The following is a 72,089-nucleotide window of genomic DNA, read 5'->3' on the forward strand; positions in this document are numbered from 1 at the left end:
TGGTGGCGTCTAAGGAACGCCGTTGCTATGAGTTTGAGCGGAAGTTGAGGCGGGGCCTCAAGTTGAGAGTTGGTGGGTCTTACATCCGAGAGTATAGACACCTAGTGGACGCTGCAGCTCATATGGAGCTCATGATGCAGGAGGAGGATGAGGGGCAGAGAGGCTCCAAGAGGAGCCAAGATGGCCAGGGTGATGGCAAGAGGCAGAGGGGTTCTAACCCTCAGCAGTCGCAGGGTGGTGTCGCTAGATCGACCTTCCCAGTGCCAAGTGCAGGCTCCGGGAGATGTGGTCAGGGGGATTTCACCTGTTACAAGTGTGGCCAGCTGGGTCACAAGGTTTCAGTTTGCCCGCAGAAGGGTGGGGGTCAGAGAGCTGCTTCTTCTTCACCTAGACCGCAGAGTCAGAGTTTGGGTAGGGGGCAGCCCTTGTTTTGTTATCAGTGTGGACAGCCTGGGCACCTGAAGAGGTTTTGCCCACAGTTGAGTGCCACTTCGAGAGCGTCTGGTTCTAGGCAGACGCAGGGTTTTCAGCCAGCTCAGTCTGTGCAGGCCTCGAGGGCCAATCCGGGAGCTTCGCCATCCCAGTCTGTGCAGCAGTCTTTTGCTCCGAGAGGTGAGCAGGTAGACCAGGGGCCTACGGGGCGCATGTATGCTGTTACCGCGCAGGATTTAGTACCAGCTCCATCAGTAGTGAGAGGTACTTTTCTGTTTTGCAACTCGGTTGCTAGCGTGTTGATAGACACGGGTGCATCTCATTCTTTTGTATCTGCTGCATTTGCATCTGTTTTGGAATTGGAGTTAGCACAGTTAGCATCTCCTATTTGTGTGGTATCGCCTTTGGGTGGTGAGTTGATCCTGAAACAGGGCGTTAGAGGTTGTGACATTGAGGTCGCCGACTATAGGCTTCCTTTTCCGTTTGTTGTCATGCCCATGAAGGGTTTTGATGTTATTTTGGGTATGGACTGGCTATCGTCATACCGGGCTGTTATCGATTGCTACCGCCAGAGGGTCACGTTATGTACCTTGAGCGGGGAGTGGTTCCATTTCTTGGGAGACCGGGTTGGTAGTGTTTTGCCACCGGGGTATGATTCGCGAGGGCGAAGTGAGCTTAGTGGTCTACTTGCTAGCTTTGAGAGTAGTGAGTGTGTTGAGACCCAGATTGTGTTGCCGAGGGTGGTTTGTGAGTATTCGGATGTCTTTCCCGAAGATCTTGTTAGGTTGCCACCTCATCGAGAGATAGAGTTCTCTATTGATTTAGTGCCCGGCACGGCGCCGATTTCTATGGCACCTTATCGTTTTGCCCCAGCAGAGTTGGTTGAGTTGAAAGTTCAGCTCCAGGAATTGTTAGATAAGGGCTTTGCTCGCCCTAGTGTTTCGCCGTGGGGAGCACCGGCCCTCTTTGTTAAAAAGAAAGATGGTGCCTTGAGATTGTGTATTGACTATCGGAAGTTGAATCGGGCTACGGTTAAGAATAAGTATCCTATGCCCCGTATAGATGATTTGTTTGACCAGTTGAAGGGTTCCCGTTGTTTCTCTAAGATAGACTTGAGATCGGGTTACCACCAGTTGAGGGTCAGGGAAGAGGATATTCCGAAAACGGCATTCCGTACGCGGTATGGCCATTATGAGTTTCTGGTGATGCCGTTTGGGCTTACCAATGCACCGGCAGTCTTTATGGACTTGATGAACCGGATTTTCCGGGAGTTCTTAGACCGATTTGTGGTCGTCTTCGTGGACGACATCCTTATCTATTCGCCTTCAGAGGAGGAGCACGAGGAACACTTGAGAGTGGTACTTGAGTTGCTTAGAGCCCATAGGCTGTATGCCAAGTTTGGGAAGTGTGAGTTCTGGCCGAGGGAAGTCAAATTCTTAGGCCACGTGGTATCCGGGGAAGGGGTGTCTGTTGATACATCCAAGGTAGAGGCAGTGCAAGATTGGGCACAGCCTAAGAGTGTGTTTGAGATCTGCAGTTTCCTGGGATTGGCTGGGTATTACCGTCGGTTTGTGAAAGATTTCTCCAGGTTAGCGTCACCGTTGACTAGTCTGACTCGGAAGGGAGTCAAGTTTGTGTGGAGTGAGACTTGTGAAAAGTCGTTCCAAGAGCTGAAAGTTAGATTGACCACCGCTCCGGTGTTGATTATTCCGGAGAGAGGGTTGGGTTATGCGGTTTATTGTGATGCCTCACGAGAGGGTTTGGGTTGTGTGTTGATGCAGGAGGGGAAAGTGGTAGCTTATGGCTCACGTCAGTTGAAAATACACGAGAAGAATTACCCCACACACGACCTAGAGTTAGCGGCTGTGATCTTTGCCTTGAAAGTTTAGAGGCACTACCTTTATGGTGAGAGGTTCGAGGTGTTCTCGGACCACAAGAGTTTGAAGTATCTGTTTACACAGAGAGACTTGAATTTGAGGCAGAGGAGGTGGATGGAGTTCATCGAGGATTATGATTTTGTGTTGCACTATCATCCGGGAAAGGCCAACGTTGTGGCTGATGCCCTTAGTAGGAAATCCATTAGTGATGTAACTTGTATAGCCATCCGGGAATGGGAGATGTTGGGAGCTCTTGGTGAGTTTGATTTGCTACTGGGCGAATCTGTTGAGGCTGCGGCCTTGTTTTCTGTTGTTGCGCAACCTACACTTGTGACTAGAGTGTTAGAGGCACAGAGAGGTGACCTTGAGGTAGAGTCCCTCCGAGAGAAGATCTCCAGTGGGAAAGTTGAGAAGGGTTTGACGGTGTATCCTGACCAGAGTGTGAGATACCGAGACCGTTTGTTTGTACCGGAGTCTTGCCGAGAGGAAGTACTCCGAGAGTTTCATCATTCGCGCCTTGCGGTGCATCCGGGAGGTACTAAGATGTACCAGGATTTGGGTCGCCAGTTTTGGTGGCGGGGTATGAAGAGAGATGTGGCTGTTTTCGTATCGAAGTGCCTTACTTGCCAGCAAGTGAAGGCCGAGCATCAGAGGCCAGCGGGTTTGTTGCAACCCTTGCCTATTGCCGAGTGGAAGTGGGAGCATGTCACTATGGACTTCGTTGTAGGTCTTCCGAGGACTCAGCGGGGTAGTGATGCTATTTGGGTGGTTGTAGACCGGTTGACTAAGTCGGCGCACTTTATTCCTATGCGCGTGAGAGATTCGGTGGATCATCTTGCCGACTTGTATATTCGGGACGTAGTGAGATTACACGGGGTCCCAGTGACGATCGTCTCAGATAGAGATCCTCGTTTTACTGCTAGGTAGTGGCAGAGTTTGCAGAGTGCCTTAGGCACAAAGTTGACATTTAGTACGGCCTATCATCCTCAGACTGACGGGCAGTCCGAGCGTACTATTCAGATCCTCGAGGATATTCTTCGGGGTTGTGTCCTGGACTTCAGTGGGACGTAGGAGAGGCACTTGCCATTGGTAGAGTTTGCCTACAATAACAGTTTTCAGTCTAGCATCGGTATGGCACCGTTTGAGGCCTTGTATGGCCGACCGTGTAGGTCTCCAGTTTGTTGGGCCGAGGTGGGTGATGCACCTTTGTTGGGTCCGGAGTTGGTTAGGGAGACGACGGAGAAAGTTGAGCTTATCCGTACGAGGCTTGTTACAGCCTAGAGTCGACAAAAGAGTTATGCCGACCGTAGGAGGAGGCCTTTGGCGTTTGAGGTAGGTGATCATGTCTTTCTGAAGATATCACCTAGGCGAGGCTTGATGAGGTTTGGGAAGAGTGGGAAGTTATCCCCTTGGTTTATTGGTCCTTTTGAGAACCTTGAGAGGATTGGTGAGGTTGCTTATCGGTTAGCCTTACCGCCGCAGTTGTCCGGAGTGCATGACGTGTTTCATGTGAGTATGCTTCGGAAGTATGAGCCAGATCCATCACATGTGTTGGATTGGACCGATTTAGAGGTAGATGAGGATGCCTCGTATGAGGAGAGACCGGTTCGGGTCTTGGATAGGCGGGATCCGGTCCTGCGTGGCAAGACCATTCCTTTGGTGAAAGTCTTGTGGAAACATCACGGAGTGGAGGAGGCCACTTGGGAACGTGAGTTGGAAGTCCGCGAGAAATATCCGGACTTGTTTGTTGTTATGTGATTTACATTTTGAACTGTTGTTAAACTTAAGAGCTTTTATATATGTCTTAAGTGTGAAACATTGAAAATGTTTGGTTTATTGGAAGTATGTTTTGGAACTTGCCTCATATGGAAGTTGAATGTGACACTATATGTGTTGAATGTATTGTTGAAATGGGAAAGATAAATGCGTAATGTAAATGCATGTTGAAAGTACATATGTTGTTTACATATTGTGAGATGCCTCTTGTTAAATGGAGGGGATGACCGGTAATGGGTCGAAGTGTTGAATGTTAAAGTGTAACATTGTTTAAAATGGAGGAAGACTTGTTTTGAAAACTTGTGTTTAATTTCGGGGACGAAATTCTTTAAGGGGGGGAGGTTATAGCGATCCCGGGTTTACCCTTGTTGTACAGTGATCCGGACATGTGTCCGTGGATGTTGGTAGTTGATTATTATCTTGTTTGCATCCTCTTTACTTTGTATATTGAGTTATAGGATGTGTTGGGCAGGTTTGTTTCAGGTTGGTTGAGTTTAGAAACGAAAACTAGTTGCCCAGATTTTGGCCTGTCCGCTCGAGCGGGAGTTTGGGCGCTCGAGCGGGGAATACACCCATCCAGTATTTTTTTTCTGTGCAGTGTTATACGCTCGAGCGTGGGATTAGCCGCTCGAGCGGGGTGTTTTGTGTGAGTTCCGCTCGAGCGGGGAGTTGGAAGCTCGAGCGGAGACCTGACTCTGTAAAAGTGCTGGGAGAGTGCATCCGGCGCTCGAGCGGGAGTTTGACCGCTCGAGCGGGAGTCTGTGAGTGACGCTCGAGCGGGGTGTTTTACGCTCGAGCGGAACGACTGGGTTTAAGTTCCGTGTTTTGACTTTTCAAATCACTTTTTCACTTTCTCTTCTCTCTTCTACTTTTCCAAAAACTTCATTGTTGAGACTCTCACTCTAGAACTCAACCTTCTCTCTAGGTTTTGATCTAGTAGGAGTGATTTGCTCATCTTTGACCTTTACAAAAGAGTTGTTGATCGTCGAGGGCTACTTTTTAATCTGAAAATTTCGGGTTTTGGAGCACGTTGGGTTTCACCTTCTTCTCCCTTGGGGCTCCGAATTTGAGGTAGGGATATCCTACTCCTCTCTATGGATTTTGTCTTTAAATTTTGGTATTTTGAGAAGTTGGGGTTGGTTTGGTAATTTTGTGAAAGTTTGGGGCTTTTGTGTTATTTTACAAAAGTTGGGGTTTTATTCATAATAAACCTGAATGCATGTTTGGCATAGAGAAATGGAATAAATGTTAAGTCATTGATGAAAATGGGACCTAAGGGTTGAAATGTTAATTATGGGAATTGACCTAATTACATTGTTTAATTAATTGGGATAATTAATTGTGAGGAATGAGGAAAATGAAATGTTGATTAAATATCCATTGTGCATTTATATTCTGTTTAGAAATAACTGCTTTGGGCTATCGGTAGAGGATAGTCGTGATTGTTGTAGACAATGCATGATGATTAGGCAAACTGTAACTAATCAATGGAACGTGTCATGGAATTTGACGATTGATAGAATACATTAACTATATGTATTGTGTGAATGTATATAGAACCAATGTGTTTGTATACGTTATGTGTAGAGGAGGAGATGGGGGATGTACTCCGAGGTTTAGTGGAAGATAGGGGATGTACCTCTAAACCGGATAGTGTTGGGAGAAGATAGGGGATGAACTCCGTAGATGCAGCTCATATGCTTGTCTAGAGAAGTAAAGATAGAGCTCATATGCTTATCTTTGTGAAGTGTGGATATAGCTTATATGCTTATCTGTGGATATTGTGGTTATACATATCTGTTGTAGAATGTGGATATAGCTTATATGCTTATCTGTGGATATTGTGGTTATGCTTATCTTTGTGAAGTGTGGATATAGCTTATATGCTTATCTGTGGATATTGTTGTTATACATATCTGTTGAGAATGTGGGTGGTGCTTATATGCCTCTCCGTTGAAAAAGGGAAAATGAAAGGAAACTTGGACTCATAAGTCGTACGACATAAATATGTGATTTTTGTGATTGTATCGGTGTTGGCCATCTATCAATTGCTAATATTTTAGTCATTGTTCATGGTTGGTTTAGTATATTTCTACTGGGCTGTGGCTCACCCTATATGGGAATATCATTTTCAGGTACAGGTAGAATGCCACCTCCAAGGACGTAGCTTGGGAGGCTAGAGGCGGACATACTGTTGTCGTTTTTCTTTTGATGTATTACATGTAAATTCAAGCCAAGGGCTTAAGGTGTATGAGTTAGTACTCTTTTTGTTGTAACCAAGTGTTAACTTGGAAAGCTGTAAGCCCGTAGGGCATTTGCTTTTGTTGTTAACATGTAATACTTATGTAATGGAACTCTCATTAAATGAATGAATGTGGAACTTTTGTATATCAAGGCATGTCTTATTTGATGGGTTTAATGTTATTACTTTGAGGGCGTTACAACTTGGTATCAGAGCGTACCGGGTTCGAATACTTTGGGTACGTGGGAAGTGATTAGTATCACAATGGGTTTGTCTCGCTTGATAGAGACTTTGATGTAGTATCATATGCTATGTGCTTAATTGATAACATGCTATGTGACTATGTGGGTATGGGATTTAATTTCTAGGATGTTGATTGGATCTTTGGGTTTCTGTGAGTCTTGTTGGAAAAGCATTTGATCAATGTTGTTTCTAACCGGAACTCTAGTAACGCCTCGGGACTATCATTTTCCGGAAATGAAATTCGTATGTGCTTATGTGTTTATGTGCTTACGTGGAGTGGATTACAGTTGTCCATGCATTAGGACGTGAGTGTTTAGTTTTGGCACATTTGTGAATGTGCTAATGTTCTGTGTTACCTTTATTAGGATGTCAGGACGAGGAAGAGGTGCTAGGCGTGGTAGACCTGCGAGACAGGAAGTACCGTTACCGGGTGAGATTCCGGCCGTGCAGGAGGGAGTTGGTCAGGCCAATGTGGCCGAGCCAGTGGGTCAGCAGGCCATGGGTGCTTTGGCCAGAGAGATAGCAGGAGCTTTGGGTATTCTTAGAGCTGGAAATCAGGAAACTGAGGCAGGACCTTCTTTCTTGAAGAGGGAGTTTTTCCGGTCTAATCCGGATGAGTTTGTCGGGGATCCGAAGGAGCCACTGAAGGCTGATGAGTGGCTAGAGCAAATGAGTAAGACGTTCGAGATGCTTGGCATCGAGGACGGAGCACTGAAAGTGACCTTGGCATCCTTCCAACTGAAGGGAGATGCGGGTCAATGGTGGAAGTACGAGAAGGCTCGTGTTGGTGGTACTTGGGAGGCGTTTGTGAATGCTTTTCAGGAGAGGTTTTTGTCTGCAGCAGCTAGGGAGAAGCTGAGGGATCAGTTTAGCCGGCTTAATCAGCAGGGCTTGTCAGTGGCCGAGTTTGAGGCTACTTTTACCAGTCTGTCCAGGTTTGCACCTGAACTGGTGGCGTCTAAGGACCGCCGTTGCTATGAGTTTGAGCGGAAGTTGAGGCGGGGCCTCAAGTTGAGAGTTGGTGGGTCTTACATCCGAGAGTATAGACACCTAGTGGACGCTGCAGCTCATATGGAGCTCATGATGCAGGAGGAGGATGAGAGGCAGAGAGGCTCCAAGAGGAGCCAAGATGGCCAGGGTGATGGCAGGAGGCAGAGGGGTTCTAACCCTCAGCAGTCGCAGGGTGGTGTTGCTAGATCGACCTTCCCAGTGCCAAGTGCAGGCTCCGGGAGATGTGGTCAGGGGGATTTCACCTGTTACAAGTGTGGCCAGCTGGGTCACAAGGTTTCAGTTTGCCCGCAGAAGGGTGGGGGTCAGAGAGCTGCTTCTTCTTCAGCTAGACCGCAGAGTCAGAGTTTGGGCAGGGGGCAGCCCTTGTTTTGTTATCAGTGTGGACAGCCTGGGCACCTGAAGAGGTTTTGCCCACAGTTGAGTGCCACTTCGGGAGCGTCTGGTTCTAGGCAGACGCAGGGTTTTCAGCCAGCTCAGTCTGTGCAGGCCTCGAGGGCCAATCCGGGAGCTTCGTCATCCCAGTCTGTGCAGCAGTCTTTTGCTCCGAGAGGTGAGCAGGTAGACCAGGGGCCTACGGGGCGCATGTATGCTGTTACCGCGCAGGATTTAGTACCAGCTCCATCAGTAGTGAGAGGTACTTTTCTGTTTTGCAACTCGGTTGCTAGCGTGTTGATAGACACGGGTGCATCTCATTCTTTTGTATCTGCTGCATTTGCATCTGTTTTGGAATTGGAGTTAGCACAGTTAGCATCTCCTATTTGTGTGGTATCGCCTTTGGGTGGTGAGTTGATCCTGAAACAGGGCGTTAGAGGTTGTGACATTGAGGTCGCCGACTATAGGCTTCCTTTTCCGTTTGTTGTCATGCCCATGAAGGGTTTTGATGTTATTTTGGGTATGGACTGGCTATCGTCATACCGGGCTGTTATCGTTTGCTACCGCCAGAGGGTCACGTTATGTACCTTGAGCGGGGAGTGGTTCCATTTCTTGGGAGACCGGGTTGGTAGTGTTTTGCCACCGGGGTATGATTCGCGAGGGCGAAGTGAGCTTAGTGGTCTACTTGCTAGCTTTGAGAGTAGTGAGTGTGTTGAGACCCAGATTGTGTTGCCGAGGGTGGTTTGTGAGTATTCGGATGTCTTTCCCGAAGATCTTGTTAGGTTGCCACCTCATCGAGAGATAGAGTTCTCTATTGATTTAGTGCCCGGCACGGCGCCGATTTCTATGGCACCTTATCGTTTTGCCCCAGCAGAGTTGGTTGAGTTGAAAGTTCAGCTCCAGGAATTGTTAGATAAGGGCTTTGCTCGCCCTAGTGTTTCGCCGTGGGGAGCACCGGCCCTCTTTGTTAAAAAGAAAGATGGTGCCTTGAGATTGTGTATTGACTATCGGAAGTTGAATCGGGCTACGGTTAAGAATAAGTATCCTATGCCCCGTATAGATGATTTGTTTGACCAGTTGAAGGGTTCCCGTTGTTTCTCTAAGATAGACTTGAGATCGGGTTACCACCAGTTGAGGGTCAGGGAAGAGGATATTCCGAAAACGGCATTCCGTACGCGGTATGGCCATTATGAGTTTCTGGTGATGCCGTTTGGGCTTACCAATGCACCGGCAGTCTTTATGGACTTGATGAACCGGATTTTCCGGGAGTTCTTAGACCGATTTGTGGTCGTCTTCGTGGACGACATCCTTATCTATTCGCCTTCAGAGGAGGAGCACAAGGAACACTTGAGAGTGGTACTTGAGTTGCTTAGAGCCCATAGGCTGTATGCCAAGTTTGGGAAGTGTGAGTTCTGGCCGAGGGAAGTCAAATTCTTAGGCCACGTGGTATCCGGGGAAGGGGTGTCTGTTGATACATCCAAGGTAGAGGCAGTGCAAGATTGGGCACAGCCTAAGAGTGTGTTTGAGATCCGCAGTTTCCTGGGATTGGCTGGGTATTACCGTCGGTTTGTGAAAGATTTCTCCAGGTTAGCGTCACCGTTGACTAGTCTGACTCGGAAGGGAGTCAAGTTTGTGTGGAGTGAGACTTGTGAAAAGTCGTTCCAAGAGCTGAAAGTTAGATTGACCACCGCTCCGGTGTTGATTATTCCGGAGAGAGGGTTGGGTTATGCGGTTTATTGTGATGCCTCACGAGAGGGTTTGGGTTGTGTGTTGATGCAGGAGGGGAAAGTGGCAGCTTATGGCTCACGTCAGTTGAAAATACACGAGAAGAATTACCCCACACACGACCTAGAGTTAGCGGCTGTGATCTTTGCCTTGAAAGTTTGGAGGCACTACCTTTATGGTGAGAGGTTCGAGGTGTTCTCGGACCACAAGAGTTTGAAGTATCTGTTTACACAGAGAGACTTGAATTTGAGGCAGAGGAGGTGGATGGAGTTCATCGAGGATTATGATTTTGTGTTGCACTATCATCCGGGAAAGGCCAACGTTGTGGCCGATGCCCTTAGTAGGAAATCCATTAGTGATGTAACTTGTATAGCCATCCGGGAATGGGAGATGTTGGGAGCTCTTGGTGAGTTTGATTTGTTACTGGGCGAATCTGTTGAGGCTGCGGCCTTGTTTTCTGTTGTTGCGCAACCTACACTTGTGACTAGAGTGTTAGAGGCACAGAGAGGTGACCTTGAGGTAGAGTCCCTCCGAGAGAAGATCTCCAGTGGGAAAGTTGAGAAGGGTTTGACGGTGTATCTCGACCAGAGTGTGAGATACCGAGACCGTTTGTTTGTACCGGAGTCTTGCCGAGAGGAAGTTCTCCGAGAGTTTCATCATTCGCGCCTTGCGGTGCATCCGGGAGGTACTAAGATGTACCAGGATTTGGGTCGCCAGTTTTGGTGGCGGGGTATGAAGAGAGATGTGGCTGTTTTCGTATCGAAGTGCCTTACTTGCCAGCAAGTGAAGGCCGAGCATCAGAGGCCAGCGGGTTTGTTGCAACCCTTGCCTATTGCCGAGTGGAAGTGGGAGCATGTCACTATGGACTTCGTTGTAGGTCTTCCGAGGACTCAGCGGGGTAGTGATGCTATTTGGGTGGTTGTAGACCGGTTGACTAAGTCGGCGCACTTTATTCCTATGCGCGTGAGAGATTCGGTGGATCATCTTGCCGACTTGTATATTCGGGACGTAGTGAGATTACACGGGGTCCCAGTGACGATCGTCTCAGATAGAGATCCTCGTTTTACTGCTAGGTAGTGGCAGAGTTTGCAGAGTGCCTTAGGCACAAAGTTGACATTTAGTACGGCCTATCATCCTCAGACTGACGGGCAGTCCGAGCGTACTATTCAGATCCTCGAGGATATTCTTCGGGGTTGTGTCCTGGACTTCAGTGGGACGTAGGAGAGGCACTTGCCATTGGTAGAGTTTGCCTGCAACGACAGTTTTCAGTCTAGCATCGGTATGGCACCGTTTGAGGCCTTGTATGGCCGACCGTGTAGGTCTCCAGTTTGTTGGGCCGAGGTGGGTGATGCACCTTTGTTGGGTCCGGAGTTGGTTAGGGAGACGACGGAGAAAGTTGAGCTTATCCGTACGAGGCTTGTTACAGCCTAGAGTCGACAAAAGAGTTATGCCGACCGTAGGAGGAGGCCTTTGGCGTTTGAGGTAGGTGATCATGTCTTTCTGAAGATATCACCTAGGCGAGGCTTGATGAGGTTTGGGAAGAGTGGGAAGTTATCCCCTTGGTTTATTGGTCCTTTTGAGAACCTTGAGAGGATTGGTGAGGTTGCTTATCGGTTAGCCTTACCGCCGCAGTTGTCCGGAGTGCATGACGTGTTTCATGTGAGTATGCTTCGGAAGTATGAGCCAGATCCATCACATGTGTTGGATTGGACCGATTTAGAGGTAGATGAGGATGCCTCGTATGAGGAGAGACCGGTTCGGGTCTTGGATAGGCGGGATCAGGTCCTGCGTGGCAAGACCATTCCTTTGGTGAAAGTCTTGTGGAAACATCACGGAGTGGAGGAGGCCACTTGGGAACGTGAGTTGGAAGTCCGCGAGAAATATCCGGACTTGTTTGTTGTTATGTGATTTACATTTTGAACTGTTGTTAAACTTAAGAGCTTTTATATATGTCTTAAGTGTGAAACATTGAAAATGTTTGGTTTATTGGAAGTATGTTTTGGAACTTGCCTCATATGGAAGTTGAATGTGACACTATATGTCTTGAATGTATTGTTGAAATGGGAAAGATAAATGCGTAATGTAAATGCATGTTGAAAGTACATATGTTGTTTACATATTGTGAGATGCCTCTTGTTAAATGGAGGGGATGACCGGTAATGGGTCGAAGTGTTGAATGTTAAAGTGTAACATTGTTTAAAATGGAGGAAGACTTGTTTTGAAAACTTGTGTTTAATTTCGGGGACGAAATTCTTTAAGGGGGGGAGGTTATAGCGATCCCGGGTTTACCCTTGTTGTACAGTGATCCGGACATGTGTCCGTGGATGTTGGTAGTTGATTATTATCTTGTTTGCATCCTCTTTACTTTGTATATTGAGTTATAGGATGTGTTGGGCAGGTTTGTTTCAGGTTGGTTGAGTTTAGAAACGAAAACTAGTTGCCCAGATTTTGGCCTGTCCGCTCGAGCGGGAGTTTGGGCGCTCGAGCGGGGAATACACCCATCCAGTATTTTTTTTCTGTGCAGTGTTATACGCTCGAGCGTGGGATTAGCCGCTCGAGCGGGGTGTTTTGTGTGAGTTCCGCTCGAGCGGGGAGTTGGAAGCTCGAGCGGAGACCTGACTCTGTAAAAGTGCTGGGAGAGTGCATCCGGCGCTCGAGCGGGAGTTTGACCGCTCGAGCGGGAGTCTGTGAGTGACGCTCGAGCGGGGTGTTTTACGCTCGAGCGGAACGACTGGGTTTAAGTTCCGTGTTTTGACTTTTCAAATCACTTTTTCACTTTCTCTTCTCTCTCCTACTTTTCCAAAAACTTCATTGTTGAGCCTCTCACTCTAGAACTCAACCTTCTCTCTAGGTTTTGATCTAGTAGGAGTGATTTGCTCATCTTTGACCTTTACAAAAGAGTTGTTGATCGTCGAGGGCTACTTTTTAATCTGAAAATTTCGGGTTTTGGAGCACGTTGGGTTTCACCTTCTTCTCCCTTGGGGCTCCGAATTTGAGGTAGGGATATCCTACTCCTCTCTATGGATTTTGTCTTTAAATTTTGGTATTTTGAGAAGTTGGGGTTGGTTTGGTAATTTTGTGAAAGTTTGGGGCTTTTGTGTTATTTTACAAAAGTTGGGGTTTTATTCATAATAAACCTGAATGCATGTTTGGCATAGAGAAATGGAATAAATGTTAAGTCATTGATGAAAATGGGACCTAAGGGTTGAAATGTTAATTATGGGAATTGACCTAATTACATTGTTTAATTAATTGGGATAATTAATTGTGAGGAATGAGGAAAATGAAATGTTGATTAAATATCCATTGTGCATTTATATTCTGTTTAGAAATAACTGCTTTGGGCTATCGGTAGAGGATAGTCGTGATTGTTGTAGACAATGCATGATGATTTGGCAAACTGTAACTAATCAATGGAACGTGTCATGGAATTTGACGATTGATAGAATACATTAACTATATGTATTGTGTGAATGTATATAGAACCAATGTGTTTGTATACGTTATGTGTAGAGGAGGAGATGGGGGATGTACTCCGAGGTTTAGTGGAAGATAGGGGATGTACCTCTAAACCGGATAGTGTTGGGAGAAGATAGGGGATGAACTCCGTAGATGCAGCTCATATGCTTGTCTAGAGAAGTAAAGATAGAGCTCATATGCTTATCTTTGTGAAGTGTGGATATAGCTTATATGCTTATCTGTGGATATTGTGGTTATACATATCTGTTGTAGAATGTGGATATAGCTTATATGCTTATCTGTGGATATTGTGGTTATGCTTATCTTTGTGAAGTGTGGATATAGCTTATATGCTTATCTGTGGATATTGTTGTTATACATATCTGTTGAGAATGTGGGTGGTGCTTATATGCCTCTCCGTTGAAAAAGGGAAAATGAAAGGAAACTTGGACTCATAAGTCGTACGACATAAATATGTGATTTTTGTGATTGTATCGGTGTTGGCCATCTATCAATTGCTAATATTTTAGTCATTGTTCATGGTTGGTTTAGTATATTTCTACTGGGCTGTGGCTCACCCTATATGGGAATATCATTTTCAGGTACAGGTAGCATGCCACCTCCAAGGACGTAGCTTGGGAGGCTAGAGGCGGACATACTGTTGTCGTTTTTCTTTTGATGTATTACATGTAAATTCAAGCCAAGGGCTTAAGGTGTATGAGTTAGTACTCTTTTTGTTGTAACCAAGTGTTAACTTGGAAAGCTCTAAGCCCGTAGGGCATTTGCTTTTGTTGTTAACATGTAATACTTATGTAATGGAACTCTCATTAAATGAATGAATGTGGAACTTTTGTATATCAAGGCATGTCTTATTTGATGGGTTTAATGTTATTACTTTGAGGGCGTTACAACTTGGTATCAGAGCGTACCGGGTTCGAATACTTTGGGTACGTGGAAAGTGATTAGTATCACAATGGGTTTGTCTCGCTTGATAGAGACTTTGATGTAGTATCATATGCTATGTGCTTAATTGATAACATGCTATGTGACTATGTGGGTATGGGATTTAATTTCTAGGATGTTGATTGGATCTTTGGGTTTCTGTGAGTCTTGTTGGAAAAGCATTTGATCAATGTTGTTTCTAACCGGAACTCTAGTAACGCCTCGGGACTATCATTTTCCGGAAATGAAATTCGTATGTGCTTATGTGTTTATGTGCTTACATGGAGTGGATTACAGTTGTCCATGCATTAGGACGTGAGTGTTTAGTTTTGGCACATTTGTGAATGTGCTAATGTTCTGTGTTACCTTTATTAGGATGTCAGGACGAGGAAGAGGTGCTAGGCGTGGTAGACCTGCGAGGCAGGAAGTACCGTTACCGGGTGAGATTCCGGCAGTGCAGGAGGGAGTTGGTCAGGCCAATGTGGCCGAGCCAGTGGGTCAGCAGGCCATGGGTGCTTTGGCCAGAGAGATAGCAGGAGCTTTGGGTATTCTTAGAGCTGGAAATCAGGAAACTGAGGCAGGGCCTTCTTTCTTGAAGAGGGAGTTTTTCCGGTCTAATCCGGATGAGTTTGTCGGGGATCCGAAGGAGCCACTGAAGGCTGATGAGTGGCTAGAGCAAATGAGTAAGACGTTCGAGATGCTTGGCATCGAGGACGGAGCACTGAAAGTGACCTTGGCATCCTTCCAACTGAAGGGAGATGCGGGTCAATGGTGGAAGTACGAGAAGGCTCGTGTTGGTGGTACTTGGGAGGCGTTTGTGAATGCTTTTCAGGAGAGGTTTTTGTCTGCAGCAGCTAGGGAGAAGCTGAGGGATCAGTTTAGCCGGCTTAATCAGCAGGGCTTGTCAGTGGCCGAGTTTGAGGCTACTTTTACCAGTCTGTCCAGGTTTGCACCTGAACTGGTGGCGTCTAAGGACCGCCGTTGCTATGAGTTTGAGCGGAAGTTGAGGCGGGGACTCAAGTTGAGAGTTGGTGGGTCTTACATCCGAGAGTATAGACACCTAGTGGACGCTGCAGCTCATATGGAGCTCATGATGCAGGAGGAGGATGAGAGGCAGAGAGGCTCCAAGAGGAGCCAAGATGGCCAGGGTGATGGCAGGAGGCAGAGGGGTTCTAACCCTCAGCAGTCGCAGGGTGGTGTTGCTAGATCGACCTTCCCAGTGCCAAGTGCAGGCTCCGGGAGATGTGGTCAGGGGGATTTCACCTGTTACAAGTGTGGCCAGCTGGGTCACAAGGTTTCAGTTTGCCCGCAGAAGGGTGGGGGTCAGAGAGCTGCTTCTTCTTCAGCTAGACCGCAGAGTCAGAGTTTGGGCAGGGGGCAGCCCTTGTTTTGTTATCAGTGTGGACAGCCTGGGCACCTGAAGAGGTTTTGCCCACAGTTGAGTGCCACTTCGGGAGCGTCTGGTTCTAGGCAGACGCAGGGTTTTCAGCCAGCTCAGTCTGTGCAGGCCTCGAGGGCCAATCCGGGAGCTTCGTTATCCCAGTCTGTGCAGCAGTCTTTTGCTCCGAGAGGTGAGCAGGTAGACCAGGGGCCTACGGGGCGCATGTATGCTGTTACCGCGCAGGATTTAGTACCAGCTCCATTAGTAGTGAGAGGTACTTTTCTGTTTTGCAACTCGGTTGCTAGCGTGTTGATAGACACGGGTGCATCTCATTCTTTTGTATCTGCTGCATTTGCATCTGTTTTGGAATTGGAGTTAGCACAGTTAGCATCTCCTATTTGTGTGGTATCGCCTTTGGGTGGTGAGTTGATCCTGAAACAGGGCGTTAGAGGTTGTGACATTGAGGTCGCCGACTATAGGCTTCCTTTTCCGTTTGTTGTCATGCCCATGAAGGGTTTTGATGTTATTTTGGGTATGGACTGGCTATCGTCATACCGGGCTGTTATCGATTGCTACCGCCAGAGGGTCACGTTATGTACCTTGAGCGGGGAGTGGTTCCATTTCTTGGGAGACCGGGTTGGTAGTGTTTTGCCACCGGGGTATGATTCGCGAGGGCGAAGTGAGCTTAGTGGTCTACTTGCTAGCTTTGAGAGTAGTGAGTGTGTTGAGACCCAGATTGTGTTGCCGAGGGTGGTTTGTGAGTATTCGGATGTCTTTCCCGAAGATCTTGTTAGGTTGCCACCTCATCGAGAGATAGAGTTCTCTATTGATTTAGTGCCCGGCATGGCGCCGATTTCTATGGCACCTTATCGTTTTGCCCCAGCAGAGTTGGTTGAGTTGAAAGTTCAGCTCCAGGAATTGTTAGATAAGGGCTTTGCTCGCCCTAGTGTTTCGCCGTGGGGAGCACCGGCCCTCTTTGTTAAAAAGAAAAATGGTGCCTTGAGATTGTGTATTGACTATCGGAAGTTGAATCGGGCTACGGTTAAGAATAAGTATCCTATGCCCCGTATAGATGATTTGTTTGACCAGTTGAAGGGTTCCCGTTGTTTCTCTAAGATAGACTTGAGATCGGGTTACCACCAGTTGAGGGTCAGGGAAGAGGATATTCCGAAAACGGCATTCCGTACGCGGTATGGCCATTATGAGTTTCTGGTGATGCCGTTTGGGCTTACCAATGCACCGGCAGTCTTTATGGACTTGATGAACCGGATTTTCCGGGAGTTCTTAGACCGATTTGTGGTCGTCTTCGTGGACGACATCCTTATCTATTCGCCTTCAGAGGAGGAGCACGAGGAACACTTGAGAGTGGTACTTGAGTTGCTTAGAGCCCATAGGCTGTATGCCAAGTTTGGGAAGTGTGAGTTCTGGCCGAGGGAAGTCAAATTCTTAGGCCACGTGGTATCCGGGGAAGGGGTGTCTGTTGATACATCCAAGGTAGAGGCAGTGCAAGATTGGGCACAGCCTAAGAGTGTGTTTGAGATCTGCAGTTTCCTGGGATTGGCTGGGTATTACCGTCGGTTTGTGAAAGATTTCTCCAGGTTAGCGTCACCGTTGACTAGTCTGACTCGGAAGGGAGTCAAGTTTGTGTGGAGTGAGACTTGTGAAAAGTCGTTCCAAGAGCTGAAAGTTAGATTGACCACCGCTCCGGTGTTGATTATTCCGGAGAGAGGGTTGGGTTATGCGGTTTATTGTGATGCCTCACGAGAGGGTTTGGGTTGTGTGTTGATGCAGGAGGGGAAAGTGGCAGCTTATGGCTCACGTCAGTTGAAAATACACGAGAAGAATTACCCCACACACGACCTAGAGTTAGCGGCTGTGATCTTTGCCTTGAAAGTTTGGAGGCACTACCTTTATGGTGAGAGGTTCGAGGTGTTCTCAGACCACAAGAGTTTGAAGTATCTGTTTACACAGAGAGACTTGAATTTGAGGCAGAGGAGGTGGATGGAGTTCATCGAGGATTATGATTTTGTGTTGCACTATCATCCGGGAAAGGCCAACGTTGTGGCCGATGCCCTTAGTAGGAAATCCATTAGTGATGTAACTTGTATAGCCATCCGGGAATGGGAGATGTTGGGAGCTCTTGGTGAGTTTGATTTGTTACTGGGCGAATCTGTTGAGGCTGCGGCCTTGTTTTCTGTTGTTGCGCAACCTACACTTGTGACTAGAGTGTTAGAGGCACAGAGAGGTGACCTTGAGGTAGAGTCCCTCCGAGAGAAGATCTCCAGTGGGAAAGTTGAGAAGGGTTTGACGGTGTATCTCGACCAGAGTGTGAGATACCGAGACCGTTTGTTTGTACCGGAGTCTTGCCGAGAGGAAGTACTCCGAGAGTTTCATCATTCGCGCCTTGCGGTGCATCCGGGAGGTACTAAGATGTACCAGGATTTGGGTCGCCAGTTTTGGTGGCGGGGTATGAAGAGAGATGTGGCTGTTTTCGTATCGAAGTGCCTTACTTGCCAGCAAGTGAAGGCCGAGCATCAGAGGCCAGCGGGTTTGTTGCAACCCTTGCCTATTGCCGAGTGGAAGTGGGAGCATGTCACTATGGACTTCGTTGTAGGTCTTCCGAGGACTCAGCGGGGTAGTGATGCTATTTGGGTGGTTGTAGACCGGTTGACTAAGTCGGCGCACTTTATTCCTATGCGCGTGAGAGATTCGGTGGATCATCTTGCCGACTTGTATATTCGGGACGTAGTGAGATTACACGGGGTCCCAGTGACGATCGTCTCAGATAGAGATCCTCGTTTTACTGCTAGGTAGTGGCAGAGTTTGCAGAGTGCCTTAGGCACAAAGTTGACATTTAGTACGGCCTATCATCCTCAGACTGACGGGCAGTCCGAGCGTACTATTCAGATCCTCGAGGATATTCTTCGGGGTTGTGTCCTGGACTTCAGTGGGACGTAGGAGAGGCACTTGCCATTGGTAGAGTTTGCCTACAACGACAGTTTTCAGTCTAGCATCGGTATGGCACCGTTTGAGGCCTTGTATGGCCGACCGTGTAGGTCTCCAGTTTGTTGGGCCGAGGTGGGTGATGCACCTTTGTTGGGTCCGGAGTTGGTTAGGGAGACGACGGAGAAAGTTGAGCTTATCCGTACGAGGCTTGTTACAGCCTAGAGTCGACAAAAGAGTTATGCCGACCGTAGGAGGAGGCCTTTGGCGTTTGAGGTAGGTGATCATGTCTTTCTGAAGATATCACCTAGGCGAGGCTTGATGAGATTTGGGAAGAGTGGGAAGTTATCCCCTTGGTTTATTGGTCCTTTTGAGAACCTTGAGAGGATTGGTGAGGTTGCTTATCGGTTAGCCTTACCGCCGCAGTTGTCCGGAGTGCATGACGTGTTTCATGTGAGTATGCTTCGGAAGTATGAGCCAGATCCATCACATGTGTTGGATTGGACCGATTTAGAGGTAGATGAGGATGCCTCGTATGAGGAGAGACCGGTTCGGGTCTTGGATAGGCGGGATCAGGTCCTGCGTGGCAAGACCATTCCTTTGGTGAAAGTCTTGTGGAAACATCACGGAGTGGAGGAGGCCACTTGGGAACGTGAGTTGGAAGTCCGCGAGAAATATCCGGACTTGTTTGTTGTTATGTGATTTACATTTTGAACTGTTGTTAAACTTAAGAGCTTTTATATATGTCTTAAGTGTGAAACATTGAAAATGTTTGGTTTATTGGAAGTATGTTTTGGAACTTGCCTCATATGGAAGTTGAATGTGACACTATATGTGTTGAATGTATTGTTGAAATGGGAAAGATAAATGCGTAATGTAAATGCATGTTGAAAGTACATATGTTGTTTACATATTGTGAGATGCCTCTTGTTAAATGGAGGGGATGACCGGTAATGGGTCGAAGTGTTGAATGTTAAAGTGTAACATTGTTTAAAATGGAGGAAGACTTGTTTTGAAAACTTGTGTTTAATTTCGGGGACGAAATTCTTTAAGGGGGGGAGGTTATAGCGATCCCGGGTTTACCCTTGTTGTACAGTGATCCGGACATGTGTCTGTGGATGTTGGTAGTTGATTATTATCTTGTTTGCATCCTCTTTACTTTGTATATTGAGTTATAGGATGTGTTGGGCAGGTTTGTTTCAGGTTGGTTGAGTTTGGAAACAAAAACTAGTTGCCCAGATTTTGGCCTGTCCGCTCGAGTGGGAGTTTGGGCGCTCGAGCGGGGAATACACCCATCCAGTATTTTTTTTCTGTGCAGTGTTATACGCTCGAGCGTGGGATTAGCAGCTCGAGCGGGGTGTTTTGTGTGATTTCCGCTCGAGCGGGGAGTTGGAAGCTCGAGCGGAGACCTGACTCTGTAAAAGTGCTGGGAGAGTGCATCCGGCGCTCGAGCGGGAGTTTGACCGCTCGAGCGGGAGTCTGTGAGTGACGCTCGAGCGGGGTGTTTTACGCTCGAGCGGAACGACTGGGTTTAAGTTCCGTGTTTTGACTTTTCAAATCACTTTTTCACTTTCTCTTCTCTCTCCTACTTTTCCAAAACTTCATTGTTGAGCCTCTCACTCTAGAACTCAACCTTCTCTCTAGGTTTTGATCTAGTAGGAGTGATTTGCTCATCTTTGACCTTTACAAAAGAGTTGTTGATCGTCGAGGGCTACTTTTTAATCTGAAAATTTCGGGTTTTGGAGCACGTTGGGTTTCACCTTCTTCTCCCTTGGGGCTCCGAATTTGAGGTAGGGATATCCTACTCCTCTCTATGGATTTTGTCTTTAAATTTTGGTATTTTGAGAAGTTGGGGTTGGTTTGGTAATTTTGTGAAAGTTTGGGGCTTTTGTGTTATTTTACAAAAGTTGGGGTTTTATTCATAATAAACCTGAATGCATGTTTGGCATAGAGAAATGGAATAAATGTTAAGTCATTGATGAAAATGGGACCTAAGGGTTGAAATGTTAATTATGGGAATTGACCTAATTACATTGTTTAATTAATTGGGATAATTAATTGTGAGGAATGAGGAAAATGAAATGTTGATTAAATATCCATTGTGCATTTATATTCTGTTTAGAAATAACTGCTTTGGGCTATCGGTAGAGGATAGTCGTGATTGTTGTAGACAATGCATGATGATTAGGCAAACTGTAACTAATCAATGGAACGTGTCATGGAATTTGACGATTGATAGAATACATTAACTATATGTATTGTGTGAATGTATATAGAACCAATGTGTTTGTATACGTTATGTGTAGAGGAGGAGATGGGGGATGCACTCCGCGGTTTAGTGGAAGATAGGGGATGTACCTCTAAACCGGATAGTGTTGGGAGAAGATAGGGGATGAACTCCGTAGATACAGCTCATATGCTTGTCTAGAAAAGTAAAGATAGAGCTCATATGCTTATCTTTGTGAAGTGTGGATATAGCTTATTTGCTTATCTGTGGATATTGTGGTTATACATATCTGTTGTAGAATGTGGATATAGCTTATATGCTTATCTGTGGATATTGTGGTTATGCTTATCTTTGTGAAGTGTGGATATAGCTTATATGCTTATCTGTGGATATTGTTGTTATACATATCTGTTGAGAATGTGGGTGGTGCTTATATGCCTCTCCGTTGAAAAAGGGAAAATGAAAGGAAACTTGGACTCATAAGTCGTACGACATAAATATGTGATTTTTGTGATTGTATCGGTGTTGGCCATCTATCAATTGCTAATATTTTAGTCATTGTTCATGGTTGGTTTAGTATATTTCTACTGGGCTGTGGCTCACCCTATATGGGAATATCATTTTCAGGTACAGGTAGCATGCCACCTCCAAGGACGTAGCTTGGGAGGCTAGAGGCGGACATACTGTTGTCGTTTTTCTTTTGATGTATTACATGTAAATTCAAGCCAAGGGCTTAAGGTGTATGAGTTAGTACTCTTTTTGTTGTAACCAAGTGTTAACTTGGAAAGCTCTAAGCCCGTAGGGCATTTGCTTTTGTTGTTAACATGTAATACTTATGTAATGGAACTCTCATTAAATGAATGAATGTGGAACTTTTGTATATCAAGGCATGTCTTATTTGATGGGTTTAATGTTATTACTTTGAGGGCGTTACAAGTTTCTGAAATAAAAGTAACATCAGTGTTCTGCTCCAAATTTTGTGATTCCTTAAACATTTCAAATTCTTCCATAGTTTTAAGGTAAAATTTGTACACATAAACAAGTTAAAAAAATTCAATAGGATACAACATCCAACACACAATGAAATATATTGTAAAAGAAACAAAAAAAAAATTAAAGAAAAAAGTGAAAAATAGAAGAAATAATATAGACTGAAGATCACACAATGAGAAGACAAATGAAAGAAAAATTGAAGATTGAAGTTAACAATGACAAAGAAAAAGAGAAATTGTAAGGATAATGTGAAATTAAAAGACTGGTAGAGTCTTATTTTATAGACCACAACAACGGTAACTTTGTCAAATCCTCTGCAAAACCAATGGTAACCTTATTGGAGTTGCACCCTGCTAAATAAATGGCTAATTTTGGTACAAATTTAAATCTACATGCAATGCATTTTCCAATGCTATCCATGCATCAATGTTGGTAAGGAAATTCGTCTTTGTGCCATAAAAAGCAAACAACTTTGCAAGCCAGTTCGCAGTCCAAACCATAGCTATGTTCTGGGAGACATACTCACACGCACGCACACTCATTACAACATTACGCCCTCACGAAGGAGGGTCCGAATGAATAAGCTAACTAGCTACACTAATTAAACTAAGCTAATTATTATAAAACTTGAAACTAATTAACTATTCTAGTTAACTAATTATTACAAATCGAAATCAAATGACTAGTTAAACAAACTAATTATTTACAACACTGAATTAGCTACAACTAATTAACTACAACATGTATCTAAGGTAGATATTTAAGTGATAAGTAAACTTGGAAAGCAACGGAGGCTCATGCACATGCTTCGTTTTCACCCGAAAAGGGATTGTCTTGCTGCTGCATGTCTCTGTTTGCACATTTGAACACCAAAGAAGCTGTCCATTTCCAGAACACCTTTGTTCCACCTTAGGAACACATTGTGCAAATTTCATTACTGGCCAACAGGGGGCTGTAGACTCGACTTTCTTCGCGCACCCCCCTTTCGGAGAAGGCACGAATTGGTCTTACTACAGTTCGGACTCCTGTCATGGTTCTGAATCTAAACTCAAAAAGTGCAATGTGAGACTGATAAACACCAAAGAAGTCCAATCCGGCAAATCATTTTGCAAAATCAAATTTTGAATCAAATAATGCCAAAACTGGACTGCTTTGCCAGATTGTAGAGTCGTCACCTAAATATTTTGTTTTTGGAAAATTTAGGAAACCCTGACTCGTGCCAAAGGCCACGTGTCATCACCAAAGTTACCTCGGCTCTGGAACTTGGGTACGAGAGGGGAAGGTCCTGAAATGAGCACCCCCGCTCGCCCGATCACAGATGGGCCTCTACTAAGCATGATATGTCATTTTATAAACCTCATGTGTTCTTATTCCGATTATTGGCTAACTTACTATGTGATGCGCACAACATACAAGTATAGACTCAATCACGAGAATTGGGACAAAACAACTCATGTTTGTTTTCAAAAATGGTTTGAAGGTGCTACTCGCAAGTAGGCTAAAGCACGAATTTGCCACCGTCAAGTGGGCTTGAAACAACATGATTTTGCCACCTCAAGTGGGCTTAAAACTCACAATCGTCGAATTGTTCCAATTCAAGTAATCGAGCCTTCATCTATAGGCATTCAAACAGTTAAGCATTTAAGCAAATAGCCTCATGGAAAGCATGCGAAACATGGCAACACTCACACTCATGCAAGGATGCTACAGCGTAAACACTTACAGTGTACTCCGAGCCAAAACAAAAGCTAGTTAGAAATATGCATGATTCCCAACTATACAAGATGCCTAATGCAACACATGCAATAATGCAACTCATAGACTCGACTATCTAAGATGGCATATGAATGCAACGATTTGATACACGTATTCAAAGAGGAATTGAGATACAATGCAGTTTGAATGATGCGCCGAGCCCGGTGGATGCAAGACAAATGAATGATGCAAAAATGCAAAGCATAAGGTATGCTAATTGAAAAAATGTCATAAGACTAACCATCGAAAGCGGTTAAGTAAAAGGGAGAAAGACGTGGGGTTGGAAGACATGCACACACACACGCACACTTATTATAACATTGCACCCTCTCTAAGGAGGGTCTAAATGAATACGCTAAGCTAACTAACTAATCTAATTAAACTAATTAGACTAATTATTACAAATCAATCGAATAGCTAAAAAACTAATTACTAATTATTACAACACTTCAATTAATTAACAAATTAATTAATTAAATTACAAAACCAATGCTAACTAACAAATAAAGCATTAAACCACACTACCTCAACTCTATTTGAAGAAGATGCATGCATGCATTCAGTTTCTAGCCCCGAAAAGCCTTCCGATTTGCTCTTGAGAGGCTCTGTTTGCAGGGTGTCTTGAAGAACTTTTGCTCCACCTTACCAATTCCATGCTGAGGAATGCACCAGTGGCCTTCCGGCCATGAGGAGCTGCTGCCGGCCATCTGCAGGCTAAGGGTGTGAACTGCTGGCCAAGGATGAAGCACTACCGGCCACTGGTGTGCTGGTTCACCAAACTACAACAGAGCTCAAACCAGAGGAAATGAGAGCATCTCCCAAGGGTATGTGTGTACTATGCCACTCCTTATCATCTCAAAACATCAAATGAGGGGCACCATTGGATCCAAGACCACTAATCAAGCATTTGAATGCATGATGGCCAAAGATCCAACTTGCACCAATTCAATAAATGCATTGCAAACAAGACACTAAGACCACTACCTTATCATGGATGATCAACGGCAATGGAGACGAAGGGGATTGGCTCATTCTCATCACTTTGAGTATGAAATGGGCCAATCCACCTTGTGTTCAATATAACGTCCGATTGAACACAATGCAATGCAACTAAAAACATGTTTATCTTGGCATGTTTTACTTGATTCCATTCTTGTCTACTCATTTTGAATTACCAAACCATTCTTTAATTGGTTAAGTCCAATGTGCAAGTCCTCTAAGGAGAGGAGGTCAATCCAAGAGAATGGTTTAAGGCATATGAGAAACTATGCCTTTGACTAGGAGGAACCCTCAAAGAGGGTTAAAGCCATTTAAGCATAAGCCTTAATCCCAAGCTTAAACACAACTTTAGGACCAACCAACCCTCAAAACAAATCAAAAGTGACAAAATGAGGGAGATGACAGATGGTTTAGTGCTGATATGGCATGAAAAACAAGACTCTAACATGCAAACAACTCATGTACAACATGTTTAAAGACTTAAGCATTAAAACTAGTGAAGGACACAACACTAGAGGCATGCAATACAATGCTCAATTGACCAAACCAGCTCTGGACAGAGCTTAAACATGCCAAAACAGAGGCCAAAATGAGCTGAGATGATGGCATGAAAAACAAGAAAATCATGTTCATGTATTGGCTCACTAAACAAGGCATTAAACACAACTCTCAAAAGCAATGAAAGAGTGGAATATGTGAGAGTGTGACTACACTATATGCTCTAAAACTACATGCTAAATGACGCTAAAACATGCAATCAACTCAAGTAAAGCATGCTAGAAGTCTCAAAACACAAAGCTAGTGAAGGCCAACTACACTATAGCTATACAAAGCAAAGCATATATGACCAAGACTATTCAAATCAGAGTTAAAGCATGCTAAAACATGAGCAAAAATGTGCTGGAGCCAAGCTAACACATGCTGGAATGATGGACTAACTCATTAGGCATGTTAAGCTAGTAAGCAAAATTACACTGCAAGTGGAAGATGCAAGAAACCAGTGATTAAACCAGCCAAAAACAGAGCCTAAACATGTTAAAATATAGCCAAAAACATGTTGAGATCAAGCCATGAAATGGTAGAAACACATGCTCAAAGTTTAGGCCATCTATGCATACAAACAAGATACAAGGAGAGGGGACCACCCTCTCCTATTTTGGACCACAAAACTAACTCTCCACCACTAAAATTCCTCTGAGTTTCAGTGGTAGAAAGGACAAACAAAGGATGCTCCAAAGGCTAAGAAAAGTGGCTCAAAAGGCTTTGCAAGCCAAAGTGCAAAGAGGGGGAACCACCCCCTAACCAACCAAGACTCAAACCAACATTTTAAAGACTCAAAATCAGAGTTTTTTATGATTAAAAAACTAGGTCAAAATAGCTTAAAGAGATGGCCAAGCACTTAATTAAAAACAAACTTGAAAGAGGTAAATCCTTATCCTTGAAGCACAGCAGCAAAACAGGTGAAATTCTAAGCCAAAACTAGCTTTGAGAGCTCAAATAGGGCCTCTAAGAACCTCAGCAACAAGGTAGAGGTGTTTGGTCTAGGGTCTCTTTGCAAGAGTGTAGGAAATTCTCACTTCTAAGCACAATATAGGAAGAGAGAGAGGCTGAAATTTTGCTCACAAAATTATAGAGAGAGAGAGAGAGAGGCTCCCCAAACGTGCTAACCTCCTAAAATGAGAGAAATGGCCTCCATATATAGCAAAAATAGAGCCTTGGTCGAAATATCTGAGCTAGTAATATCTGGAGCAGTGTAGGATAGTTCGAGGAGAAACATCTACAAAAAAAATTGAGTTATGGACATTTGGGGCCGGTCGACTACTTCAAGTGGCCGGTAGGCCACCTCAACAGGCCGGCCAGCCACCCCCGTGGCCGACAACAAAAATCTGCTCTGCAGGTCAAACTTCAAATGGGAATATCTCCTCCATATGGACTCCTTTTCAGATCATTCTTGTGTCAAAATTGAAGCCCCAGAAGTAATCTTTCCAATGGTGGAAGTTTCACATCAAAATTCCAACTGTTCAAGAAGTTATGCTCATTTTAGTGAAGCCGCTCAGTTTTGGTCCTAACCGAATTGATGCCGAACTTCTCCCAAACTAGTTTTCTTCTCTCCTCTCCTATTTTCTTCAAATCCAAACCTTTAAACAAGATATTTGGGAAGATTTTTCAAAGATTTCACCTCTCTTTCATTCATTCCACTTTGTCCTTGCTTGATTTACCGAAAGGCACAAAATTTAACGAAATGCGAGCCTTGGAACATCGTAGGAACTTCTTTTCAAAAACATATTTTGAACGAGAGGGTTTTAAGGTCTAAAATCTTTCGTCAAAATAGTTTTGGTCCAAAAATGGGTTGTGAGGTTCGGATTTGAAGCTCCTCTTGCCAAGGAAATGGAACCTTTGCACTGCATAGCCTGCACCATCGAATGATCAATTAGTGGTGCCCAAGACTTAAGGACGGTCAAAAATGGGGTGTCTACAGGGGCCGGTCAGCCATTGGTGATGGCTATCGGCCACTGATGGTCTGAGCTTCCTTGCTGCAACAGAGAGCAAAGCAGAGCAAAAAAATGCGTTTCTCAAGGGTTGTTTGCACATTTTGCCTCTCCTTTTCATTGGGAAATCAAAGAAGGGACAAGTTTTAGTTCACAAACCATCAATCAAGCAATTTCATTGCATGATGGCTTGTGAAACCAATTGTGCAAGTTCACTAAATGCACAAGAACGCCAAAAGGACCATCACCCTGTCATGCATGATCATGGGCAATGGAGACCAAGGAAAGTGGCATATTTCATCACTTTTGAGTATGAAATGTCCCATTTTCCTTGTGTTCAAATTAACGTCCGATTTGAAGACATGCAACGCAACACGAAAGATGCTAATCTTGCCCTTTTTACTTGTCAAATTTTTGTTTACTCATTTTAATTACCAAACCATTCCTTAATCCATTAAGTCCATTGGTGAGTGTCCTCTAATGGAAAGAGGGCTCAAGCCACAAGTTGCTTTTGGCATGAAAGAGGCATTACACTGTTGGTAATGAACCCATAAGGGATTAAACCATTAGGTGTAGCACCTCTATTTCACACTTTGGCAAACAAGCGGTTTGAAACCACCTTCAAAGAAAATCAAAAGTGAAGAATTGAGGGGGGTTGAAGAGATGATTATGTGCTAGAAATGAATGATAAAAGAACTAAAACATGCAACCAACTCAAGCCAATGATAGTTAAAGCCTTAAAACACTAAGCTAGTGAAGGAATTAACACTACAACCATACCATGCAAGGCTCAAATGAAACAAATAACCAAAAATAGAGGCAAGACAACCCTAAATATGGTCTAAAACATGCTGGACTTAAATCATGAAAAACCGAAACATTAAGCTAATGCATGGGGTTGCACTACAACTATGTAAAACGAGACTCAAATAAACTAAGCAGCCCAAAACAGAGATAAAACATGTTATTTCAGAGGCTAAAACATGCTAGACTTGAGCTAAGTTAAGCTAGAAAAATATGCTAACATATGAAGCTAACTAGGCATGCAAACAGGACACAAGGAGGGAAGGCTAACCCCTCCAAATTTGGACTTCAAGATGAGTTTTTTACCACTAAAAAACCTCTGAAATTCAGTGGTTACAAGGCCCAAAAAATTTGGTTTGAAAGTGATGAATAAAGCCACAAAGCTTTACAAACTAACAAACAAGAAGGGTGAACCACCCCCTAACTTAAAAAGGGTTCAAACTAGCACTTTTACGCCACAAAAACGGAGTTTTTCACAGCTCAAAATCAGCCCCAAAATAGTAAGAAAAGATGGTAAAACAAGCTTGCCAAATAAGGTAAACAAGACAAGTATTTGACCTCTTGAAGCAAAGGGGAATTCTATGCACAAGAACAAGTTAAAAGCACCTTCATGGGCTCCAAGATGACCCCAAATAACCTCAGATCAAAGGTAAGAGGATTTGATTTAGGATGTGTATGCAAAAGTGTAGAGAAAACAAGCACTTAGGCACAAAATTGTAAGAGAGAGAGAGAGAAATCTAGAGAGAGAGAGAGAGAGATTTTTTCTTTGAATTTTCTAACCCTAAAAAATGGGGGAGAAACCCCCCTATATATAGAAAAACATGCCTTGAGCTTAGAAACATCATACCATACACGTGTAGGAAGATGCAGCTCATTATGCTAACAGCTGGCATAACTGGCAACAAATATCTGGAAAAAGAGACTGGTGGCCGTCGACCACCACTAGTAGCCGAGCAGCCACGCCAGTGGCTGACATGCATAAGCCATGGCCGACAGCCTCTAGTGCTGGCTGACATGTTAGCACAAGGTTCCAGGCACCAAGTTTGATACAAAACAAGGCATAGAAAGAACAAGGTCCAAAGGCTCAAAGACAGGGCGTTCCGCCGAGGACTTCGGGCTCTCAAAACAAACAAAAACAGACATAATCATCATATACATAAGTGATGACATCCCAGTCTTGAGGACGGTCAAAAATGGGGTGTCAACAGTTGCCCCTCTTTGATAGAACTCAAAAGTCATAAAGTGATGAGAGTGAATGTCAAAAGCCTAGAGACTACCCATTTTTGACAAGGCCGAAGACTTGGATAGACAAACAAAGAAGACAAAAGCGATTGCGCCCGTAGGCTGCGTACGTATCCCTTTGTAAGGAATCAAACCAACGTAGTTCTAGAGCAAGATGTAAGTGATATGCATGATGTAGGAACATAACTTGTGATCACGCAATGAGGTTGTAATGAAACATTTAAATGCAAACACTATGCAATGAAAATGCCACATTCGAACAAACCGAAACAAGGTATATCAACCTCAAACACAAAAGTAAGTAAACACACCACACGTGGGAATTATGAACCAAACAACATTTCATGCAGAAATGATGTAAGAAAATTATGCAAGCTTAACTACGCGACATGTAGTAAAGATGAAGAACAACAAAATCATCAGGCGTACCCAAGATGTCAAACAAGAACCTAACGTGTTGCACGCTGAAGAAAACAAGAATGGTGTGAACATCGGGAGGCACCCAAATTTTTTTAACCGAAGGAAGGTAACCAAAAGATGGTATGACCATCAGGACGCACGCAAAATGCTTTTAACCGAAGAAAGGTAACCGAAGGATGGTATGAACATCAAGATGCACTCAAATGTTTTTCACTAAAGGGCGGGTAACCGAAGGGTGGTATGAACATTATGACACACACAAATGTTTTTAACCAAAGGATAGGTAATCGAAGAGTGGTATGAACATCAGAACACAGACAAATGTTTTTAACCGAAGGACGGGTAATGGAAGGGTGGTATGAACATCAGGACGCGTACAAATATTGTTAACCGAAGGACAAGTAACCGAAGGGTGGTATGAACATCAGGATGCATACAAATGTTTTTAACCGAAGGGCGGGTAACCGAATGATATGATTCGAAAGGCACGGATGATTTTACCAGAACTCCTCTGAAAGAACTGTACATACAATATCGCTTATCTATGTTGGCTCCGCTTAATGAACCGTACATACAATATCATGCCTGTGTACAAAAGCGTGCTATGAAACGACAGTGCATTTTCTATGCATGAAGCAAGAATGAAAGCATATTCTATGCAACAATAGAGAAGTGCATATTCTATGCAACAATGGAGAAGCGCATATTCTATGCATGTGTAACGGGAGCACATTCTATGCATGATCCAAAGGAAAATGCATATATTTGTAGACACCCCATTTTTGACCGTCCTCAAGACTTGGACGTCACCGCTTGAAAACTCGGTGATCATCCATGTTTGTGTTCATCTTGAGTTCCCGGAGGTCTCGGCTACGCGCCTTGCCTCAAGATCTCTCGACTCGACTGTTTTATGTTTGGTTTTGCACCAAACACTTGTGTTTTTCCTTGGAGGGTAAGGGAATGGCTTGTGAGCCATCCCCACACATCACCGGCCATGGCTTGAGGCCACCGGCTGTGTTTTGTTGCCACCGGCCAAATGTTTGGCCGGCCGGCACTATAGATGGCCGGCCGGCTATCTTTTTTTGGTCAATTGCATTTTTGGCCGGCCGACTACTGTGCATCTGCTTTTGCAGATATTTTCATGCAGTTGGCATGCACTTGGCTCCCCCCCATACACGTGTATGGAGGGATTTCCCTCTTAACTAGCTTGTCTTGTAAGCTTACAAGATTGAAGCTTTATAAGAGGAGGCCTCCTCTCCCTCTTTAAGAGGTTAGAAAAACTTAGACAGAATTTTCAGAGGGTTTTGAGTATTAGGGTTAGGGTTCATATATCCTTCATCTCTATATCTCTCTCTCTCTCTTGTGTTTTGTGTGTGTTTTGTCTTAGTTTTGCACACAAACACCCACCATCACACCTTTTCTTGGAGTTGAGGCCCTTGAGGGTTGTTTTTGGAGTTGTGGAGCTGGTTTGAGCTTGAAGAACCAGCTGGTTCACCATTGGTGAAGATGGTCTACAAGGGTAAGAAACTTGTCCCTTTTTCCCCCATTTTTGCATAGCTTATTTACCTATCTTGCATCTGTTTTTGAGCTTAGTGTATAACATATAAAAGTTGTTTTTTTACCTGTTCTAAATTGTTTGTTAAGGGTGTTTTAAGCTTTGGGGTTGTTTGACCCCTCATAAGGCTTGTTTGGCCCTTGTTTTGTGCCATTTCGGTTGAGCTTCGGGACCATTGTGTTTGGGCCTCCTCACCACTGAAATCTTGAGGGATTTCAGAGGTGAGGATGGTGCCTTGAGGTCCTAGGAAGGAGAGGGCCACCCCCTCTCCTTGTTGTCCTTGAAAAGGGTCATTTTTGCCTCTTGAGGGAGCATCTAGTCTAAGTGTGTGTTGGCCATGCCTTAGCTGATTTTCATGCTTATTATGTCATAATATGCCTCTATTTTTAGTTGGTTTTGGTACATTTTTCTTGCTTAGCATACATGCCTTGTAATGCCATGTTTAGGTCTTAACATGCTTTAGGTTTTGATCCTTGTTCTAGCATGATTTTGGCCAAGCTTTGTGAAGCTTTTGTGTTTATCTTAGCATGATTAAGCTCTGTTTTTGGTTTCTTTGGTCGACCATCACATGCTTAGTATAGCCACCTTGCATTTTGGCTTGTTAGCCTTGGGTGTGTGAGTGTGTAGCATGCATTACTTGCAGTGTTTCAGTGGTTTGGAACCACTTACCATGTTATTTCAGTCCTTATAATATGCTTGCATGCTTGCATTTAATGCTCCTTTGATGCTTTAAGAGGTTGTGTTGTATGCTCCATGTTTAAGCATTTGTGCATGCCTCCATGTGTAGATCATTTAGATGCCATCTAGGTGGTTTTTAGGACTTGCCTTAACATGATTTAGGATTGTTTTGATCTATTTTGGTCATTTGCCTCATGTGTCGTATGACCATGCTTTAGGTCCTTGGACCAATTACATGCTTTGCTTGCTTTGATTAGTTGTTTAGCACCTCTTTTCTATGCAATTTCAAAGCTTAAGGTGCATGCCATTTGTCCATGATTGCATCCTCTTAAGTGTGCTTGAGAGTTACTTTTTGATGTTTAAAGTTTTAAGCCATGTTTGCATGCATGCTTATATATGTAGATACTTGGCTCATGACACATTGTTGCACACTTTTGTGTTGTTGCATTTGGCATGCTTTGTATCCAACGTGTTGTCCATATTGCACCTTGCATGTGTGCATGTTGTTGTTACACTTTGCATGCTTGGTTAGTTGCATCTTTGCATTACTTGCTTGCATGCCCATATTGCACACATAGGCTCACATGCTTAGGATTGCATTGCATTGGCATGCATGCTTCACCTCTTGATCAAGCCATGATAGTGGTTGAAAGCCCCTTGGTTTGTTTATGTGCATTGCATTTCATTTGAAATCGAAATGCACACTTGATTCTTTGGGCCATCATGCATGGAAATGCGCGATTGGTGGTCCGAGAATCGAGAATCATATCCCTTTGAGTCATGAATATGATAAGGGGTGTGATTGGTGCATACATTACTTGAAATGCATTATCATGCTACGTTTTTCCCTCTGCTGCTGTCAAAAACAAATTCAGCAGGAAGATTTGGCTGGCCGGCAGTGTTGAGTGCCGACTGGCAAAGAATTTTTGGCCGAGAGCATGATGTTTAGCCGATGACCATTCTCCATGGCCGGTGACCAATTCCTTCAGCCGGTGGTGCTTCACAGCATCCAGAGAGCACACTCTGCGATTTTGGCAGTCTTCAGAGAAGGATAACAGTCAAAGTAGAGGCAACTTGTGCATGGCAGTGACTTTCCGAGCGGAGCCGAGCGCGCATTGCATTGGGCCCTCTACCCGAGGCTGTTTACTGGTTTCATTAGATTAGTCAATTTGTTAATGAATTAATTGATTTGTAATATTTAATTAGCTTGTAGGTTAATTAACTTGTATTATTCTTTCGGTCCCTCCGAGCGAGGGCAAATCTGTAATAAGTGTGGGTGCGTGTGTGCATGTCTTCCAACCCCCACTTCTTTCTCCCTTTTACTTACCTGCTTTTGATGGTTAGTATTAGGGCATATTTAAATTAGCATACCTTATGCTATGCATGCGTGCATCTATACATTTGTCCTACATGCACTGGCCTCGGTACATCATACTAACTACATAAGTATTTCAAATCTAACTTGAATACATGCTACTTGTACATTTTCACATGTCATTTATAGACTAGCCGAGCCTACTCTAGTGACATTCCGTATGCGTTGCATTAGGCATTTAAACATGGACTTGGATCATGCATGATTGCTAACATGTTCTTGTTTTGGCACGGAGTACTAGGTGAGCTCTTTACGCTTTAGCATCTCACATGAGTGTGAACATTAACATGATAGCATGATTACCATGAGGCTAGGTGCTTATTTGATGAACTGCTTGAATGCCTGTGGGTGAAGGTTGGATTCTTTGAGTTGGGATAACTCGTTGAAATCCGTGCATTAGCCTACTTGCGCGTAGCAAATTTCAAACTGTTTTTCAAACAAACGGATATGCAATGCTTCGTTCCAAATTAGGCGATCTAGTTTATATTTTTGTGTTGTGCGCATCACATAGTAATTCTAGCTAATTAACTGGAATAAGAACACATAACGTTTTCAAAATCGGATATCATGGTTAGTAGAGGCCGATCTTCGGATCGGGCGAGAGGGGGTGCTCATAGCTGACCTTCCCTAATCTTACCCAAGTTCCCTAGCCGAGGCAACTTTGGTGATGACGGACACGTAACCTTTAGCACCGAGTCAGGGTTTCCTAAATTCCCCCATAAAAAAATATTTAGGTGGCGACTCTGTATCTGGCAAAGCAGTCCATGTTTGGCACTTCTTTTCAAAAATCTGTTTCTCAAAACGATTTGCTGGATTTGGACTCTTTGGTTCAGATTAAGAATCGTGACAATTTGAGAGTCCAAACTATAGTGAACCCAAAATGAACAGAACGGGGGACTCGTCCTCCCGGGGCGTTTGGGGACGTCTACAATATTCCATGCATGATTCAAGAGCGAAAGCAATAAGCATGTTCTATGCTAAGTACAAGATGCATGCTCCATGCGCGATTAACAGCATGTTCCATGCTAATTAATAAAATGCAAGTTCTATGCAAGGGATTGAAATACATATTCTGTGCAATAGCATATGTAAAATGCACACTCTACATACGTAACGAGGGAATGCATATGTATCCTAATAAAACAAGTTCAATAGCAACTTTTCGATTCACCTCTCGGAAGAGTTGCAACATGTAAAAAGGATACACCTCGCTCAACAAATGACGAACAACGATCACCAAAAACACAATTTCGAGCTTCCGCAGAGGGAATTTGAACTCAACAGTGACCTTATCTTGCACTTCTTGGGAAATAGGGACAAACACATCATCAAAACATAAAATAGGAGCTTTGGGCACTAGACAGCCACCAAGGAGGGATATCGGCCATCTATCGGCCACCTTTCAAGATTGTCGGCCACCAATGAAGCTTGTCGGCCATCAGTGGTGGCCTGATAGCCGACGGGCCATCAACGGCAGATTGGACCATTTCGGTCTTTTCACCCATAGATCTTTAAGTATAGGTCATGGGACCTCATTTCCACACCTCCATGCCCGAAATTCTATCCTCTCTCTCTCTCTCTAGACCTTCATTCTCTCTAGATCTGAGCTTTATACGCGTTTTCCAACGCCCCGCACAAATTTTCTTCGCTAAACCCTCTTAATTTACTCCATTTTGAACCAATTGAAATTCAATTTTGGTGCTTTTTCTTGGAGTTTCACCACTTGAGGCTCGTTCCCCATGAATTTCTCTTGAGTTCGGTGCCCTTTCCCGGGCATTGACTTTTTCTTCGTTTTTTTCTCTCCTAGGGTTTGATTTTTTCAAAGTTTACCCTATTTTCTCCATTTCTTCACTTTTCACTGACTCTTCACCCATGTTCCAGATGGCAGACGACATACCACATGATGGTGGTGCTCCAGAAGTGGAGTTCCAGACGGAGTTTGATTCTGAGGCGGAGCCGGAGCCATTACCACTAGGAGTGAGGCCTTTTGATCCGGCGAGGTATCATTCTCGGACACATATTCTGCCTACTGGAGGCGTTAGGAACTTCACTAATTTTCCTACTGGCGTGCCAGAGGATCTCCTACTAAGGAAGCCAGATTCCTATCTTTCAGCCATTGTCGTTGAGGTACAAACTTTATTCACTTGCACAATTGATGTTCTTTACTTGCATTTCTTGCGCTGTCTCTCATCTGATTGTACTACTTTCATCACTGCCATCGCATTTGTTTTGCACTTTCTTTTCAACTAACTGTATTTACACTGATTCACCTGTCCTCTACCACAGGGTGACTCTCGCGCATACAGGGGCTATGGGACCATGACGGCCAGAGAATGGTATGACGAGCTCCCCGTAGGAGTGAACGACATTGTTGACGAGTTCGGCTTCGGCCTATTCTTCTCTGGATTGACACGAGTTATAATGAGTCATCCACTTCTTGGGGCACTAGTGGAGAGATGGTGGGACACCACCAACTCTCTCCACCTTTCCATTGCCGGAGAGATGACGATGACCCCTTACAACTTGGTCATGATCACAGGCCTAGGCGTAGGGGGTGATCCGATTCCTCTGAATCCTGACATGGTGAAGTGGGAGGCTACTTGGATTGAGCTACTGGTGGCGCGCCCACCTTTGTTCCGAGCAGCTATGATCAAATACAAATGGTTTGAGGAGAAGTTCTAGGGGACTGAGCCAGAGATAGTAGAAGAGATAGAGCAGTACACTCGGGGTTTCCTAATGTTCCTCTTCGGTAGCACCCTGTTTTCAAACAGGGCGAACACTGTAGGGTTGTACTTGCTGAGCGCACTAGTGGTCCTTCCCCGAGTGAGTTTCTATGATTGGGGCGGAGCCGGCCTCGCCACTCTATACGGCTATATGAGCTCAACCTCCCGTGAGACTGGACAGTTGATCAGAGGCTATTGGCGAGCCTATAAGGTATACATCTTAGTTCCTATTTTACACTTTGCATTTTTTGTTCAGTATTTCTTGCTTTGTATCTGTTCAACACATGTACTTTCTGGTTTGCACTTTCTATATCTGTTCAAACACTGTATGCTTTCTTCTTTGCATTTTCTATATCTGTTCAAACACTGTATGCTTTCTGCTTTGTTTTTTCTATATCTATTCAAACACTGTATGCTGATTACATACCACTGCACTTTCTCCACAACTATGGGTGTATGCATACATCCCGACTCTTGCCCCAGAGCCTGCAATGGAGGTTCCGTTGATGGTCCCCTACTCATGGGTGTACGATGGTCAGTTTCGCCACAGGACTCGCGAGCCCTTCAATTTGTTCAGACATTACTTTGACATCGTAGCTGCCCATCAGGTAACCTAAAACATGGTCATCATTTTTGCTCTATATCTATTCTGATTCACATATTAGCATCTAACGACGACGAACAATTTATTCATCTTTTATTTAAAGATCACATGGCAGCCATGGACTAGGATACCGACAGGGGTTCGAGACAGGTACACTGTGGCCTTGGGCATCTCGCACTACCGTATTCTACTTGAGGGTCCAATTTGCTGAGACTGGTACCTAGGCGAGAGAGTCGTGTGTCAGTCATTCCGATGATGCTGCCAGAGTCCATGGGGTCAGCAAAAAGCCTATCTGTTGACAGAGTTATCTAGTTCATGGTGGGCTTGGAGGCAAAGTACTTCCAAGTCAAGGGCGACTATACGGTCTTCATTCAGGCACACCTTATGCCACCTCTGACCGGTGTTCGTGGAGATGGGGTGGCGAGAGCCCCTGCTGCGAGGGCGGGTCCTAGAGCGACCAGGGCGGCTAGGGCCTGTAGGAGAGGGACTCCTCGGGTGGGGCAGAGGACTGGCTGGTCGGAGTTACCTACCGCACTCACATGTTGGCGGTATACTGGCGAGGCCTATCAGATCCCGATCGAGCCTACAACAGCTGGGCGTAGATATACCAAAGCTCAAGATACACCTCCGGTATGTACCACATTTTTAGTTATCTCATCACTCTCTGATATTTGTGTCGTTCTAGACATTGATCATTCCCAATGCATTTATAGGCACCCCCAGGAAACACCGAGGATCTGCTCGAGCTATTAGCCTCATTCGTGGGCATGATATTCAAGAGGGAGGCACTGCTCGGCTTCCATGGCATTCAGGTCATTTCTTCAGCTTTCTTACATTCCAGCCATCAAATTTCCACTGACACACTAAAACTGACATAATGCACCGATACACTGCATAAAATACTGCACTTAAATACTGTATTCATACACTGCACTTCCGTACTTCATTTATATACTTATTCTGCCCCATACTTGCATCTAACATGCACACCCTGACTGATATTTGACAACTATCTTTTAAGGTTCCACCCTTACTAGCAACACCGACGGCAGCTATGGCACCAGCACCAGTGGTGCCTCCTCCGGCGACAGGGAGAGAGAGACAGGCTCCAGCATGCAGCTGAGGCGGAGCTAGGGGCACCCGAACTGAGAGTGGCCCTTTAGAGCCCATTCTAAATGATGATGAGGCTGAGACTAGCGAGGCTGAGGAGGTAGCGAGTCAGCATGCTGAGTCATCCGAGAGGGGAGACAATGATGTTGGCTCGGGTTCTGAGAGCAGGAGCGCTGATGCTAAGGAGTGCTCCGAGGCTGAGAATAGAGATGGCTCCGGTTCAGATTCTGATCCAGATTCAGACAGTGGCGCCAATGTAGATAGTACCGTAGAGTGCTCTCCTCCGAAGAAGAGGACAAAGAGGGCTTCTTGAGCCTGAGGTGACTAGCGCTGATTTTCTGTAGTTTTAACTTAGTTTGTTTTTGTCAGTAGTGTTTAGCACATTGTACAGCTTCAGACGTGTTTTATTTTTAAAAAAACTTATACTGCACTTTTGTAAAAAAAAAAACAACTATGATCGGAATGAAAACCAATGTATTTTTGAAAAAAATGTTGTATTTTGCATCATGAGCACCACATTGCATGAAAATGAGATTGAAGTTTGTATTTGAAAACCAAATACTTGTATTGTCGCAACAGTCTGAATAAGGTGACGAACTGACCAACAACTGAAATAATCAAAGTAATACAACTCGATAATCAAGATAACAATTTCGATAAACAAAACTAGACAACTCGATAAACAACAAATCAACTTGAATACAACTCGATGAGCAAAACGAGACAAATACAACTCAATAAACAAAACAAAACAAACAGACCTCAACAAGCATGCTAAGGCCTGAAAAGACTCAAAACAAGACTCCGAAACACACAAAAAACAAAACATGGCTCATGCTACCAGCACTTTCCAGCACAAGAAGGATAGCAGGCTAGAGTGGGAGGGTGTCGGCCATGAATAGGGGTCGTCGGCCATCAGTGGTGGCCGGTCAGCCACCAAAGTGGTATGTCGGTCATCACCAATGGCTGGTCGGCCACCAATGCAAGGAGCCTCCAGAATGTTAACACCTGGCTTCCACTCACTACCTTATCTTCTACAAAAGGTTTGGACCTCGTAGTTTCTTCATTTCAGTTGCAAATTCTTCACAAATGGAGCCATTCTTTGCCCCAAAACACTCAAATTGGATTGCAACTTTAGATGGCTCAGAAAAGCTGAATTTCTGGGGTTTCAGCATAAATGCACTATTCCCACTGAGTCGTTCTCCGCTTTGTTTTCCGTTTCTTCATGCCGCGACTAGATGTTGGAACCCGATTATGCACGTCTTTAGCTTCAGGGGACAAGAGATGTGCCCGACAATCGAAGAATTTCAAGTGCTAATAAAGTCCCGGCGTGATGAGGAAATCTTGCCTCAACCCCGTTTTGGTCACATCTAAGCTTTGGGAAGGATGTGTGGGCTCACTTTGTATGAGGCTTGAACCTTTTGTTCACAATGGAGAGCTAGACATCCCCAGTTTGATTCATCAATTTTTTTATGCCGATGACCGAGGTGATCTTCTTTGGCGAGGTTTTCGGCAACACGCCCTTTGTTTGTGAATGCTAGCACACTTTCTCCTTGCCCCTAGTTTCGGCGGGTCTAGCATCCGACTAGTTAAAGTGCAACATGGTTTGAAAGAGGGCAAGAGTTGCATTGGCTTGGCGTTAGCCAAGACTTTGATGGGCTTAGACGCCTTTCATCGGCGAGAAACAACCAAATTCACGGGAAGTCCACTAGTTCTTCAGGTAATGTTTCCCACCCTTTCTAATATGTGTTTCTCACATCGCTCGACATTCATGCTCTGTTTTTCTCTCAAAGCCCTTTTCTCACTCTTTTCTCTCAACATACACCACTCTATTCTTTAATCTTTCTTTTCTTTCATCCCTCCCTAGGTATGGCTTATGGACAAGCTAAAGGTAGTGGATTCTTGCCCTGTATATTTAGCACGAGGCTATTTCTTTCGTCAATGGCTAGTGATTTCCCAAACGAGGGGCGGTGGTGCCATTGGATGTGCAACATGTCTGCTGTTGACATTGCTTCGCGTTGCCCTTGGTTTGATTTTCCCGAGATAAGCTACAGCATGACTCGGTAACCTGGCATTCAGCTGATGGCTTGACACACTGCGTATTCTACTTTCCGTTCCGGTTCAAGCATCAATTCGGATACGACCAGACTTGCCCAGAAGATGGGGTAGAGTACCCGGCTTCATTCCCAATCCGAGGTTCACAATTAACTCAATATCCCACTGCATGGAGGACGAGAGAGCTTCTGGCTCTTGTCCCTAGTTTCAACTACACACTTTCTGGCAAGTGCTTGACTTGGCTTGAAGATTAGGCACAATTCGGGCCCACTTTAGCACCAGAAGCTTCCACAAGAACAAGCGGGGGACGCAGGAACACCTAACTCAGCTATGCCCCAAGTTTATTTCTTTGATTTTGCTTTTCAAGTTTTATGCATATAATAAAATAAAAAAATAAAATAAACAACTTTGATTTTTATGGAGAGTTGGAGAACTTTGTATTGAAATCAATGAAATTGAAGTTATGGGCACTGAAAACTTTCCTTTTGGTTTAAAAATGGTCTAAGTTGTAAAACGATTAATTTCAACAAAATCAACTTTTATTAAAACTTTTCAAAACCATTTTCGATAAGGATCACAACTTGACACACATGGAATCTATCTTCGAGATGTACAAACCCAAATCTAGAAATAGAAAATTGCCCCTTGACTAAATAGCACTAGTCAGCACTGTAGTCAGCTCTTCCCTCAGAGTAAGGATCACAACCGAACTTTCAGATAACGAAAAGACAAGGATGCCTTGATCAAACGCATTGACACTGTTGATTTGGAGGTGTTTACGGCCGAATTTCGATATGAAATTGCCTACGTATCCCGAAGATGGGAATTAGGCCTTACGTAGTTCGGTTCAGGTTCACTCGGGTATTAACACTCTCCTTTTGCGCTCTAACTTTTGCAAAAGTTGCCCTTTAGGGTTTTCAACCTTGAGAGCTCAGTTTTTCTTTATTTCAATTTTTTTTGTGCTTTAACTTTTGCCTAGGTCGCCCTTCCGGGTTTTTGGCATAGCGAGCCTCTCAGGGGTAATATTTCTACAACTTGTCTATGTTGATAGGTTGGGAAAACTCTAGGCCATCCAGGTCCATAATAATAACAGCTCCACCTGACCAGATAGTTCTGATGATGTAAGGACCTGTCCAATTGGGTCAGAACTTGCCCCTAGGGTCATGGATGGGAGCTCGGTTGTCTTTCAATACCAGATCCCCTTCCTTAAGATTCCAAGACTTAACTTTTCTGTTAAAAGCCCTGGCAATCCTGCGCTGATATCTCTGAACGTGGTACAGTGCCTTCAGCCTCTTCTCGTCAAACAACATCAGTTCTTCAAACCTACTCTGTTGCCAATTTACCTCTGCTATCTGGCACTCAGCCATAACCCGCAGCGACGAAACCTCTATTTCAATCGACAGAATAGCTTCCATCCCATAAATAAGAGAATACGGGGTTGCCCGAGTAGATGTCCGAATTGAAGTTCTGTAGCCCCAGAGAGCAAATGGCAATTTGTCTGGCCAGTCCCTATAGGTCTCAACCATTTTCTGCAAGATGTGCTTGATGTTCTTGTGGGCGGCCTCAACAACTCCGTTGGTTTGCGGCTGATATGTAGATGACTTATGAAAGGCCACGTTGTATTTCTCCAACAAGTCGGTCAGTTCTTTCTTGAAATGAGAGCTATTGTCTGAAATGATCTCATTCGGGACTCCATAACGGCAAATGATGTTGTTTAGGATGAACTTCGCCACATGCACTGCTTTCAGCACTGCATAAGATTGAGCTTTCACCCACTTCGTAAGATAATCAATTGCCACTAGAATGTATTCGTGCCCATTTGACCATTTTGGTGTAACTGCCCCAACGACGTCAATTCCCCAGACTAAGAAAGGCCATGGTGAAGCCATGTTGTACAGCTTCAACGGCGGGATATTCATGCAATTTGCATGGATTTGGCATTTGTGGCATCGTCGAAGAAAACCAATACAATCCTCCGCCATGGTAGACCAACAGTAACCATTCCTGGGAATCTTCCAGGCTAACATTACTTCACTCATGTGTGCTCCACACTCTCCCCCATGGATGGCCTCCATTAGGCGCTTCGATTCCTCTGCGTCGACACACAACTTGTGCATTCCCAGATGACCCCTCTTATACAACTTACCCCTGCAGATGATAAATTGAATGGCTATTCACCGCATTGTCCTCTTATCTTTGGCATTCGCCCTTGGTGGATAAATCTCCTTTTCCAAGAAGTTCCAGATATCATAAAACCATGGGTTTTGATCTTGTACATCATCTATTGCGGCAATCGACTCGTAGGCTGGCGTATATCTCTGCTCAATAATAATCAGACGCATCTGGACTCCAAAAGAGATGTCTATAATAGAAGATAGAGTTGATAAGGCGTCAACAAGCCTGTTGTTCTCTCTTAGTAGATGTGTGAAGGTCAGTTTCTCAAACCTAGGAATTAGAACATCCAGGATCTGGTGATAGATCTTCATCTTTTCTTCTTTGAGCTTCTAGTCTCCTTTTGCTTGAGACATAACCAGGTTCGAGTCCCCAATGAAATCCAACCTTTTTTGCCTCTAGTTCCAGGGCGACTTCCAAACCAGCGATGCACGCCTCGTATTCTACATCATTATTGGATACTTTGAACTAGAGTTTTAAGGCTAAGGGCATATGGGAATTGTCGGGTGCTATCAGCAACACCCCTATCCCAAAACCGTATTGATTAGACACTCTATCAAAGTACATTGTCCAAATCTCTTCCTCGGCTTACAGAATAGCTTCATTTGGGAACAGGTATTCTACCGCTTCATCCCCTTCCACTAGGTGATCTTCCAGGAACTCCGCTATCGCTCTCCCCTTAATAGGCTTGCGAGTAACATACTTCAAATCAAATTCAGAGAGGGGAAGCAACCAACGAGCTATCCTACCCGTAAGCGCTGTAATCAAAACAAGATATCATGAGTTCGAGCCAAGTTCTCTAAATCCCCAGCAAAGTCGCTAGAAACTGTAGATGCACCCATGGGCCTCATGCTACATTTCGGACTCAAATGTCACGGTTCTTATTCTGATCTTGCAAAGTGCAATGCAAGATTGATAAATCACCAAAGAGTCCAAATCCGGCAAATCATTTTGGAAAATTGATTTTTAAGAAAGAAGTGCTAAACATGGACTGCTTAGCCAGATACAAAGTCGCCACCTAAATGTTTTATTTTGGGAAATTTAGGAAACCCTGACTCGTTGCCTAAGGCCACATGTCCGTCATCACCAAAGCTACCTCGACTCGGGAACTTAGGTACGATTGGGGAAGGTCATCTATGAGCACCCCCGCTCGCCCGATCTAAAGATCGGCCTTTACTAACATGATATCTTGTTTTTCAAAACACATGTGTTCTTATTCTGGTTATTAGCTAGCTTTACTACGTGATGCGTATAGCATACAAGTATAGACTAGATCGCCTAAATTGGAACAAAACAAATCAATGTTTGTTTGTTTGAAAATAGTTTGAAGTTCCTACTTGCAAGTAGGCTAAGTCATGGATTTGCCACCCTCAAGTGGGCTTAGAAAACATGATTTTGCCACCCTCAAGTAGGCTTAAAAACTCTCATTTTGATGAATTGTTCCAATTCAAGCAACCCAACCTTCACCCACAGGCATTCAGGCAATTAAACACTTAAGTAGTTAGCCTCATGGAAAGCATGCTATCATGGCAACACTCACACTCATGCAAGATGCTAAAGCGTAAACACTCACAGTGTACTCCGAGCCAAAGAAAGAAGCCACTTAGAAATCATGCATGAATCCTAACTATGTTGAGATGCCTAATGCAACACATGCAAGAATGCAACTAAGATAGGCTCGGCTATTCTAAAATGGCACGTGAAATGCAACAATTGATACATGTATTCAACTTGGTATTGAAATAAAATGCAGTTAGTATGATGCGCCGAGCCCGGTGCATGCAAGACAGATGAATGAATACAAACATACAAGCATAAGGATGCTAATCAAAACATGACCTAAAACTAACCATCATAAGCGGTTAAGTAAAAGGGAGAAAGACGTGGGGTTGGAAGACATTCACACACTCACGCACACTTATTACAAAATTCGCTCTCTCGACGGAGGGTCTGAATAAATAATACAAATTGACTAATTAACTAACTAACTAGCTAATTAATTATTACACAACACCTAACTAATTAAACAAATTAATAAAGCTACTAAAGCAGTAAAGAGGCCTCGGGAAGAGGGACAAATGCATGTATGCTCGGCTTCGCTCGGAAATCTATCGCCATGCTCATGCTGCCTCTGTTTACACTGCTCTGCACCTTTGAAAACTGCACAAGTCTCAAGGATGCTTCTGAATCACCTTCTGGGTGCTGTGAGAGGCCATCGGCCAAGTGGAAAGGCCATCAGCCAAGGGGAATTGGTCATCGACCAATAATGGGGTTCTCGGCCATAAATTTGTAGCCGATATCTCTTCTTGCAGAATGTTGTTTTCCTCCAGCAAAGGACAAACAGAGCATGGCAATGCATTTACAAGACAATGTATGCACGACCACCCTCCCTATCATGTCATGGGCTCAAGGGAGTATAGTCCTCGACCCTGGGGCCATCAATCACGCATTTTAATGCATGATGGCCAAAGAAGCCAAGTGTGTAAATCAATATGGAATGAATGCACGAAACACATGATGGCCTCACACTCTATCATGTTGGATCAAGAGCGTCGGCGACTAAGGATTGAGGCATGTTTCGTCACTTCAAGTACGAACGTTCCTCACTCCTCGTGTTTGGTTTGACACCCCAAACCAAACACAATGCAATGCATGCAACCAAGTATAATGCAACATGGAAAAGCAATGCCATGCAACCTAAGCATGCCAAATAAGGCTTCAAATATGCACACAAGGCTAAGGTAACAAGCATGCCAAATGAAATGCAACGTAAGCTAGCATGTGACAAGATGCAAATTAGCAAGCATGCAAAATGTAACCTACACATATAAACATGCATGGTATGCAAAGATGGACAAGCATGCAACATTGAACAACATGGTAAGTGGACTTAAACTAAAGATGGACAGACCTCAACCATGCCCAAAATCAGTGGCCAAAAGGATGAAACAATGGCATGAAAAAAAATAAGAAAATGCATGCACATGCATTGGCCTATCAATTAAGCATAAGAACACAACTCTTGAAGGTGCTCAAAGAGTGACAAATGTGGAAGTGTAAGCACACTATAAACTCTGAAATCATGCATGGAATGATGGCAAATCAAACAAACAATACAAGTATGGCATGCAAGAGGGCTCAAAGCTTGAAGCTAACATAGGCATTTGCATTATAGGTATGCAATAGATGAACCAAAAACCCAAGAACACCCAAAACAGTCCTAGAGCATGTTAAAACAATGCTAAAACATGTATGGAGTATGGCCAAAATAAGCTAGCATGAAGACATGAAGCACGGAGTATGCAAGGCCAATAAGGAGGGTTACACTACACCCACCAAAACCAAGCATGAGATGACTTTTCCAACAAAAATTAGAGTTATGGAATGTCAAAATAACACCAAAAATGGGCTAATACCAAGTCAACACATGCTAGAATAATAAGGTCACTCATTAAGCATGCAAGGCTAGCAAAGAGGACTTGCACCACAAGTGTAAGAAGCAAATGAGGGATGCTCTAAACGAACAAAAAAAAGTTGTACCATGGAAAAATAGGACCAAATACATACTGAAATGGTGGCCCAGAAGCCTAGGCAAGATGGCATACCCAATGGCTCATGTTAAGGGCATAAAGCACAACCTCTCCAAAGCATGGAAAGAGTGAAAGATGTGAATGCATGACCACACTACATGGGCTGAAATCACATAACAAATGATGCCAAATCATGAAAGTAGCCCAAGCAATGCATGCTAGTGGGTTGGAAACACAAGGCTAGTGAGCCAAAATGCACTATGGCTATACAAAGCAATGCCTGCATGACCAAAACAATACAAATCAAACCGAGAGCATGCTAAAACATGACCAAAATCTTTTCAGAGTTAAGCCAAAATCATGCTAGAAGGATAGTCAAAAGCATGATGTATGTTAGGCCAATGAATGGAATTGCACTAGAAGTGCATGGAGCATGCAAGAGGCTATCAAAACAACTTTAGGTAGAGTCATAACATGCCAAATAATGACCAAAAACATGCTGAAATGGAGCCCATACATGCTTAACAAACATGCTACTTCATGAGGCATATGAGGCTAATTTGAAAGAATTACACTACAAGTGTATAAAGCATGCACAAGGTGACCAAACTAGCCATGGACAGAGTTAAGAAAGGTCCTAAAAGTCCCAAAAAACTGCTTGAACTAAGCCTCAAAATGGTAGAAACACATGCTCATTTGATAGGCCAATAAGACATGCAAACAAGAGAAGAGGAGGGGGGACAACCCCCACCCATTTGGGCCCTCAAAATAGGGTTTTTACCACTGAAAATCCTTTGGATTTCAGTGCTTAAAAGGCCACAAAAAGTTGGTTTCAAAGCTTAGGAAGTTGGCTCAAAAGGCTTTACAAGCCAAAGAGCAAAGGGAGAGACAACCCCCTAGCCAAACAAAGCACAAACCAAGACTCTTAGGATTGAAAATCATACCTTTCTTCAGTTCAAAACCAAGCCCAAAACAATTTGAAAGGGTGGCAAAACAAGCATGCTAAGGTGGCCAAGATAGTGTACAAAAATGAGCTTAAAAGAGGGAGTTCTTACCCTTGATGCACAGCTGCAAAACCAGCCCAAAATCTGAGCCAAAACACCTTCAATCAGCCCAAAAATAAGCTCCAAGGGACCTCAGCCCATAGATATGCAACTTTGGTGAAGGATGCTTAGGCAAACTACTTGTATTTCTCTACTTCTATGCACTTCTATGCACAAAAGGGGAAGAGAGAATGAACTAAAGAGAGAGAGGCAGAGATCTAGGTTGGAAAATTCTAGAGAGAGAGAGAGGAGTTCTTAGAGTGAGAAGCTCCCAAAATTGCCTTGATGTTCTAACCCTTTAGAAATGAGATATTTGGCTCCATATATAACAAAAGACAAGGGTTTGGTCGAAAATATCTAAGCATGGGACAGCTGGAGGTTGTGTGGAACAATTAGAGATGAAATATCTTCAAAAAATCTGAGTTTGGGTCACTCTTGGCCGGTCGGCCATCTTTGGTGCCGTTCTGCCACTTATCTGCTACTTTTTTGGCCGATCCGCTAACAGAATCTGCTTTCCAGGCCCAACTTCAAATGGGCATAACTCCTTCATATGAACTCCTTTTTAGGTCATTCTTGTGTCCAAATTTAAGCTCCGGAAGTAAGATGTCCAATGGTGGAAGCCTTGCATAAAAATTCCAACTGTGCAAAAAGTTATGCATGTTTTTGTGAAGCTGCTCAGTTTCGGCCCAACCGGAATGATGCCCAACTTCAACCAATCATATCTCCTCAATTCGGAATTGGTTTTTGGAGATTCTTGAGTGTAAAATGAAGCCCTGGAAGTATTATTTTCAGTGGTGGTGGCCTCATAGCTAAAATCCAAGTGCATAGACAGATAGGCCTGATTTAGCGAGGACCGCTCGACTTTCTCTTAGCGATTCATACCCATCTTCTTCTCCAACTTGGTCTCTTCCCTTTTCTCCACTTTTCTTCAACTCCAAACCCCTAAAAAAGTTGTTTTGAAAGATTTTTCCATGATTTCTTCTCTCTTTCATTCATTTCCACTTTGTCCTTGCCCGGTTTACCGAAAAGCGCAACATTTGACAAAATGCGAGCCTCAGAACATCGTAGAAACTTTATTTCAAAAACATTTTGAAAGAGAGGGTTTTAAGATCTAAAATCTTTATGGTCCAAAGTGGGGTGTGAGGTTTGGATTTGGGTATCCTTTCTTGAGAAATCGAACCTTTGTATAGCATAGCCTGCATCACTAAGTAAGTCATCAATAATGCCCAAGTCTTAAGGGCGGCCAAAAATGGGGTGTCTACAGTTGCCCCTCTTTGACAGAGCTCGAAAGCCATGAAATGACGTGAGTGAATGTCAAAGCCCAGAGACGACCCATTTTTGACAAGGCCAAAGACTTGGACAAACAAACAAAATACAGATACAGAAACAAATGGTTGCGTCCGCAGGCTTCCTACGTATCCCTTTGTAAGGAATCAAACCAGCGTAGTTCAGGGGCAGGATGCAAAATGATATGCAGTTTTACAAAACAATGTAATGATATACAATGCAATGAAATAATCAAACCACAGGTAGTGCAAAACCACACAAATATCATAAAGGGATGGAGATGCAACATCAAACTACGTGTAACATAAAAAAGGTGCCGGAGCGCTCTAACCACAATTCCCTTAGCGGAATAGGTGCATGCACAGACAGAACTATGTGTTTCGCAGAAAGAATACAAGTAATTGGGTGGCATGATATAAGTGAGGACTGACCTGCTGAGGAAAGATCGTGATCCTACATGCTGAATGTAACAAACTACAATACAATGGACGCAATGGATGAAGTGAATAAGGCACGCAGCCAAACCACATTTTGTCTAGAAAAGGCATAAATACAAAACAGACCACGTCTAACATAGAAAAGGTGCCGACACCCTCAGACCACAATTCTCTTAGTGGAATAGGCGCGTACACATAATCACAGAACCATGCTATAACGCGAAAAGTATGGGCACATGCCAAACTAAGCTTCACACGGAAAGTATGCAGGCGATACAATGGATATGCAGTTGATGCATGCGATATATACTATATGCAATGCAATGTAGTAGCTAAAATGCAATGTAATAGCTGGGAAGGGAAGGTACCTTACAAGGGCAATTGGCAATGACTTACCACATGCTGCTGGGGATCTTTCGCTTTTTCTTGGTTAAACTGCAGGTACTACTTTTCTCCCTGACTATGGTCGCAGCTTTCCCTATTCTCCAATAGGGTGACAGACTAGGTTGGTTCAGTATCCAGAATTGAGGTGCATACACATGCTATCTCAATCTATGGGGTTGCCATACAGATTTCAAGCCGAGGATATACCCCAGGGTATTTAAACCAGACTTTAGTCTCAGATATCCCGAACCTTTGCGTTCTAGGCATGAGCCATTCGAACTCCAGTTTTCACCATCTCAGTTGATCTCCTAGGAACTCACCGCTACCACAGGCAGGTGACTATACCAGACCACTGAAAGTCGTTCGGGCACGACAAACACCAAAGGAATTGCACCTTTAGAGGATTTAAGGTCTCCTAGACCTAGAGTGCACAAGACAGTGCGAGTGGTGATGCAGGATTTAAGATCTCCTAGACTAGAGGATTTAAGGTCTCCCAGACCAGAGGAGTGCACAAGATAGTGCGAGTGGAGAGTGAATGCACAAAACAGTGCTATACAGGTGCACAAGACAATGCGATGTGGATTAAATGCACAAAACAGTGCGATGCAAGGGAATGCATGAAACATATGTGAATGCGCAAGACAGTGCAATATGCAAAGTGCACAAAACAATGCGATACAACGTGCACAAAATAGTGCGATACGCAAAGCATAAACAAGCGCAAGTAAGGTGCACAAAATAGCGCAAGCAATGCACTAACAAGTGCAGGTAAAGTGCGCGAAGCGCGAACAATGCAATGCACTAACAAGTGCAGGTAAGGTGCGCAAGAAAGCGCGAGCAATGCACTAACAAGTACTACAAGCATTTTCTATGCAAGATGAGAGCATGTAATGAAATGCACAAGAAAGCGCGAGTGTAAACTGCACAAAACAGTGCGATGCGCAAGAAAGTGCGAGTGTAAACTGCACAAAATAGTGCGATGCGCAAGAAAGCAGGAGTGTAAACACAAAGTGTAAGTGCACAAGACGGTGCGAGTGAGGTACAATGCACAAGAAAGTGCGAATGATTTTGAAATGCACTAAATAGTGCGAGACGCTAAATAGCGCGAGTGATTTGAAATGCACTAAACAGTGTGATATGCTAAACAACGCGAGTGTAATGCAATGCACAAGACAGTGCGAGTGAAACACAACCACAAGATGCACAAGACAGTGCGAGTGAGTTAAAATGCACAAGAAAGTGTGAGTAAGGTGCACAAAAAAAAGTGCGATAAAATGCATTTTCTATGCACGTATGGAAGAGTGCATTTTCTATGCAAAAGATACGAGTATTTTCTATGCAAGTATGGAAGACTGCATTTTCTATGCAAAAGATATGAGCATTTTCTATGCAAGTATGGGGGCATTTTCTATGCATGAAACAAGAGCATATTCTATGTAATATTGAAAACATACTCTATGCAATATTGAAAGCATATTCTATGCATGATTGAAAGTGAAGCATATTCTATGCAGAATCGAAAGCAAGCATATTCTATGCATGAATCATAATGATGTGCGGCACGCATGCAACAGAAGTGTATATGAAAACACACATTCTACGCAATAGAGGGGCATAAAACATGTACTCTGGTGCCTCCGACTTACCTCTCAGAGGACTTTGTAACACACTCAGCTCAAAAAGGGCACACCCCGTTCATATTGGCGAGAGATAACATCTGCTGCTGCTTTAATTGCCATTCTGACTTGAAGCAGGCTTAAGCTTGGGGTCGAGATACACTCATAATCTAGAGAAAGGTGAGGCCTGACAAGATGCACCTGGAATGCAATCTCGGAATTTGCTGAAGTTGAAACATACTGAGATGCTCCAAATTTTCCTTCTTTTCTTTTGCTTTGCAGTCCATAACCTATATAGCTTCAGATAGGTCCTTGTTCTACTGTTCTCACTTAACCTGGGTTGAACCCTGCAGTTTATGAAAGAATGAATCTTATTTTGCACAAATGTGGAGAATGGCACAGCACTCTGAGCACAAAACGATTCATTTTTGAAAATGAAATGAGACAAGGGTTCTCAACTAGGTATTGAGCCTACGACTGACCACAGCCAAAACGACTCAGCAACGACAAACAAAGGTAACACAACCTAAACGCATCTATTGACACCTAAAATGACTCAAAATAAGAATCGAGACAAACAAAAACACAACAAAACACAAGACTCAAATGTGCATAGGGAGCCTGTTTCTCCGGGTATTGTTTCCCACCCTTTCTCATTTGTGATTCTCACATCACTCTGGCACTCAATCTCTAGTTTTCTGAAAAAGCCCTTTTCTCACTTTTTCTCTCAGTGCACATCTCTCTATTCTTTAATCTCTCTTCTTTTTTATCCCTCCCCTGGGTGGTTGATGGATAAACAAGAAGTTGCGAGCTCTTAGCCCTAGCATTCTGCTAGATTCTCATTCTTCTGCTCACAACAGTGAGTTTTACCACGGAGGGGTTGTGATGCGGTTGGATGTGCAGCAGATCTGAAATTGACATCGGTTGATGATGCTCTGCTGGGGAGTTTGGACGTGATCAGATATGTCCAGATGAGGGAGTGGAATATCTTTCTCCATTCCAGCTTGTGGCTCGCACTTGACTTGATTACCTCGTTGCTCGGAGGATGTGAGAGCTTTCAGCCCTTTGTTGTTAGCTTCAGTTGTGCCCTTTTTTGGCAAGTGCAGTGCCCTTTCTGGCAAGTATGTTGACAATGGGGAAAAGACAGGAAGCCTGACTCAACTGTGCCCCTAGTTCATCATTTTGACCATTTTTTGTCTTGGTTTTCTACTAAAACAATTTTGACCAATATGACAGTTAGATTAACATGCATGTTCGATTTTCTGATTTAAAATCATGCAAGTTAGGCTGTGAGCACTAAATTTTTTCCTTTTTTGGGTCCAAGAAATGGTCTAATTTTGGAAAATAATGGAATAGTTTTCGAGAGAAAATTAATCAACCTCATTAAAAATTCTCAAAAACTGTTTTTGCAAATGGCGACTGCTCGACCAACACATAATTTACTCTTGAGATGCACAACCCCAGATCCAAAACAATGGAAAATTGCCCCTTGTTTGAACGACATTGCATGGCAATGAAAAGTTGCCCTTGTCTGAATGGCACCACAGCGCACTGTAGTCAATCCTCAAAGTGATGATCACAACCGAACTCTCGGATACGGAGAAGACAAAGATGGTCAGAACCATTACATGGACACAGTCGATTTGGAAGTGTTTTACGGCTGGACTTCAGAATGAAGTTGCCTACGTATCCCAAAGATGGGAATCAAGCCTTACGTAGTTCGACTGGGGTTCACTCGGGTATTAACCTCTTCTTTTGCTCTCTAACTTTTGCCAAGGCTGCCCTTTCTGGGTTTTGAACATTGCGAGCTATGTTTTTCTTTTCATTTCATTTCATTTCTTTTCTTTTCTTCTTTTTTTTTTTCTTTCATTTTCTTCATTTTTTTTTTGTTCTTTTCTTTTTTCATTCTTTGTAATTTTCTTTTCTTTTGTTCATTCTTTGCATTTTTCTTTTTTTTTTTGTTTTTTTTGTTTTTTGTTCTTTTTCTTACTCTAACTTTTGCCTAGGTCGCCCTTCCGGGTTTTCGGCCCAGCGAGCCTCTCAAGGGTGAAAAGTGTAACAAGTCCATGTCGAATGGTTTTGAGATCTCGAAGCCATCTGAATCCAGGAGAATGGATGATGTTCGCTGATGATCTAAAAGTCCATCCAATAGGGGCTGAATTTACCCCTAGTGTTGTAGATAGAACTCAATTGTCCTTCAGCAATACTTTCTTCTTTCCTTCCTTCTGGGATTTGGCATTCTTGCGGATCTTCATTGGTTTGTAGAATGATCCATCTTTGGATCTTCGAGCACATATGACATTTTTGGCCCTAGCTCAAGGGCTATTTCTGATCCAGCTTTGCAGCTTCTTTGATAACACCTGATCTTCTTGATCTGACCTTTCTTGCCCCTAGTTCGAGGGCTGCTTCAAATCTGGCCTGGCGGGCCTCCTTTGATGGTTGATCATTGAACATTCTGAATCCAAGTTCAAGGTTTGAAAACGAGAGGGAAGGAGTCTCGAGGCTAAGAGCGATCTTAGGCTGCATAATCTCAAAAGCGATTCCACACAGGTCTTCGCAAGATCACGCAAAACATTTTTTTTTTTTTGAAATCTTTTAAGAAAGCGACTAATCGCTCGCGTTGAAGACAGTGTAGAACCAATCTGGATCAAGCCAGGATCCTTCCTAGTACTCACGTTAACAAACATGATTTCATTCATTAAGGGCTTAGCATGCCTCTCTTTCTCTCAGTTTGATCAAATTTTGCAAATCCCGAGGAATTCCTTCCTCTTTGTTTTCATCACAATGTTCAAAAAGTTTTGAAAAACTTAGGCCAATGCAATGATTTCAAAGCCACATAAAAGACACAATTCTAGTCAAATACTATCATCTTATTCAGAACTTCTGGCACAAGGCAGAAGCAAACACAAGAGTGTGAAAATCATCGCTGTTTCATTCAAGTCTTCTGGTGCGACTGGCCACAAGGCAGAAACAGGCTCAAAAGAAAGAGTGCAAAAGACAAACACAAAACAAGACAGTGATGTCCGAGGTAACACCCCCGAAATCACACGACTCCTGCACAAGAGGACTGACTCGATACAACAAGACGGACTCGACTGACTCAGTACAAAAAGACTGACTCAATACAACAAAACTGACTCAATACCTAAGTCAGAAAGTAAAATAAACATCATTCACAAATGCTTAAAATAGTGCATGCCATACGCCACATTCGGAGTAAACTGGGTGCCATCCGCAGGTGGTTCATCCCCCCGATCACATCACATTATCCCCCAAGTTCACTGATCCAGTGCCGGTAGACTTTGCAGGAGCCGGCGCGACGATGACCTCTTTATCAATCAGATCTTGTATTTCGTGACGAAGACGAAAACACATGTCAGTATCATGGCCGGCATATTGATAGGAGGCACAGTACTAGGCAGCATCATGACTGGCTGGAAGACGACTAGGGAGAGGCCGAGGCTCAAGGGGTTTGAGATGGCCTTGTCCAACGAGGATTTGGAAAGCTTTGGACAAAGGCATATAGAGGGCATGGAAGATCCTCTGACCTCGGGGTGGGTACTTCGAGGTTTGCGATTTTTTACTGGATACACTGGCAAATGGATTGATGGGCGCTGACTGGGTTTGCTTATCTTTTCCAAGTGCAGGATTAGAGTTGAGAGGAACATTTCTGGTACGACAGTCCTTCTCCCGGCTTGCCCCTTGATTCAGACTGCCTTCAACTTGGGTGGCGAAAGTGTCATCCACAGTCTTTGCAACCACTGCAAGCACTTGATGTTTGTTCAGTCCTTCGGCTTTCAAAGCCTCAATAGCCCACAGAAGGTGTTCACGGGGATCAATGTCTACCCCTACCTTTTCCTTACCACTTGCCTCCACCTTGTCAAAGGATCGGGTCACCACATCAGAGCAGAGCCCAGTTGTTGTCGACATGTCACCATCCAGATCTAAGATGGCTTCAAGTTGGCCCTTTTCAATTGCCGCTTGCCCCAACATCAAGGAGCCTTTTGGGCTGAAACTTCTGGCCTGTGATGTAGTCGATGACGGAGCCAATATTTCGAAGACCAGATCTGCCATAGTTCTCTGAAGATCTTCGATCATTCTTCAGTTCAAAACCAAGCCCAAAACAATTTGAAAGGGTGGCAAAACAAGCATGCTAAGGTGGCCAAGATAGTGTACAAAAATGAGCTTAAAAGAGGGAGATCTTACCCTTGATGCACAGCTGCAAAACCAGCCCAAAATCTAAGCCCAAACACCTTCAATCAGCCCAAAAATAAGCTCCAAGGGACCTCAGCCCATAGATGTGCAACTTTGGTGAAGGATGCTTAGGCAAACTACTTGTATTTCTCTACTTCTATGCACTTCTATGCACAAAAGGGGAAGAGAGAATGAACTAAAGAGAGAGAGGCAGAGATTTAGGTCTAAAAGTTCTAGAGAGAGAGAGGAGTTCTTAGAGTGAGAAGCTCCCAAAATTGCCTTAATGTTCTAACCCTTTAGAAATGAGATATTTGGCTCCATATATAGCAAAAGGCAAGGGTTTGGTCGAAAATATCTAAGCATGGGACAGCTGGAGGTTGCGTGGAACAGCTGGAGATGAAATATCTTCAAACAATCTGAGTTTGGGTCACTCTTGGCCAGTCGGCCATCTTTGGTGCCGATCTGCCACTTATCTACTACTTTTTTGGCCAATTGGGCAACAAAATCTGCTTTCCAGGCCCAACTTCAAATGGGCATAACTCCTTCATATGAACTCCTTTCTAGGTCATTCTTGTGTCCAAATTAAAGCACCGGAAGTAAACTTTCCAATTGTGGCAGCCTTGCATAAACATTCCAACTATGAAAAAAGTTATGCATGTTTTGGTGAAGCTGCTCAGTTTCGGCCCAACCAGAATGATGCCCAACTTCAACCAATCATTTCTCCTCCATTCGGAATTGGTTTTTGGAGATTCTTGAGTATAAAATGAAGCCCCGAAAGTATTATTTCCAATGGTGGTGGCCTCATAGCTTAAATCCAAGTGCATAGACAGATAGGCCTGATTTAGCGGGGACCGCTCGACTTTCTCTTAGCGATTCATACCCATCTTCTTCTCCAGCTTGGTCTCTTCCCTTTTCTCCTCTTTTCATCAACTCCAAACCCCTAAACAAGGTGTTTTGAAAGATTTTTCAATGATTTCATCTCTCTTTCATTCATTTCCACTTTGTTCTTGCACAGTTTTCCAAAAAGCGCAACATTTGACAAAATACGAGCCTCGAAACATCGTAGAAACTTTATTTCAAAACCATTTTGAAAGAGAGGGTTTTAAGATCTAAAATCTTTTTGGTCCAAAGTGGGATGTGAGGTTTGGATTTGACTCTTCTTTCCTGAGAAATCGAACCTTTGCATAGCATAGCCTACGTCACTAAGTAAGCCATCAGTAATGCCCAAGTCTTAAGGGCGGTCAAAAATGGGTTGTCTACAGATATTTGATGGGATCTAATCTCGAAACCAGAATTACGGAGTGATCTAACAAGTAGTGCCTCAACTTCCTAGTAGCCCATACCAAGGCTAAGCAAGCCTTCTCCAGCGGGGTGTAACAGGACTCATAGTCCAACATTTTCTTGCTCAAATAGTAGATGGCTTTCTTCACCCTATCCTCAGATTCCTGAGCAAGCATGCATCCCATTATTGTGTCTGTTACTGACAGATACAAAATCAAGGGCTTCCCTGCCTCTAGTGGTGACAACATAGGCCGTAATTCTGGTGCGTTCGAATCTGTCCAGAAAAATGGTTTCAAACAAAAAATTCGGGACTGTTGTTCTCTTCGGGTATAAATTTGAAAATTATCAAATCAGCGTCATTATAACCGCTTACGAGTCTAGTTTCTTACATTTTTGGCCTCGCGTTGATTGCTCGTGTACACTATGAGAACCATTAGTTTCTTTAAAGTGCTGCAGAAAATAATCGGTTTGGATATAAATAATTATTTTGATAAGAAAATCAAGTGAAACCAATTGGGTTTGAAACTTAGGGTATATTAGTTGATATCTGGAGGGTTTTAGAATTTTTTGAACAACGTGGAGTGGGTTTTTAATTTTCAAAGTTACCAAATAGATTGGGAAAACTAGTTGAAAATTCTGTTTTATCTTAAAGTTACTTTTAATTAAGTTTCGATTTGAACCAATGTCTTGGGTGATTTTAGACCTTGAAGAACATGAATCTAGGTAATATGTAAGAGTAACGGTGAGTTGGGTTGAGCCGTGTTAGTGCACTTTAGTTGAGGTTACTTAGTTCCTATTCTTTAGTATTTTTAAATTAGTAATGACCTGTAGTTTTTATACTTGGTTCAGGGCACTAGTTGGACTTTTATGCTCTATTCGAGGATAACATTATTTCGTTTCTAGGTGAGTAGTTTCATGCTACATATTTTTATAAATGTTCCCCTATCTTGAACTGTTGGAAAATTAAATTACTGTTTCATGACTAAGCTGTTTTAATAAATTATTATATTATCAATGGAATCAAATTATTTCTGAAACATGTGTGAACTTGGCATACTGTTAACTATTTTTTTTGATCTCATGTTTATAATGATGCACTACCATGTTTTGCGAAACTGATGTGTATTGATTATTGGGACCATCTGTGTATTTAGTACAGGGAAATTATTCCACTGTGTGTGGTGACTCTGGCCACTAGGGAACAGATCCGGGTTGGGCCGTGATGACTCTAGTGCTCAACGATTGTAAGGAAAAGACCTAAGTTAAGCTAGGTGACCTTCAATCGGATCGTCTTTGAGAAAAGGCTCAGGTTGCCACCATGAGGATGACTCTTAGTTCGACATTGGATCCAACGGGGCTTAATGCCTTGAAAACTATGTGGCAAATTACTTGCTATTTTCTTGGTACCCATAAAATTATTGGAGTTCATGTTGTAATCTGTTTTAAGTGGAAAATGTCATTTATTATGTTCTCGACAGACATGAGTATTTTAACTGTTGAACTGTGGAACCTTATTTTTAAAATAGATTCTCTTTACCAAACTGTATGCTAAGACTTAGACAAATAGGCGAGATAATCAAAGAAATGTGCCCATAGGCAGGGGCAAAATGCAAAAGACATACACAAAGCCGGACATAACTTATGATCATGCAAAGAAAGCTGTAACGAGGCATATCACGCAACAGTTTTAAGCAATCACACACAAATCTAACTACATTTCAATGCAGAAAGGATGTAAGAGAATTATTCAATTCTCGTTACGTCTCACGCGGAGAACATACAATACTTGTCTGGTTAGTCTGGCCGCGCCATCCTCAAATGAACCGTACATACAATATCGTGCTTGTAAAAGAAAGAAACTTAACAGGTATAATACTGCTAGAAATATGCATAACAATGCAAATGAAAAGTGCGTAACAAAGCAAGCAAAGGGATGCATGACAATGCAAGCTAGGTGTGACGCATAACAATGTGAGCGAAATGTGCATAACAATGCAAAAAGTGTGCGTGAAAATGCGGGTAAAGTGCGCACAACAATGCGGTTGAAACAAGCATGACAATGCAAGTAAAATGTGTGCGACAACGCAAGTGAGGAGTGCATAACAATGCAATTGAGGCATAAACACATGTAAGTGAAGTACACGCGACAACGCATACAATGTGTGAAGCAAGATGTAGACACATGTAAGTAAAGCATACGCGACAACGCATGCAATGTGTGAAGCAGGAATTGAACACATGTAAGTAAAGCATACGCGACAACGCATGCAATGTGTGAAGTAGGAATTGAACACATGTCAGTAAAGCATACGCGACAATGCATGCAATGTGTGAAGTAGGAATTGAACACATATCAGTAAAGCATATGCGACAACGCATGCAATGTGTGAAGTAGGAATGGCGTGCGTGGCAACGCAAGCAAAGAAAGTGCATAACAATGCAGGAGAGGTATAACTTTAATAGCATGCTTGAAACAAAACGCTGAGTCAAGAAGTGCAAGCCTCAAAGAGGGCAACTCAAACGCGACCTCCGATTCACCTCTCGTAGGGGTTACAACGTACTTAAAACAATACACCTTGGTTTTGGTGACTAACAACAAGCCACACGTCGAAGACTTGAATCGAAGTTCCCACGGAGACATTTCGCGCCGAAAAGTGCACTTTTCTTGTACTTTCTCGCGAGCCGAGGACTCCAATCATCACCAAAAATGCACAGGGAGAACAAAGGGACTTTGGAGACCAGCCCTGAGGGCCACTGACCACCTAGCAAAGACACCGACCAGATTTTGCCCAAAAGGTGGTCGGCCAGCCAGAAAAACTGGTCGGCCGACCAATTCACTAAAATTGGGGCAGTTTTGTCTTTTGACATTCGGATCTTGAAGTTCACTTGGCCAAACCACTTTTGCTCACAACTCTAAGGCCGAAAATCAGCTCCTCTTCCTTCCTATACCATTTTCCCCCTCAGATCTGCACTTTATACGGGTTTTCCAACGCCCCACGCAATGTTGTTTCGTGAAAACTTTCGGTTCTCTTCACTTTGAACCGATTAAAATTTGATTTCGGAGCTTCTTTCTCCATTTTCACCACTTGAGGTATGTTTGTCTCGAAGTTTGGCACATTTTCTCAGGAGTTGACTTTTGTTGACTTTTTCCTTTCCCGAGAGTTGACTTTTGTTGACTTTTTGCAATTTTGGCTCATTTCGCTCATTTTTTTGCTCATTTTGCAGATTTCTTAGGATGGCGGATCACTTTCCTCACGACGGAGGTCCTCCACTGGCCGGGGACGAGCCAGATATCATGTCATTACCTCCGAGGATTCGTCCTTTCGACCCGGAGAGATACCACCCTCAGGAACACGTCCTTCCTCCTACCACCTTCCATCCCTTCACAGACTTCGATCAGCGAGCACCCGCGGACCTACTTCTACAGGAGCCAGAGTCCCATTTGTCTTATCATGCGCGCAAGGTGTGAACTTCATTTTCTACGATGTGTTTTTGCATTTCTTACACACTTCATGTTTTCACTATGTATTATATCTACCCGTTCTGAACACATATACATACACAACATCCGGTCCATTCAGCACACAGCTTATACGTAACGATACTCTGTTCCTTTAGCACACAGCTCACAACACAGTATCTTGTTCATTTAGCACGCAGCTTACTCTGAACACACGATTTGTCTCAGGCACACAACACATTTTCAGGCGCGCAGCTCACTCTTTGGGCAGAACGCTCATTTTCGAGCACACAACTTGTTTTTTTAGGCACATAGCTCGTTCTTCGGGCACATAGCTCACACATTTCACTTCTGAACACGCAGCTTATAAATTTTCATTTCTGAACACACAGCTCATTCACTTCATTTGCACGTAGCTCACAGATTTCAATTCTGAACACGCAACTTATATATTTTCATTTCTGAACACATAGGTCATTCACTTCATTTGCACGTAGCTCACACATTTCAATTCTGAACACGCAACTTTTAAATTTTCATTTCTGAACACACATCTCATTCACTTCATTTGTACGCGACTCATACATTTCACTCTGAACACGCAGCTCACACGTTTCGACTCTGAACACGCAACCCATACATTTTCATTTCTGAACACACAACTCATACATTTCATTTTGAAACTGAATACATCTGTTCATTCTGAATGCAGGTATCTTCCCGTTCCACACGGGGTTATAGATCGATCCTTGCTAGGGAGTGGTATACGGAGTTCCCAGATGCTGTACATCACATCGTGGATAAGGCAGGATTTGGGCCTTTCTGCACGGGGATATCACGTTATCTAGCGAGCAGGGCCCTTATGGGGCCACTTGTGGAGAGATGGTGGGGCACCACTAACTCGTTCCACTTTTCAACTACTGGGGACATGACGATGACCCCATATGATTTTGCTATGTTGACGTGCCTCAACATGGCCGGCCGACGGTCCCTTATGACGCAGACATGGGCGAGTGGGAGGCAGCTTAGATTTACCTATTGGGAGTCTGCCCGCCGATAGAGAGATCATTGGGTAGAGTCAGGTACACTTGGTTCTCCGAGCGGTTCAAGGGGACTATGCCTGAGACTGTCGAGGAGATAGAGCAGTATGCCTGGGGTTTTTTGATGTTCCTGATCGGGACCACTCTGTTCTCCGATAGGTGGAACATAGTTGGACTTTATTTGCTCAACGCTTTGGTAGACCTATCACAGGTCAGCCAGTATGATTGGGGGCCAGCCTAGCTACCCTTTACTGTTATATGAGTGCGACCTCCCGCGGGCGAGGGAACATAGTAGGTGGCTACTGGAGAGCCTGGGAGGTACATTCTGCCCTCTTGATTTACATTTTCGCTTTTCATTATCTGTACACTGCACACACGGTACACATTTCATTCTATATCCTACATTCTGTACTCAGCATTCTGTATTTTCTCTACATTCTATATTCTGATAGCCACTGCCTTGTTTTTCACAGCTATGGGTTTATGCATAGTTTCCGACGCTGGCCCCTGAGCTCGAGGTTGAGATACCCCTGGAGATCCCCTACTCTCGCAGATTTGAGGGTTAGTGTCGGCCGAGGACTCGGGAGACTTTGCCCTATCTCCGACAGTTCTTCGATACTGTACGGCCGACGGAGGTAATCAAGAACTCTCAGTTCTTCATTGCTTCCAGCTTTGATTCATCTTGCATATTTATGACATCTAATCAGTTTATGCACGTGCCATCCGCAGATTACTTGGCAGCCATGGGCACCCTTGCCAGCAGATACCCGGTTCCGGTTCCCTAGAGGGTGGGCCGCTTCTCGATACAGGACTTTAGTTGAGGGGCCAGTTGGCAGGGCCTGGTTTCTGGGGGATCGCTTTATGCGTCAGACAATGGGCAACCCGGAGCAGGGTGTCCCCTCAGCACCTCCAGAGGACATGCGGTCCACTGAGGGACTCACTCCCTGGGAGGTCGAGGAGCTCATGCTGGGTACCGATGTAGTTCTGTTGTTGGAGGAGGAAGATTATGCGACATATCGTCATACATACTTGATGCCTCCACTGACGGGTGTCTGTACTCCCACGAGGAGGGCTACTGGCATGCCATCATCGAGTCGAGTCCGGGTTACAGGTATCCCTTCGACTAGCCGGGCCGGTACATCGAGGAGTGGGGCTAGAGAGATCCCCCCGACTTACCAGCATGCTGGGTGGCCGGATCTTCTGTCCAAGCTGACAGGCTGGCAGTATGGGACATCCTACCCGATTCCATTGGAGCCTCCATTGCCTGATCATCGATACGTCAGAGACCCTGACTCGCCACCGGTATGCTTTACAATTTTGATTTACCACTCAGATATTTGGACATTCATTCATTCACTGATGACTTGCACTTACATCTGCAGCCTCCCAGCGAGTATACCGAGGATTTACTCGGGATGGTGGCCTCACTTGAGAGCATGGTTCTGCGGAGGGAGACATTGATGTTCATCGCCGGCATCTCGGTACTTTTCAATTTCCTTACATTTATCATACTTCTGATGACATACTGAAATAGAACATTTCATTACATTGGTTGACTGCATGTGTAGAGCACATTTGACACATCATATTCACATACTATATCTGCATGCACAGACTCAACGCAGCGTTCTTGCATCTGCATCTGATATATCTACTTTGGCTGATGTAATAAAACTGTCCCCTTCTCTTTTTTTTTTAGATCCCACCACTACAGGCTGGGCCATCCAGGCCTTCTCGAGGAGCTGGGAGAGGGGGCTCGACTCGCAGCCGAGGTAGACGTAGAGCGCCTATCAAAGATGACGAGGAGTCCAGCGAGGAGGAGGAGTTTGCGCATCCTCAGTCAGAGACATCCACTGGCAGAGAGGGTGACTCTGGTTCTGGTTCCGAGGATGGTGGCTCCGATTCAGACGGAGACACTGACGATGGTGGCGCAGAGGCTGCTCAGTCGAAGAGGACGAAGAGGGCCTCTCGATCTTGAGCTTTGATGGCAGATTTTCCTGCTTTATTTTCCTTTTTACTAGTAGTCGTAGCACATCAGCTTAGGCAGTTTTATTTTCTTTAAAACTTGTACCCTTTGTAAAATGTTGTAAAAAATAAGCCATGATGGAATGAAACAGCTTTTGTTGAAAAAGTGTTGTATTTTGTATTCTTAGCATCGCATCGCATTATTTTGCCCAAAAATGAGATTGAATGGAAATTGAATATTGTGTATTTCCAAGTCAGGTAGTGAACCGATGCAACAAACTAAACAACTTAACTTACTAAGAAACAACAAAACCTTAGCAAGTTCACAACTCGATACGCAAATTGCGACAATGTTGATTAACAAAGAGCAACCACTCGAAGTACAAAACTCGACAACTCGATAAACAAACTCGACAACTCGATAAGCAAAACTGAACAACTCGATTAGAAAATGCATTTCTGACAAATCAGGCGATGGAATGCAACCGAAACAGAGGTAAACTCGGACCTTCAACACTCCCCGCACATGGAAAGGCTAGGAGCTCTCCTCTAGAGACTAGGAAAAGGCCAAAAACCAGCTTCTCTCCCTGGCCGACCACCAAGTGTTGCTGGTCAACCAGCTTTTTTTCCTCGAGACTAGTTGTGTGGTTAGCCGACTAGAAAAACTGGCTGGCCGACCAGAAAAAGTGGTCGGCTGACCAGTTGGCCCGGTGACTTCCAGATTTTTGACACGTGTCCTCCCAACAGTGCCTTATCCTCTATAAAAGTTCCAACTTCGTGGCTCTCTGATTCCATCTCAGTTTTACATCAAAATGGAGGAGTTTCTCATTCAAAATCTCACAGCTTGGATTGCTACTTTAGACGGCTCGAAAAAGTTGAACTTCCGGGGCTTCGGCATAAATGCACTATTCACTCTGAGTCGCACTCCGCTGCACTTTTCGTTTCTCCATGCCACGGTAAGGTTTTGGAATTCGGTAACTCATGTCTTCAGCTTTGGCGGGCAAGAGGTGTGTCCTACCTTCGAAGATTTCCAAGCTTTGATGGAGTCCGAGCACAATGACGAAATCTTGCTGCAGCTTCGCTTCGGCCATGCCCAAGCCTTAGGACGAATGTGTGGGCTCACTATGCACGACGCTCGGTCTTTGATCCGTGATGGAGAGTTGGACATCCTCAGCTTGATTCACCATTTTTTTGATGCCGGTGACCGCGGCAACCATCATTGGCAGGGCTTTCGGCAACATGCGCTTTGCCTGTGCATGCTGTCCCACTTCTTACTTGCCTCAGGCTCCGAGGCATCTAGTGTCCCGTTGATCGAGGTTTCCCAGGGCTTAAATGAGGGCAAGAGTTGTATTGCCATGACACTGGCTGAGACATTGATGGGCTTGGATGCCTTTCATCGCCAAGAGCCGGCCATATTTGCGGGGAGTCCACTACTGTTCCAGGTAATGTTTCCCACCTTGTCTCACATATATTTTGCTCACATCACTCGGCCTTCAGGCTCGATTTTTCTCCCAAAACCTTTTTCTCACTTTTCTCTCATTGTACATCTCTTTATTCTTTAATCTCTCATTTTTCAACCCTCCCCAAGTGTGGTTGATGGATAAGTTGTAGGTTGTGGACCCATGCCCAGCATACTCAGCCCGCGGCTATTTCTTCCAACAACGTCTGGTCGATGCCCTTGACGAGGGATGGTGGTTCAACTGGATGTGTAGTTTTTCCGTAGACCGTATTGCTTGGCGTTGTCCTTGGCTCAATCTACCGGCAATGAGCTACAGCATGTCCCATCAGACTGGGATTCAATTGATTGGCCTGACACACTGCATGTTCTACTTTCCTTTCCGGTTCCAGTGCCAGTACGGCCATGATCAGGTTTGCCCGGCAGAGGGGATAGAGTACCCGGCTGCATTTCTGGTCCGAGGTGCACAGCTAGCTCGGTATGCCATGACATGGAGGACGAGAGAGCTCCTAGCCACTGCTCCCACTTTCAGCTACACCCTTTCTGATGAGTGCATAGATTGGCTCAATGAAGAAACACAGATTGGGCCCAGCTTGGCATCAGAGGCTTCGACTAGCTCTGGGAGGGGACACGGGAACACCTGACTATGCCCCTGATTTATTTGCTTTAATCAGAACTTTCAAGTTTTTTTTATGAATGTAATAAAAAGCAACTTCAATTTTGCATTCAAGAGCAAGAGAACTATGTACTGAAATCAATGTAATTGAAGGTTGTGGGTACCCGCTTTGGTCCAAAAATGGTCTAAGTTGTAAAAAGATTAATTTGAGCAAAATCAACTTTATTAAACTTTTCAAAACCATTTTCGATATGGGTCAGAACTGGACACGCCTGAGATCTGTCACTAAGATGCACAACCCCGGATCTCAGCAACTGGAAAGTTGCCCCTAGTCTGAATAGCACTGCACCGGAGATCACGACCGAGGCTCTTGAATGCTGGATAGACAAAGATGACCGAGGTGATCAAATGGAAAAAGTTGATTGGGGAAATTTTTATGGCTGGACTTCAGGATGAAGTTGCCTACGTATCCCAAATATGGGAATCAAGCCTTACATAGTTCGGCTCAGGTTCACTCGTGTATTAACCCTCACCTTTTACGCTCTAACTTTTGCCAAGGCCGCCCTTTGCGGGTTTTCAACCTTGCGAGCTCAAATTTTTTCTTTAATTTCCAATTTTTTTTTTTGTGCTCTAACTTTTGCCTAGGTCGCCCTCTCGGGCTTTCTGCCTAGCGAGCCTCTCAGGGGTAATATTTCTTCAACTTGTCCATATTGATCGGCTGTAACTCTAGGCCATCTCGGTCCATCAGAACAACAGCTCCACCCGACCAGATAGACTTAATGATGTAAGGACCAGTCCAGTTAGGTCTAAACTTGCCCCTAGGGTCATGGATGGGAGCTCGATTGTCTTTGAGCACCAAATCTCCTTCCTTCAAATTTCTGGACTTAACCTTCTTGTTAAGGCACTGGCAATTCTACGCTGATAACCCTGAACATGGTACAGTGCTTTCAGTCTTCTTTCATCAAAGAGCATGAGTTCTTCAAATCTGCTCTGCTGCCAATCTGCTTCGGCTATCTGACATTCAGCCAGTACTCGCAATGACGGAACCTCAATTTTGATAGGTAGAACGGCTTCCATCCCATAAACTAATGAATACGGAGTCACCCCAGTAGAAGTTCTAATTGACGGCCGGTAGCCCCACAGAGCAAATGGCAGCTTATCTAGCCAGTCGCGGTAGGTTTCCACCATCTTCTGCAGAATGTGTTTGATGTTCTTGTTGGCGGCCCCAACTGCTCCATTGGTCTGCGGCCGATATGTAGACGACTTATGAAAAGTCACATTGTATTTCTCCAACAAGTCAATCAATTCCTTCTTGAAGTGGGAACCATTATCTGAAATGATCTCGTTCAGGACCCCGTAACGACAGATGATGTTATTCCTGATGAACTTCGCAACATGTGAAGCCTTCAACACCGCATAAGATTGGGCCTCAACCCACTTTCTAAAATAGTCTATCGCGACCAGGATAAACTCATGCCCATTAGACCCCTTCGGATTGACAGCCCCGATCACATCGATTCCCCAAACTGAAAATGGCCATGGCGAAGTCATATTGTACAGCTTTGATGGCAGAATGTTCATGCGGGTTGCATGGATTTGGCATTTGTGGCATCGCCGGACAAAGCCAATATAATCCTCCTCCATGGTGGACCAGTAGTAACCCTGTCTGAGGATTTTTCGGGCTAGCATCAACCCGTTCATGTGCGCTCCGCACTCTCCTCCATGGATGGCCTCCATCAGGCGCTTCGATTCTTCGGCATCAACACACAGCTTGTGCATTCCCAGATCACCTCTCTCATACAATTTTCCCCCGCAGACGATGAACTGAGCAGCCATTCTTCTGATTGCCCTCTTATCTTTGGCATTTGCCCCTGGTGGATATGCTTCTTTCTCCAAGAAGTTCCAAACATCGTAAAACCAGGGGTTCTCATCTTGAACCTCATCTATGACAGCAATCAGTTCATAGGCCGGTACAAATTTCTGGTCAATGATGATCGGACGCATCCGGACTCCAAAGGGGATGTCTATCATGGAAGATAGAGTTGCTAATGAATCTGCGAACCTGTTGTTTTCTCTTAGTGGATGAGCGAAATTTAGCATCTCAAACCGAGGAATCAGCAAGTCCAACTTCTGGTGGTAGATCCTCATCTTTTCTTCTTTGACTTTCCAAGCTCCCTTAGCCTGGGATACAACAAGGTTCGAGTCCGCGATGACGTCCAACCGTCTTGCCCCTAGTTCCAGGGCGACTTCTAAACCAGCAATACATGCCTCATACTCTGCTTCGTTGTTCGAGACTTTGAACAGGAGTTTGAATGCTAGAGGGATACGGGAATTATCAGGTGCTATCAGCAACACCCCTATCTCATACCCGCATTGGTTTGATGCTTCATCAAAGTACATCGTCCAAAATTCTTCTTCGACATGTAGAATGGCCTCGTTTGGGAATAGGTACTCAACTACTTCATCCCCGTCTACTGGGTGATCGACTAGGAACTCCACTGCCACTCTCCCCTTTACTAACTTGCATGTCACATACTTCAGATTGAATTCAGAAAGTAGAAGCAACCAACAGGCTAGCCTACCCGTAAGTACCGGTTTCTCGAAGAGATATTTGATGGGATCTAATCTCGAAACCAACATTACAGAGTGAGCTAACAGGTAGTGCCGCAGCTTCCTAGTAGCCCATACCAAGGCCAAACAAGCCTTCTCGAGTGGAGTGTAGCGGGTCTCATAATCCAACATCTTGTTGCTCAGGTAGTAGATAGCTTGCTCCACCTTGTCCTCAGACTCCTGTGCAAGCATGCAGCCCATTGTAGTTTCAGTCACTGAAAGGTACAAAATCAACGGTTTCCCCGGCTCAGATGGTGACAACACGGGTGGGTTATGTAAGTATTGCTTAATCTATTCAAAACCAGCTTGGCATCGGCCGTCCCATTGGAACTTCGTTCCTTTCTTCAGGAGACCAAAAAGTGGTTCACAAGTCATGGTTAATTTTGCGATAAACCGTCTTATGAATTGCACTTTACTCAGAAAGCCTCGCACCTCCTTTTCTGTCTTCGGTGGTGGCATTTCTAAGATGGCCTTGATTTTGGAAGGGTCGACTTCGATACCTCTCTGTGTAATTAAGAACCCCAGCATTTTCCCTGCTGTAACACCAAACATACATTTTTGAGGATTCAGCCGCAACCGGAATACTCTGATCCTTTGGAAGAACTTTTGCAAGGCGGTGTAGTGGCCCTCCCTTTCCTTGGACTTGACAATCTTGTCATCCACGTACACCTCCACCTCTTTGTGGATCATGTCATGCAATATCGTGGTCGCGGCCCGTTAATATGTAGCTCCAGCATTCTTCAACCCAAACGGCATCACTCTATAACAGTAGGTCCCCCACGGGGTGGTGAAAGCAGTCTTTTCCCGGTCTTTAGGTGCCATTACAATCTGGTTGTATCTTGAGAAGCCATCCATGAATGAGAGCAATGCATGCCCCGCAGTGAAGTCCACCAACTCATCAATATGCGGCAGAGGAAAGTCATCCTTCGGACTGGCTTTATTCAAATCCCTGAAATTAACGCATACCCGAATCCTGCCATCCTTCTTCGGCACCGGAACTATGTCGGCCAACCAAGTTGGGTACTCTGATACCAACAAGAACCCTGCATCAATTTTCTTGGTGACCTCTTCCTTAATCTTGAGAGCCCAGTCTGGGCGGATTCTTCTGAGTTTCTGTTTAACGAGTCTGGCCTCTGGGTCAAGAGGGATCCGGTGCTGTACAATCTCAGGATTGATTCCAAGCATATCTTCGTAGGACCACGCGAAAACATCTTTGAAATCTTTAATAAAGCGACTAAGCGCTCGTGCTCCTCTGAAGACAATGTGGACCTGATCTAGACCAGTCGCGGGTTCTTCTCAGTACCAACATTAACTGTAGTGATTTCATCAACCAGGGGTTTAACAAATCTCTCCTGCTCTTAATCAATTAAACGTTGTAAAACCGGAGGAATTTCTTCCTCGTCGTTTTCATTAAAATTTTGAAAGTCCTGACTAATGCAATAAATCAAAGGCACAGAAAAGTACTCAGAAGCCACAGCCATTTCATTCTCATTAAGCGTTTCCAAATCGTTAGATTCTTCTGTTCCAACAGACTCAAAAGAGAAAGAAAAAGACGACCTAGACAGGACTGTGGCATCCGGGTTGTCAGCCCCAGGAATACCGGACTCGGACTCAGACTCAGACGAGCTGGAACCTGATTCCTACTCCACAGACTCGGTGGAATCAGATTCCGGCTCACTACCTGACCCGGTGCTGCTTGACAAAAATCCCTCCTTGTACTGCCAAATGAGAGAGGGTGTGATGGATGCATCCAAAATGTTTGACGCTGGGTTCGCAGCCGTTTCATTCCCAATCACGGATACCGAGAAGTTATCCCCCAAGCACTTCTGTACGATTGGAGGATCTAAAAGTAGACAAGCCAGTGCTACCCCCATTTCAATCTCGGTGATCTCAGAATCCACTTCCTTACACTACTCAATTTAAGCTGATGGGTCTGTCTGCTCTTCGGCAACATCATCCCCGGATAACTGAAGGTCAAAGAAGATCACGAATCCTGGCAGGCGCTTCTTTTCGGCATTCAGCCATGGCTCTGGGAAACCGCAAAATGGAAAGTCCTCTCCCTCCCGGACAAAGCGTCCGTTTAGGGTACCCTGGATGGGTCGATGCATCAATTCAAAAGGCTTCCTTGCCTTCTTTGCTCTGGCTCTCCCAGCCATCTCATTGCCTTTCCTCACCCAGTCCTCTTTGGTGGGTAGATAACCCAAGCCAAAGGTATGCGGGTTGTACGGCACTTCGGCCGATATCGCAATGCCCTTCCGGCCACTTCTTCTCAGTCCCATCCCAGGGATATGCAGAAGCTTGTTCATGAGATACACTGACTACGCGCTAACATGCACCCCCTCATTATCAGCCAGGATGTTCTGAACGACCTGGGCCTCGGCCAGGGTGAATCCAGACAAGAAGACATCCTCCGTGCCGTGCTCGATTTCCAAAATCGGTGTAGACACCTCTGGCGGCGAATGGATTGAGGAATTCCCAAAGACAATAGCCACCCCCTTCCCGTGGGGATACTTCAACATCTGATGTAGGGTAGAAGAGACTGCTTTTACCTGGTGTAGCCACCGCCGCCCTAGGAGTAGATTGAAGGTTGCGGGAACGTCCAAGACGTGGAAATCATCTCGTGTTGTCCTAGACCAACCTTAGTCTGAACCTACACGGTCCCCATCACCTCTCTGCTCGTATTGTCGTATGCCCTTATCACCTGGGCAGTTGGCACAAAGTCCGCGGGCTTCCACCCAATTGCATAAGCCGTCCTTGATGGGCATATGTTAATGGCGGATCCCGTGTCGACAAGAACCACCGGTATCCACTTGTCTCTACACTCCACAGAGATGTAGAGTGGTTTGTTATGATTTGCACCCTCAGGTGGCAATTCTTTGTCGGAAAAGGTCAACGTCGGGGAACCTCCTCCCAGAAAGACCAGTCCTACCAGCTGTTCAGGTGTAGTGTCTATTGAGAGTTTGCCTTTGTCCATTGCCGATAAGACAGCTTGTCTATGAACATGTGAAGCCATAAGCAGTCCCCAGATGGAGATGTCTACCTGTATCTTTTTCAACTGTTTCAGCACAGCCTCTTCTTCAAGTAGCTTCTCTTTTCGCTTCTCCACCTCCTTGTCCTTCCCGGACGCCTCTGGTTGGTCTAAGTGCGGGGGCTTGAAATACTGCCCGCTCCTAGTCATATGGTCAACTTCGCAAATATACAAGGTATCGTCCGGCTGGTTAGTCCCCCAGTCCTCATCGGTGTGGGCAAGACACAGATCATCATCTTCCCAGCACATTCCATTGGCAGCCGACAGACACCTATCTGGCTCCGTTACGACTGTCCTTGTACCCACAGCACCTTTCGTCCATGTGCCCGCAGCACTCTCTGTTCTTGTGCACATAGCACTTTCCGTCCCCACAGGGGACTTGGCTTTTCTAGCTCTTTCGGAATCTTTGACCCTTTCCCGTTCTAACTGCTTCAATGCAGTCTGCTATTCAACATTCCCCGTATTCAATATACCCAAATCTCGAGCGAAATTCTTGGCACCGGCGCTCTCCGGCGATGCAGGCTGATTCTTGGCCCTTCCGGCCACTGATGATGTCCTCGTCCCTGACGGACCTTGTTCTAGCTGAGGTTGTTCCACAACATCCAGTTGATCATCAAGCCACCCAGTAGACTCTGCTGGCCCCTCAAAATCAAACCAGTTGACTGTCATGTCTGCTGTATCTTGTTCGTTGAAAAATCAAAGGTTAGCAATGTCCTCTTCCAGATTTGCTAAGTCATCTAGCCTCTGGTCAAATCGATCCCTCTGCACTACACAAATCTCTGCCCCCATTGGCAATTCCACACTTGGCCTAACCTGGCCTGCTAATGCAATGTAGCCACTCAGATTGTATACCTCCTCAGCAGAGCTCCCAAATTCCTCAGACCTTGAATCACTAGTCATCCATGTTCCATCCTCGATAGTCACCACCATTGATTCATGTTGGGTTCGGGAGATGTCCAACATGCACAAGTCAGTGCTGGTAGGTGGGAAGGAGTAATGTATATGCTAGGGTCGTATGACACAACCCCAATTTGAATCGAGTTGATGCGTTTGAGAGGTGGAGCTTGGTTATGTGGTGGGAGAGGGTTGGTTGTAACATTGGGTTTCTCTGGAGGCACAATCATCCTATTATCAATAAGATCCTGAATCTCATGACGTAGTCGGAAGCATTGGTCGGTGTCGTGACCGTACTGTTGGTGAAACGCGCAGTATTTAGCTGGGTTGTTGGAGGGGGGAAGTTTTTCTAGTAACGGTCACGGCTCTAGGGGCTTCAAGTGCCCTTTCCTCATCAAAACTCCTAAAGCCTTGGACAAGGACATGTATAGTGTGGTGAAAGTTCTTTGGCTTTTGCGTGCGTATCTGACTGTTTGCGAACTACTACCGAATGCACCGGTGAATGGCATGGGTGCAAGGGTTCTTGGGGGATTGGTGGTGACCATGCTCACTTCTGGAGCTCTAGAAGCTGCAGCACTACTTGTGCACGCATTAGCACTACGGTTGAAAGTCCTCTTGGGCTTCTCTCTGTCATTGTCAATCAAGCACTATTTCAAAGCATCCTCGATCTGTAGTCCCATCTCATGTAAATCTGAAAAGGTGGGGAAGGAAAGAACGATCATCTTCTGCATGAGCTTGGGCTGGAGGTTGCGCACAACCATCCGAATTTGATCTTTGTCAGTGGGCCTAATGGTCATCATTGAGGCCTTGGCCCTCCACCGGGTCACAAAATCGGAGAAACTCTCCTTCGGCTCCTGCCTAGTCATCTCGAGATCACGGGTTGTAATCTCGATTTGTGTATTATAGGAGTATTGAGAGAGAAAGGCCTCGGCCATCTCATCCCAATTACTCTTAACATCATCTTCCAGTTTTGCAGACCAGATGGCCGCTACACCCGATAGGGTCCGGCCGAACAAAGAACGTTTCTGTAATCTAGTGAGGCCCATTGGCCTTAGTATGTCTAAAAACAGCCGCAGGTGCACCATAGGATCACCGGATCCATCAAATCGGTCAATGTGTGGCATCTTAAACCGGTCTGGCAATGTCACGGCCGAGTCGGTGTACTCGTCCTCAATGTCTGGAATGGACTTCACACCTTGAGATTTCTTGAACAGCTTTTCAAGCTTGCTCACTTTTAATGCCGTGGGGTCCACCTCGAACTCGAACTCGAAGGGGGAATCTGGTAGATTGATAGGCGTGGGGGCCTTGGATAGTTGAGGTGGAATTGGGGGCGGAGCTGGCCCTGTTAGGATGTCTGTATCCTCCTGGACATTCTGGACATTCACCGTCTCCCCAGGTATTGAGACTCTCGGTGGGGGAGGAGCTTGGTGTGAAGCAGATGCTCCGGCTTGCTGCTGCAGCCTGGTAATTAACTCTGCCTGTTGGACCATGATCACGGCCTGCTGTTTGGAAAATTCTGCTTGACGAGCAGCGTCTTCTTGCATGGTTTTCATACTCTCCTGGAGCTGACGCATCATCTCTTCCATTCCTGCCATACTGCCCTAATCTAACTGAACCACCGGTATATTTGTCTCTGCAGTAGAC

Source organism: Camellia sinensis, chromosome 1 (genome assembly GCF_055761805.1).
Source record: "Camellia sinensis isolate YWXY chromosome 1, ASM5576180v1, whole genome shotgun sequence".
Lineage (NCBI taxonomy): Eukaryota > Viridiplantae > Streptophyta > Magnoliopsida > Ericales > Theaceae > Camellia > Camellia sinensis.